Genomic DNA, 72089 nt, shown 5'->3' on the forward strand with positions numbered 1-72089 from the left:
TAATATTTTGTCTGTCCAGCACTGAATAAAAAAATCCATTAAAACAAAAATATTCATATTAATTATTATGAGTGCTGAACCAGGTACCCAGCAATGTCCCCACAAAAATTAACTGATTTAAAAAAATAAATAAAACTTTCAATATACTCAGTCCATGTATTCCTTCTTTGAGGTGGCAGACACCTTGTGAATTTAGCTAGTCTCATCTGGTTTTGTTGCAGTTTCAATGAACTACTTCCTGAGTGGAAATGATATGGAGGGAAATGCTTCAATCTCATGCTAATACATCAGTGCTTAAAAAGTTACAATTTAGCCTTAAAAACTGGTATCCTTTCAAGACTTAGTATTTTTGACACAAAACCAAGCTTGAGTTAAATATCCATGTAAATGGAAAGTATCAGTGTTTAAACAGATGTCAACAATTTCTTAGGAAATGGAGCTAACATTACAGGTGATGATGAATGAAGAGTTTCAAGACAGCTCTGTTGCAATAATAAAAAATGGCATGTGAGAAAAAAAACATAGATTGTACTAGAACAGAAGATATTGGAAATTTAAGGTTAAGAAATTAAAAGCAGGAGTTGTACCTCAAGCTCCAAAACTCTTTTCTAAGTTCAAAACCGGAAGCTGTTTAGCTAATACACATATTTTCCCAGCAAGATGAAGCTCAGCAAAGTAGACTTTAATATAGCCATTCTATCCAGGCACAAATATCCCAAAGCAAACCTCAGCAGGCTGGTCATTTTTAGGAAGTGGTGTTTTCTTACAGCTCTAAAATACTGAAGTTCCCAATGGGTTCCCTGAGAGATGGAGCAGGCCAAAGGAGGTATGAATCAGTATATTTTGTCTTTTTTGTGACTTCTGCAGTTCTAGTCCTGCTTAGTTATTACCACAAGGAAAAAAAAAAAAAAAAGAAAACAAAACCAGAAAAGAGGAAAAATGTAACTGTCTCTTGAGACCATCTCTTAACAACTTCATAGCTCTTTTAATACTTGATTCCTTGCATTGACTCCAACAGCCAAAGGCAACATGTGTTCGACCATAGGCCTTGCCAGTTTCATTTTTCACATTACATGAGGTAAATGGCAACAAATGCCAGTGATATAGAACAAGGGGAGTGAGCCCTGCATTCAGGCCCAGGTAACCAGGTCCTTATGAGCAAGCACATCTTTCACTGAAGTGCAGAGCCATGCCTTCTCCATGAGTTGTCCCAAAAGAGCAGGGACCAGCACATGTGGTCACAGAGTGAGAGGTAGGTCCTTCCATGATACAACCCAAATGTACAAGAAAAGTGTGGGGTTATCTCTTGGGAAATAACAAACATACCAAGAAATGTCCAATGGGAGCACAGGTCAGCAGGCTGCTAGGACATAGTAAAAAGCTGGAGACAGTTCCAGAAGTGTCACTGTGAGTTAAGTCTGAAATTCCGTCTGAGTAGCCAACTACTGCAAGGTTTGGCTTGGATAAAATTCTAACCTCTACTCATTTCATCCTTCACTATGTAGTTCAATACTAACTTCCAAGCCCTTCAGGAAGGGTTTATTTTCTTTTGTTTTCTTTTTTTTTAAAAGAAGAAAAGAAAAAGTCTTTAATAAATTTCAGTACTGAACTGTGAATACCAGTGTAGCTGAGATTCACCCTAAGGAATGAAATCTCAGCAGAGATTACCCACCAGTTCTTTGTACAGTCACAGCAGCTCTACTGTACTCATATCTGGTCTACTATTTTGGTTTTGATTAAAAGTTGTAAAAAACCTGTTGGGTTCCTATGAAGGGTAATAAGTTTTCCTAACCTTCGACTTATTTCTTCTCTTGTGCAAAAACGTTTTGTGTGCTAGAAGCTGGCAACAAGTTCTTAGTCATCCCTTGTCAGCAATTGGATTTTAAATGCTTTTTTTAGCACTTGAAGTACATGGTTAGAGTCCAATTTCCTACAAACTTTAAATACAAAAATAATTCCTTGAGGCTAAGAAAATTTAAGGAACCATTTGCCAAAATATTCATCAATTCTTTTACAGTTACTGATAGAATGACTGTGTCAGAAAGTCTCTTGCTTGCAGAAGACATCAAGTATACCATGGTTATTTTTTTCTACAATGAACCCATACTTATTTCATCTTAAGCTAATTATGAACTCTCTTTTCTATTATTTTTTTTGACAAATATCTCAGTTATGTTAAGCACAAGAACTGAACACCTAAAATAGTTCTACAGTGAAATGTCTTTAAGACTGCAGCCACTGAATAACTTCACAGTATTTCATCCTAAGTGAGATTTCAATCATCACAATAATGCAAAACTTTTAAGAGATTGCCATCTTTATGCAGGGAATTTCAAGACAGCATTAACTTTACACTATGGACAGCTAGTTCTATAATTCTTTAGAAATTAGGAGCCTATAGGAGGTCATAACTTGAAAGCTTGTTACTGAAGCTTACCAGAGGAGGTAGTAACTGTCTCTGACCTACCACAGTGGCTGAACTTTTTAAAGCAGATTTGGAGTGCAGTGAACCAAATTCCAGTACGTAGTTTTGCACTGATTGGAGTCAAGGAAGCTGTGAAGTGCATTCACATGTACCTTTTCAGAACAGAATAAATGATAGTAATGTCAGACCAAGTTTTGCCCTTAATCTTGTGTTATAGTACCATAGTCAGCAGGCTCACTTGGAAACAGCTGAAGGAAAACTTTTGAACTTAAAAAATTTTAAATGCTTTTATTTAATGGGTACAAATTATGTTAGGTGCATTTGGAGAACTAGTATGTATGTTGAATACACCTTAATTCCTATAACTTGCACAGAGAATTTCATTGAGTTTTTGGTGGAAGTGCATAATTTTAATATAGAACAATGTTTTAAAATATTATATGAGAACATGGATTCTCATTTAAGTAGTCTGTGAAGAATAAGGAGAAACAATTGTGACGGTGTCTAAAGACACTGACTCCCCCACAAAAATGAAATTTACTGCAAAACTTCAAGTTTTCCTTAAAGGAACAAAACAAAAGAAAAGCAACAAATAGCATACCAAAATGTCCTACAACATTATTTGTCTGTCTGGTCTATACCAGTTCTTGGACATTATTTTAGTGTAAGTTGTCTGGGTATTTCATATATGTGGCATGGGTCTACACAGTCATGTGCATGCATCTGTGTGTTTACTTTGCTTGTTTGCTTTTTTTTCCCTGGGATGTTTGTGTATTTGTATATGTGTAAGATAGCGCAGAGCAGTACTTTGTGCACTTTGTACGATAGCTGTAACTGGATGAAACCCAGCTGGGAAACAAACCTGAATATTTGCATAAATACGGGAATAAATAACATGTGGCAACAAAACTGATTAATAACTGCATTTAGAAAGCCATAACTAGCTCATTTACATTTTGGTGCCATTGGGAAAGGATAAAATTAATATTTATCATTCCTTCACTGAATTAATTTGAAAAAAAAAGATACTAAGTGAACCAATTCTTTCCATACAATATTTTTGTATGCTTTCAGACAATAATTAGTGTTTCTTTTCTGCTTCGTAATGATCAGGAGAATCATATAGCATATATGAACACTCACTTTGAAATTAAATTATTTCTCTTTCAGAAAACAAGCAGTTTGCATAGAAGGGAGGTCAACTGGGCTTCCTTCTGCAGGCAAACCACCTGGAAATTGTAGTTAATGTTCAAAAGTAGATGAGAGATCAGGTAAATATAACTCTGGAAGTCTAAACAAGGTGCAGGCTCTCAACTTTAAAAGTTTATCCTCTTTGGAGTCCTCATTATCCTCACTGTAACCCTCATTATTCTCCTAGGAGAAACTGCTTTCCTCTACAGATCTGACTACACACTGAAGTGATAATAGTTATGCATTTGGCAAAAAAATATATAATTAAAAAAAGGTAACATGTAGCATCGTTTCACCTTTCATAAGAAAAATTAAGAGAAGCATAACCCATTTTGTAGTTGTCTTCTCAAAATTGCAGAGTTTTTTGCACTGAGTAACATTGATTTGAGTACATAATTACAAGTTACCTAGCTTTGGTATATTTGAAAATGAAATGGTTGATTTTCATTGGGGCAGATGATCCAAAATCCTCAGCTGCCTACCGAAATCCCAGGACACTGCATTCTCATTGAATCTGATGGTTTTCAGAATTCAAAAAATTTAGGTTTTGACAACACAGAATCATTTACATATTAATTGCTGAAATTCACACAAAGGTATTGCATTTCAGATGTACTTACAAACTTTTGCATTTACTTTACTTGAGGAGCCTTGTGATCAAGTTTACCAGCTCAAAAATTGTAGAAAAGCAATTTCCGTATCTCTGGATGTTGGGTAAGCAATTTGAAAAGTATAAAATATTCAGAATAACTTGTGTACTCAAACAATGAGGAAACCCAAGCAGTATCACATTATAGATCTTTCATGACAATGGTATAAATTCACAGCAACAGGGATTTCCTTCTAATCCTAGACAAATGTGGAAAACACTCTTGCATCTACTTTTCTGTCTCTTTGTATGGTAATGATGTTCTGATGAAAACCTCTGTCAGTCTCTCCTGACCATCTTGTGCACAGCCTTTGGAAACACTTCTATCAAGCAGTAGAGGAAACACCCATGCTTTAAGTATGACGACAGACAAGAAAACAGCAGGTTCAGAAAAACCAAGAAAATAAATATTAGTATATCAGTGTTTATATTCAAGAAAACCAGTAAGAAACTGATGGATAAAAAAGTCCTTCACACAGTCCCAGAATCACAGGATAGCTTAGGTTGGAAGGGACACCTGGAGATGATCTATTCCAATTCTGTTGTAAAAGCAGGAGCAAGTAGAACAGGCCACTTGGAGCTCCTACAGTCAGGTTTTAGATCTCTCCAAAATAGATTTTTCAAGACCTCTCGAGAAACCTGTTCCAGGGTTTGATCAGCATCACCATAAAAAGATTTTTCTTAAATTCAGTTCAGCTGGCTTTCAGTCCACCTCACAATCTATGGTGCCTCAGAGTCTAGGACAATTTGTACCAGACACAATTTTTATTGTCCAGTATCAATTTGAAATGGAGAGGGATTTATGGGAGCCATGTCACAAACTTTACTAAAGTCAAGGTAAAAACCATCCACTGCTCTTCCTTCACCTGCCAAGCCAATCATATCTTCAGAGAAAGCAATGAGATTGGTTTATTTCCCCGTCATTGTCTACGCTGATGGCTTGCAATCACCTTCTTGTCCCTGAGACATTTCAAAATTGTTTCCTTGGCTCATGCCTTTTGATATTTAATGTTACATTATGAAGGTTGTTATGCACTGTTATTATCAGATAGTATGAAATTTTTTTTTCTCTTAAGACTGATTAGCAAAACATTGAGATATTACTGGCCAGAAAAAAAATTACCATATAGACTGCTTGTCTAATGGAAATCCTGGTCTAGTGGAAAAAGTTACATTGTCTCCAATAGGCATAAGTGTGATACACACATCTCATGAAATTAGGTCATTCAGAAGGGTTTGTAAAGCAGGATATACATAGTAGAGGAGTAGATGCTAAGGAAGAGTCCATTTATTGAAACAAAACTTGAACTTGCAGCATTTGTCACTTCTATTTGCTGAGAATATTTTATAATATACTCTCTTTAAGAGTAAAATGGTTAAAATTTTGTTATTTGTAGTGGAATGCAGTTTCAGAAAATTTATGAAAACTGACTTTAATTGTATTGTTTTATGTCTGTGGAGTTGTGCTCCAGTTCCACTGCCCTTATTAGTTAAGTGTCAACTTTGTCAAAACAATCACTGCCATTAGCAACACTGAACCCAGAATGTGTTTGAGAAGTATCCAAATATTTAGATCTACAGATGGTTCTTTGATAGTTTCATATTCTAGTTAAAGTACAAGATTTGGCAGTAAAGCAATACACAATATGGATGAGATATTAAACTATGCTGCATGTTCAGTAGCTAATTTTCATCCAAAGTGTTCTAAATATTGCATTAAATGAGCCAAATTCACTCTTTAATTTTTTTTCTCAAACTCCCCATAAAAGTCAGTGGAACACATATGCAATCATCAGATAAGAGAATTTTGGCCTACAGAGCATTTTGTAGAAGCTACAATAGCATGAATGACCATTCACTGGTTGTTCTGCCTAGATGATGGATTCATGGACTAACCTCCTTCTCTGCACAGTGCCAGAAGTAAAAAGCACTGAAAAATGATAACTTAGTCAGAGTATATGTTATGAAAAATAAAGGCATAGTAAAGGAAAATAATGCTAAAGATTAGAATTTTCTCTGTAAAGGTAAGAATTTTCTTGAAAGGAAGAATTAATAAATAGCTTAACTGAGATGAAGATGTATATTATGAAATATAAAGCATAAACAAAAGATTGTATATTCTTATTTTCAGGGGAACAAAACCCAAACCCCAGTCATTAAATTTGCAAAATATATAGAGCAAAAAGTTGACTGAAATAAATACAAAAGCCAAGCTTTGTAAACCCATGCTTTTTCCTAAGCCTGCTAGAAAAAACAGAAATACATAATACAGTTATAAAGGATACAATAGTGTTTATCACTAGTATTTTGGGAGCATTTAAATAAATTGAAAGAAAATAGGCTTTAGGCTCCTAAATTCCATCAGTTCAGTAATTCTGAAAATTTCAACCTGTTTCTAAAGTTTTTGCACACCTTGGGTTAGATTTTATTTCAACAAAGAAATTTCTAAGAAATCGATGTTGTTTGTTTACAATTCTTATACTAATATATAGCAGATTACCAAGAGTTCTTTGGTAACATTTCCAGCATCTTCTATCAGTCTAAGCACAAATATCTATACCTAAAATAAATAAATTTTCTCCACTTTTTTATTCATTTAATCTCATTATATTTCCTAACTACATTAACAATACTGCCACTTTGATTTTTAAATGTTTTGCAAAGTCGACTTAAAAGCATATGAAGAGAGAGGTATAAGAGACAAAATGTGAACATCCTTATGAAAATATTCAGTTTAGTAAGCTGCAAATAAGTTGCATACAAATTCATCCTTTCATAACACACTGTTATTACATCATATAAGCAAGCCCAAAATATTCATAGAATAGCTTTCTTAGTTGCAATTGTTTTCCCAATACCACACATGGTAGCTTAAAAGTCCTTCAGTTAAAGGAGTTTTAAGACTTCTATGTTTTTGTTGCACAATCCACCAAGACAGGACTCATTTAAAAGACAGGAAGAAAATCTTGCCATTTCCCAGAGTACAAATATGAAGACAATACATGACCATTAAACAATTCCCTTTCTTTAGAACTGAAGGAAATTTCAATGTTTTCCATATAAATGAAAGTTATTTCAATTACCTAAACATTTTCCAGGAACTCTACTAAATTACAGTGAGAAATTTTTTTTTTCCAACCAGATGTCAATTGTACTTGTACATAATAGAAAACAAGAAAGAAAAAATTGAGTTATGGATGTTCCTTCCATCTAAATACCAAAAAAACATAAGCATTGAAAGAAGAAAGATAATAGATAATAAGAAAAAATAGTGTGCTGTAAAAAGACTTTGCCATCACACAAAACTCTGTTTCACTTCCAAATGATGAGAAAAGTCACTATTCCTAGAATGTTACCAAGGTCTTACACTGAAGGAAATATGTATTCCTGAAAAAGATAGGAAATGTTAGTAAATCATTTCCATCATAATGTTGCTTACATACTTTTCCTGCTTTATAATAAAATCAAAAGTTTTAGTAGGAACATATTTTTGTCCTGACTACAAACTTCACTCATTTTTGTAACTGGTCACCATTGATAGAATGTTTTTACCTCTTTTGTAAATAGGTTTCATCTTCGTCTCCTTCCTGTAAAAAGCCTCCCTTGTGTAGTGTGTAAACACGCCTTTTGCTGTATGGCAATTAATTTAGGACACAGTGATAGCCTTGCTGCAATGAGCTACCTTTTTGTAGGATTGGACTCTGATGTAAAACAGATCTGGATTAAGTGAAAATACAGAACAGTGTGCAAACAGAACTTTGATGTATTTTAGCAACAGTAAAGAAAGAGATCAGTCTTCTAAAGAACTATTATCTTAGTTTTGGGGCTCCATTTTCAGAAAGACTGAGTGTTCTTGAAGCTTTTAGTGCATTTTAAGTGTTTATTTGAAGATATAAAAAGTTTCCAAGGAGTTTATTTTTTTCAAATCAAATGTTTAATTCACTTTAATTAGCATGATCAAGTATACAAACTTAAATCACTGAATTTTAGGTTCAAGTAAAGCAGAGGTGAATAGAGAATGTCTGGTAACAGTTTGTTTTAATACATTAACACTATTAATCCATAATGGCAATAATGAACAATGCTGAGATATTCTGAATTTAAAAAATGTCAAATTCTATGTTCAGAGTAGGAAATTCAGATGGTATGTATTTATCTATGTATTTATGCTATATTCTAAAGTTATATGCTTTTTAATGATAGCAATTTCTATTTGTTTATTTGATATTCGAATAATATAATGCAAGAAAAATACTGTTGAAAGCTGAAGAACATTTGCATAGATTTAGGTTAAGGTGTTTATTTCACAGCTTTTCCTCATCTCCTTTTATCACCTGAAGCAGCAAGACTGTATTTCCAATACTTAAAAAGAGCTCACTGACATTCCACTGCTGTGTTTGCACTTACTGTCAAACACTGTCCAGAAAAAAGATGTTTTTTCATGTAAGAAAGCACTCTGGGTAAGAAGTGGGGAAAATTGTCAGCAGAGAATTAAAGACATGGATCATTTGTTATTTAATTAATGTTACATTGATTCAGGTGGTTAAAAATAATCAGTGAAAGCCACATTTTTACATTTTGAAGAGGCGGTGTTATTAGTGTCATCACCAAAACCACAAAGGCTAATACATCTACAGAAATTACTGATTATATTAGGTATGTCCATACAGACAGCAGAAATGCTCTCAATAGGCCTAGTTTCAATATGGAAAAGAGTTTACTTTTTACCTACCTGAGTTTCCAGGATTGGAAGCTAACAGGGAGTGAACCAGAGTGAAAGCATTATGTATGGCATAACTATTAATACTCCAAAGCAAAATTATTTAACTTTCTTGATTTTACTCATAAATTATGAGTCTATTTTTGGCATCAAGATATCTTGCTTTCATAAGTGATGGTATTTTGGATTCCTCTGAACAAGAATCTTAGATGAGCTAAGTTTTAAAATTTTCTAAAGATTTTGACCCAAATGAGGCAATGAATTTCAAGAAATTCTGAACTCTTTGGGAGCTGAAAACCAGAAGGCCTACCTTGAAAAGAAGAAAAGTATTTCTTCCTATCAGGAAAAATTTTGTTTGCCCACATTTGGGAGGACAGTATGTGGGAGTGATGGACCTCAAAGGTCATCTTAGTTACAGTCACTCAGGCTTAGATAGTTGGAGGTCTTATTTGTACTTAACTTCTCAGAGAGGGAGGTTCAACAGGCTCTGTTAATAATCATAATAATAATCAATAATAATCATAATCATAATATCATAATAATTTTCATTTGCATACATAGAGCCAATGCCTACAGCTAAACAAAATGCTATGGGCAGCAGTCATGAAGATAATGTTAATATTAACAAGTTAAGCAGTGTAAGAGAATGTTTCAGCCTCTGAAACTTGATTGTCATCACTATTAAATTGCTAAAACAGGTCCTAAAACAGTTTCAGCCTGTATCAGGTTTTGACAGAAACAGTTCTCAGGCACAGCTCAAGGGTTAGTATGGGTCATGAACTAACTACTCCCAGCAAGCAGTTTCATGTGTTACAGGGAAGAGACCTTTATGGCATAGAGGTTTGCCTGTCAGTGATGACTGACATCAGTGCCACTTTACAGTCTCTGACACATGTAATTTGCTAATTAAAACACAGCTAAACTTGTCCCTCTGCTTGGGAAGTTTCTGAGGGTGATGAAATTTGTATAATTGCTTTATAACACAGTTTTGCTTGTGACTTTGAAAGACCTGCTAAAGAACCTTTTATCAGGAAATCAGCAGTATTTAAAAAAAAAAAAAAAGAGCCATTTTGAAACAGATGAAAGTTTTTGTTTTTCTTCAATCCAGGGTTAATTTCATTCAGTATTGGGAAGTGGTGCATGTCACATGAAAATGTCCTTGATCACTGTAGCTGCAATGAATGGTATTTTCATACACATCCCACAGCCCTGATAAGCCCCTTGGGTTTTGTCAGGCCAGGAGATTGAATAGTTAACTAAAAGTAAGTTACATTGTTTATAGAGCCTCTCATTTCTTTCATTCTGGTATTTTCTAAAGAAAACAATTTGTTTTTCTTCATGGCAATTAGTGACTTCTGTTGGTTTAGATCAGTTTAGAGCCCTTTAGAGTATTTGGGAAAGAATACAAAGAAGTAGCCCATAGCCAGAAATTATTAGACAGTGATAGATTAAAGTAGGATTAGGACAATTATTGAGAATAAAATTCCTTTCCCTGTCATCCTGAAACACCTCCATACTGACTTCCTGAAGACAATGAAGCCATTTGAAATGTTGCAGTTCAGACCAGGAGTTCAAGTGGCTGGCAGTCCAATGTGTGCAAATGTTACGATACAAGACCCAAGATGGGACACTTGAGTGTTTTTCCTGTCCATGAGAGTAAAGATTTAACACACAGTAAAGGTCATGCCTCAGGGCAAGCTACCAGCTTGACCAAAAGCACTTAAGAAAATGACAAAATGAACTATATATAGCAATTATGTTTCTTAAAGGGGATATTATAAGCTTCAGTAGGCAAAAGAGGTGTTGCAGATTTTCTAATTATGAGTTTTGTTTCTTTATTATAATTGTATCTTACGCATTAAAACCATAAATAATCTGTTTCCATCAATTTTACACAGAGAATTATTATAGATCATTGTACTTGCCTATTATTTGACTGTGTTTTGATGTTCATTGTATTTTATATATATGTTTATATTTTATATGTATGTTTATATTTTATATGTATGTTTATATTTTTCTTAGGCTTTTTGATTAATAATGTAAGTAATCACAAGAAAATATATGCACTCATGCATCATTTTTAATATATATGTTTTATCTCACTTTTTAAATAGCAAACCAAACAAAGTATATTCTGGAACTTAAGACATACCACAGAGAAAATAATGTACAACACTATATTGGATAGCTATTTTATTTATTTCTTTGTATCCTTCATTATGCCTAAACAATATGTTAGATGAATATTTGGAGGGGAAGAAAGCAAACACAAAGACTTCAGCAATGGCTTTAATTAATAGACTTTTAACTTTATCAATTAATAGATACAATTAAATTTATCATGATATGAACTGACATTGAAAGTTCTAAATAATTTTCAAAAGCAAATAAGTTGAACTGAGCTACTCAAATGCCCTTTCATAGCACACATTAAATAGGAATGCATAGAAAGAAAATTGCAATCCTTTTATAGATAAAAGTGTGAAACCAACTTAGTCTCACATTAATGCAAAGACACATAAAGATATATTATTAATCCACGTTTGGCACTGGCAATTATTTATGCTGCCCATCTTTGCCAAGCAAAGATAAGAGTCAGATGTTTTTTCCACCTCCTACCATCTATTCTTCTGCCCTAGTGCAGATAGCAGTGAAGCTGAACCAGCCTCTGGTTCACATCTTGGGCAGGTTAAGAGGTCTTCAGACTTCATTTACCACTAAGATTTCAGACCATCGTAAGTTTAAAATGTAGTTTCATGCTGACAGTTTAATGGTCAAATAAGCAAAGAGTTAATGTACTTTTAACATCTAAACCTTCCGACCTTTCTTACCAGGCCACAAAATGAATTTCAGCATGGACTTACTGACATGTCCTTGTGCACATGTGGCACTGTCTAAACCAGCTGCTTGTGTTTACATTAAAACCCTTTCAAAATATTTTCCTTATCTTTTTTTTTTTTTTTTTTTAAATTTTGCATGGCCTCTGTGAGTCAGGGAAGGTAAGCAAAGACATTCTCCTCTTCCTACCTTTTTTTTTTGTTAAGTCAACCTTCAAAGTCACATTATAGATCATCTGAGGGGAGGGGAATCTCACACAAGTTAAACATTCAACTTTGTCTTTTGCCAAGAGAGGGTCTGGAGGTTGTTTTATTTTAATGAATGTGTCAGACCTGAAAGTGTTCACCATATAACCAGCTCTTGCCAACAGTAGGTCAAAGAACTAAATCATTGTATTCATGAGACAGAAATGTCATCCCTTCCTTTTACACAGAGACCCTTCACCTTCTAGCCTTGTAAACATTCTAATTGGCTCTTTTCCAACAAAAGCAAATTAGTTTCTTGACTTCATGTTAACATATGAAGGTAAAAGAGAAATTTGCAGTGTATATAAAACCTTGTCAATATCGAAAGAGTTAGATTTTTGATGGTAGGAAAGAGAGCATTTCAACTTTCAGATTGTAAACAAAGTAATTATCTTCATTTTTAGCTCTTAATAAGTTTCTTTCTTTGTTTAGAAATGTCTATAAGTATTAATGGTTTATATTTAGAGTTGATATTTATCAATATGATATTATATGTTTTTGATACATGCTGTTAAAAGGGAATGATTCTTCTGAATCCTTTCAAGACCTCAGAGGCCAGGAAAAAAATTAAATAACAGTGACTAATATTTTGCATTTTGTGCCCATCAACAAACATCTGGAGAAATAATGTAAAACTAAAGAGTTAAAGAGCTTTAAAATAAGTTCATAGGAAGGAAGGCATAAAATAGGCATACTAGTGATAAATACTGGGACAGTAAGACAGTGTTTGAAGTTTTGTACTGTGGCCCACCGTGTGCTGAGTACACTGGACTGCATTAGATATATTTGTACCATAATTCACACAAATAAGAGGAATAAAGAGAGGAAGTAAAAGCTTTGGTTATGGCATCATTGGCATAAGTGAGGCCTGATGGGAAGTGTTCTGGGACCAGAGTACTATTATGGGAAATTATAGGCCTTTGCCATGGTCCCCCAGAACATTCTTCTCCCTAAACTGGAGAGATGGATTCAGTGGCTGAATTGTTCAGTGGATGAGGAATTGGTGGGATGGTTACATACAGAGGGTAATGGTCAATCACTCAGAGTCCCAATGGACACCAGCAACAAGTGGTGTCCCTCAGGAGTCCATACTGGGACCAGCGTTATTTAATATCTTCACTAAGGACATAGACAGAGGGATTGAGTGCACCCTCAGAAAATTTGTAGATGACACCAAGCTGAGTGGTGTGATTGGCATACCTGAAGTTTGGAATGCCATCCAGTGGGACATGCACAAGCTGAGTAGGGAGCCTATGGGAATCCCATGAGGTTAAGTGCAAGGTGCAGCACCTGCGTTGGAGCCACTCCCAATATTAATCCAGCCTGGGGGATGAACAGATCAAAATTTGCTGTTTCTTCCTCTACTGAAGAACTCTTTTTCCCTTGACACTGCAAACTGAGTGGGCAGCAAGCTCTAGGTGGAGGTGGAGCTGATCCTGCCAGTATGAAGTCAAGGCAAAACTCCCTGTCAACAGCTTTAAAACCACTTTTACTTAAATTTAATCTTTACCTAGCCACAGTTCCTTTACATGGAAGCACAAACAGGGAGAACATGGAGGAGCAAACTGACAATTCACCAGGAGTTATTGACATGTGGTAAAAACTATCCTCTTATTTGAATGCCAATAGCAACTCCAGTATATTGACCAGAGAAATTGTGAAGTCTCCATACTGGACATATTTAAAAACATGCTAGACACAGCCCTGAGAGCTGTCTCTCAATGCATCTATTCTGTGTAGGGGCAGTGGACTAGATGATCTCCAGATATGTCTTCCACCCTCAGTTGTTCTGTAATCCTGTGATGTACCTCATTTCAGTGATTTCAGAGGTGCATGCACTTTTGGCAGAACAATGCAATGCTGCACAGTTGCAAGCAAAATAGAAAACCACATTTATTATGACACCAAAAATCTTCAAATTTTACTAAGGATAACAAATTTTTGCTTTTGATTGAGAATCTTTCAAAACTCAACGATTTCTGAAGGTGATTTTAAAATGGCCTTTAGCACAAGGTTTGTTTCACACAGAAAATGTCAAATAGGTGCCAGAAATGCTTTTCAGTATTCTATTCAGCAAACCAGGTGCCAGTGTAACTTATAAATAGACAACACCTTGGTCACTCAAAGCCTGTTTTTAACAACAGACAAAGGGAAGAAAAGAGAGATAAATTTATAAGAAAACAACAATTGAAATATTAAGTAGCAACCCTTATCTCATTTTATTTTAGATTTTTGTTTCTTAAGCAATCTTTTTCAGTAAATATAGAATACAAGTAGCAAAGACAGCAGCAGCCCAAGATTCTCTGTAGTGCCCTCTCTGTGTGCATCAATCAAGACTTCAGATATCAATACTTCTTTACCTTTCTAATATTCATGAACCTGTTTCCAGTTTTCAAAAAGTGTATGTCATGGGTCACAAGAGCTGTCCAATTAATCCTCATATTTTCTCCAACAAGAATGTCTGAAAGTACAATATTGTGCTTTGGTCACTCGTACTATGTCAATGGCCTCTGTAGAGACACTCACAAAAAAGTGAAATGGTAAAAAAAAATAAATTTTTGAACTTTAAACAGGTCTGCTTTACATTCTAAAACTAATTGAAGACCTTTCCTCTGTTACATTTGAATCCTGTTATGCTGCTTGAATTTAAATACACCTGTCCTTCAAAGAAACCAGTGACCAGGTATGTAAACTCTTTCAACTGAGAAAAAAAAAAAGACTTTTAACATGTAGGTGAAATAAAAAGCAATGATGTAAGCAACTGTTAAAAGAGTGGCTATAATCTTAAAGCCATTATTCTTTTTATGTTTACTATTATGCATGTAAATAATAAAATAATTTTTTCAGAACATTTTTTAGAATATTATTTCTACTAAAATAATATTTTAATTTTTCAAGCAAGGTATACATTTCTGAGGCTAAAAAAGTAATATCTTCCAAATTTTATAACCAAAGTTTGCCTCCAGTACTTTCTTGTAGGTATATTAAAGCAAATACCCATTTCATAAAAGTAGTACCAAAGACATAAATGAAAAGTAACATGCATCATTGCCTTCTGATCATCTTGCTATTGACATTTAAGAAGAATGCATCAGATAGCGATGTGTCTTCTTTGTAATCAATTCTGTAACCCTTAATTTTTAACCCCATATTTCAATTTTTTTTTACCTCCTGCACATATCTATGCTTTATACTCTTCCTTTATCCACATCCTCACGTACCCCCACTTTCTCCAGACCACACATACAGGCATATACAAGCATGAGCAAACTCCATCCTGAACACATATATTTTCCAATTTTTTTTCACATTCTCACACCCAAACATAGCACCACACCGTCTGGTTTCTCCAGACTTACCACCAGCTCAATTTATTTTAATCGAAAGAAAGGAAAAGGAAGTTGGCATGAAGAGTAACATAATTCTAACAACTTTACAAATACATTAACATGGAATTGCTTTCTACATATGTCCCTTATAACTTCCATTCAGCATGATCCTTCACAGTGGATAATAAAGGAAGTAATAATTGTTTACTACTTTAAAAAGTATTGCCAGTAGATACAGATTTTATAAATTATTAAATCAATATACTTACAGGAATCATGGTGAACTCCGCTGGCTTTAGTGAGAATGCAAAGTAACGTGTAATTCCATGGTAATTTCCACATACATTGCTATTTTCCAGCATACTGCTTCACTTCAGGGAAAGAAAATAGAAGGAAAAGGAAAGCAAGGCAAGGGCTCTATACATCAAGATCCCTCCAAAGGTGGTGGTTGATGAAAATTTGAAAAATTAGCAAATAGTAGTAAAATGCTATTTTTAACAAGTGAGGTTTTAAACTTATTTGATACTCATCTTTGGACAGACTGGGTTATGAATATGCTGGTTAAGAAATCTGGAGTCATGTCTAGTACAATACGTCATCAGTTTGAACCTAAACAAAACAAAACTCAAAACGCCACCCCAAAACAAAGATGAGGAAAATAAAACAAAGCAAAACAAACATATATGAGCTGTAATAGGAGTGTTGGAGTGGGCATTTGTGTTTTCAAACAGAACAAGCAAGGAAAACAGAAACATTCAGACTCTTCAGAAGGCAAAAACAGAAATATCTAAAGAAGAGGTGGAAGAGAAAAACACATACAAATTTGAAAACTGATTCTTATGTAAACATAAAGATTGCATCTATTTAGTACAAAAAAGGCATAAAGGAGAAGAGGTAAAAATCTGTAGTGAATTCCTCAAAACCAAAGATAGTAGAAAGATAAAATGTGCTCTTTCCTTGTATTGGAAAATATCTTTCCCTGTCAAAAAGCCATTTTATTTCCCCATTTAATGTTATTTCATGACTTTAAAAGCAACCATGTTTTAACACCCACTGAAATCAGCTTTTTGTTCTAATCTTTACAAGGAAGCTTTATTTTTGTCTACTTATGGTACATTTGCCTCATTTTTCCTTATTACAGATAGCATGATGACACTTAATGGAAAATGAAGTTTTGTGTGCATACATTGTTTTCAACACAGTATACAAATGTAGTGGGTGCCAAAGACAGAGATTAACACATGCTGGACTCTTTTTGGCTTCTATCATTTCAGCTCAGTAACCCTGTATTTTCAGCAGTGGTGTATACACAAAAGAATCATTTTTATTTTTCTTCTCACTACAGAGAAGCATTACATCCAACACAAAACTGACCTTTATATTTAATGGTGTTTTAAATTTATTTGGATACGTCAATTTCTCAGTGAATTTGACTTGTGTTATGATTTCTATCCTTTTAAAATTCTCAGTACAAATGATTCTACAGCAATTTCCCTTAAACACTCAACATTTGGAGCCAAGACTAATTGAAACAATTAACAATTTTAAAATAAGGGGTTTTTTAATGTTTAAAAGCTTTATCACTAATAAAATTCATTTTTATCAGTGATGTATCACATATCACTAATATCAACTGATATCAGTTTCCACTGGAAATTTACTCAAATGTATTTATAGACTTTTGCTGTAGTATTTGATAAACAGACTTGAATTACGATGGAATAAATAGCTTCACAACATGCACATTATCAACCAATGTATAATATTGGCAATATGAGCAATATTGCCAATATTTCATAGCAGTAATTAGCAATAATTAAGTGATACTAGTTCTACAGGACCCATTGAGTTTTGCTACTGAAGTACGAAATAAGGAAAACCACCTCTATTGTATCCCTAAGTTTGAAAACCCAAAAGATACAAAAAACCTCCCCAAAACCTACACAACACACAAATATCTGACAATGTGATGTATTTAATAAAATAGGACAAAAATTGGAGATTTGGCATTTGTGTGTATTAAAATTAAAGGTGGATCCAAGAACTTCAGAATTATTAATTAAACACATGAAGCACCTTCTGTTTCTTATCTTTTATAAGCAGCAAAGACGTGTGCACTATGTTACATGAGGAAGAGTTTCTACAAGTTTGTTTTGCTTCTGCAGAATCTGTGCCACCCCAAAACCCATTGCTCTACAATGTCTGAGCAATAGCAGGACAGTAAAACTGGTGTTTTAAATTCAGGAACCTGCCTGAATATAAATTAGGGCTTCTTTCCCATAGTAGTATACCAGACAAAAAGAATATGCTTCTTACATTTCTTCTAGGCAGACTTTAGGTCCACACACACTGGAATGAAAGAAATAACCCATTCACTTTTCCTCAGAAGCAATTGGACATGAAAGAATGGATAATATGAATCTTGGACTCAGCTCACAGTTGCAGAGCCAATGGGAAGGAGATGGAATTATACTCTGCAGGAAGGAGATGGAGTGATGCTCATTTATTCATTGTATAATAAAGCAATAAATGACTACCTATTTGGAGGCAACAGATGAGGGAGTTAAGAGAGTGCATTTGTGAACCCCAAGTACTTCAAATAATGTTATGCTTTTGGATGGCGCCTAAACTGCTACTCTGGGCTTTCTATGTGATCATCTGTAAGTCATTTTTATGCACACACTAACCTGGCCTTACAGACAGATTTAGCAGGGAGACAATGGTATTTCATTCTTGTAACAAAGCAATTTACCTCACAGATATTACTGATTATTGCAATTATATATTGCATCGCAGGACAGATGAGATGTTCTTTGGCAGTTCTCTCTTGCAGCAAAACTTCTAAATATACTCTGTCTGACTGTAACTTTTATTTTCTCTTTTCAAATCACTTTAATATTCTTGACTTTTGTCCAAAATTCAATAGCTGTGGGGATTATTTCCATGTTTGCATTACAAAACGCAGCAGTAACTATAAAACAGCTCTCTGTTTGTTACATCTGGCTCCATTCATTTTACACTTAATCCTGAAACCTGTCTCCCAAAGCTATTTTATTCTTGCAATATTGGGGGGGAAGAAAAAAGCTGTCTTATTTTTTATTGTTAATTATTCATTTAATTTCATATTTATTTAGAATACATTTTGAGGCACTAAATAGATATTTTATTTTCCATCTTTATGATGGAAAAACTCACTACTTTGATATTTGATTCTGACTGCAAGAAAATAATAAAGCGTTATTGCTGCTATAATTTTCATATTGGTTTTGTTACTATTGCCTGCATAACTATGGAATATTATACATATTTACAATCAGAATTTTTTTGATTCTCAGAAGGTGAAAGAAAATCATAAGATCCTTAAGTCTGAATAAAAATACTTTATTATTTACTCTGGATTTGGATATAGAGAGAGAGATCCCTTTGAAGTTTCTCTAATGAGTAATACTACCAAGAATTTTATCTTAGAAGAGGACTTAACCATTCCAGATATGGTTTAACAAATAAATTCTGTCAGAAAAATAAATGGAAATACCAAAAGAAATATCCATGAAGCAGCAATTAAACAAGAAGCAACCTTATTATAGACATAAGTCAATAATTAATATAAACCCTTTTTCAGGATTTGTTTGCATGAATTCTATATTTTTGTGGTCTCTTTTAGTGAGTGCACCTAGTTATATTTCATAGATTTTTGAATATCAGCTAAATATATATATATGTATATATATATATATATATATATATATATATATATATATATATATAATATTGCAAATATACATCAAATAAATTAATTTTCAGATTTTTATAGCCTAAGCTTAGTCATCAAAATGTTTGCCACACAGGTATTCATTCAAACTTCCAAATAAATAATAAAGAAATACAGTGGCTAATGTCTTTTTGATATTTTATATATCAATTTTTGATAAATTAACTAAATACTTGGCTGCAATAAAATCTGCAATATATTCTTTTTAACCAAAGGCACAATGAAGAAATATGAAGATATTCTCAACTTATTTTTATCAGATCTTAAGTTTTACACATGAATGTGCAGTAACATTTGAATTCTCAATCTCTTTCTGGGTAGGCAGGCACCCTAGAAGGGTTAAGAGGGGCATTCCAGTCAACCCTGGCTGCCTGTGCAAAACTTAAAGGAAAATTAAAGTTAGCAATTATTTTGCTCTTCGTATCTACATAAAGTTTCTAAGGGCTATAGAAGCAAGTGAGGATCATGAAGGATGAGTTCTGCCCTAAGATTCCATTTTTCCTCATACTCATGCGGGCATTGATGTGCGGTTCATCATTCATGTTTCCCCAAAAGTGTAAATATATTGAACTGAAGCAGAGTACCTCAGTTTGTGTGTTGAATGCAGAGACTCTCATGAGAGACAGTAGGCATTTAGAGGTAAGTGATTAGTGAGGTCTGCTTTAAACATTTAGAATTTCACTCTTCCAAATCTCTTCTGTTCTTTAGGAATCTCATAATTTGTAGCATTTCTACTTTACTTTTTTCCAGTTATATCTACTTAAGAAGCCCAGGCATTCCTGTGATGATTCTTCATTGTCCAGCACAAAGCCTAGCTCCCAGATTAAATATTCCCTATTTATTCCCATTTGTTCTTTTATTCCCATTTCAATTCTATGTTTATTGCCTCATCTATATTCTTCAACCTCTGCAAAGTGACATAATGGCACAAAACTTGATCTGCAGTTAACTCACAGAACCCATATTTTTTATAACTGTGTTCAATGGTAAGTGCAAAAAACATTTTGTAAAACCATTTTAGGGAAAAGTCATTTGTCTTGAAAGTAAATAAGTCACTTTCCTTTGTCAGCTGTCAGATATTATAACCTAAGTCTTTAGCTCTCTTTAGCGAGCATACTTAAAAGACTGACCATTTTTGTGGGAAAGTAATCCTCACTAGGATTACATTTTAGCAGCAAAAAGTTAATTCATCTTGAATTCTCACTGACAATCTTCAGAGCAGGACCCTCTCATCTGAAAAAGCCACAGCCACTTAAATGCAATAACTCATCTACTATTTTTAAATAAAGTTGAGTAGCAAATATAAAAACTAAGTCTGTCTTTTGCATTCTTAAATTATTCACATGATTTGAAAAAGGCACCCTAAAGATTTCATTTAACTTTCAAAAAGGGCATACTGCTTTGTAGATGTCACCTTATTTTTTTTCCCTTCACTTTTAGTAAAGAAATAGTTCTCAGGAAGGCATTCAGAAATTAGGTGCTTGTTTTGGCAGAAGAAAGAGACAGGAAAAAAGTCAGCAAAATTTCTACTGATATTTGTATGGATTATGTCGTCTGCAATGTCTCTATGTGTACTTTCACATACATAGGGACATTAAAATAAATCTAAAATTTCTGCATATACTTCATCATTATGTACCATATAACAAGGGAAATTTGAATTGAGCTCATTAAATTAATGACATGTCCCTATACATTTTTTTTCCCCCTGTACAAAGACAGCCCTGTGTCACCCAACCATCCTATTCCTTTTAACCCAAATACATTGAAAGAAATTGACTCCTTTTTTGCAATACACCTGAAAGAGTGGGCTGTTTTGTGATTTGAAAAAATAAATTAAATCTTCTTCAGTTCATAAGACAATATTTTATGATTTCATTGCAGTTACCTCATAAGTATAATGATAAACAGAAGGCCTTGCTATTTTTCTAGAGGGAATAACTTATAAAAAATATTATTTCCCTTGTGGTTTTGCTGCACCAGATGTTTTTTTCTAGGAATAATTTTAGCAGGCAAAAAAAAATTGACTGGCTACCTTACTCACAGATAGCTAAGATATGCTATTACTGCAGAGCTCTTTAGAGTTCTTTACACTACAGCTCCCGTGATAATTAAAATGGTGGCAGATTTCAATAGTACTGTTACTCATTTTACCACTGTCTGTTAGGATGAGGTTGTAGTTCTTTCCACCTCATTGCAAAGAAACAAGGCCTTCAAGCACAATCCAGACATTTATATTAAAATATTTAATAGCAATTATTAAGTCTAAGTAGAGGAAGGAATTGGCAGAAGTAGTTAAGGATTTTCATTGGATCATGCATTGAGTCATTTTAGAGTTCTTATATGAAGATCTACTTCCCTACAGTTTTAATCAGGTTTTGTTCAAATGCACATTAATAATAATATTTGCAAACAGTTTGTGTGCATTTTATTTATTCCTTAATAGAATGCTGATACTGCCAGATAACTATTATCATCAAAATTTGACTGCTTGTATAATGGTCAAGCACCCTCTGAAAACTATAATCCAATGGATGCTTATACTGGATGGAAGCAGGTGGTGCACTGTCATTAGCATATACATTCACATATATTGTAAGATGTATACAGAAATACAGAGCAATAGAGAACTGCATTTTAATGCTGTGTGAACTCAAAATAAAATGTCACCACCTCACAACCAAAGCAGCTTTTACAATATACTGGTCTTTGACAAGGTCCAATTTTTCAGCTCAATTAGGTACAAAAACCAAGTGTTGAAATAGCTGAATTTCCCCAAGGAACAGTAATTTCAAGTTTTGCTCAGCTCCACTTAATGTTACCTCAGTAACCTTCCTTTTGCCTGTTAGACAGGTTTGTCTACATTACCAGTGGGAAACCATCCTCATTTATGAGGTGGGAAAGCAACCTCTGCAGAGCCATTACTTCCCCTTTCCATAATGGTGTGAAGAGAGTAGGCTGAGCCTTGATATTATTTCTTTCCCCAAGAATGTAACTGCACTAACACAGTGGCACCTGGCCATATAATGGTATGAAGTATGGAGCTGTTGTACTAGTCTGTTCTACCCAGAGGTGATGGCAGAAGGAGGATTATGGCTGAGGTACAATCTGCATCTGGGGCACTGCAAAAAAATCATCTGCTCTTTGCTCTTTCTATATGCCATTGACAAAGTATTTCTACAAAGTCACAGTTTATCTGTTATCCATAGCCACTGCAAAGACTTGGTCTAGCAGTATATTACCTGAAATATTTTTTGGCTAGAATAATAGCATCATTAATGTAAAGAAAATTATCTTTTTGCTCTAGGACTGAAAATGAATTTTCTTTTTGAAATGTGATCTCTGCAGACAAAATCAAAGACAAATAATCTTCAATTCCAGCAAATTTCATATCTACTGTATATCCATGAATGATTTTTAGCAATAATTTTTAGTTTCTTAAGAAGTTTACAGATATTATTTATTATTGCTTACCTCAGAAAATAATTTTAGGAGAAATGAAATTATTTTCTGGAGATGCACTTCAGCATTCATTGACCTGATGTCTGCGCAGCAATGCAAGCCAATACATTTGTATTGCACATTTCTGTATTATATCATTTAACATCTCCCGTGTTCAAGCTGAAAATTAGGAGGAAATAGCTTTTTGATACTCACCATATGTTGCCTTTAAGGGGAAATCTAAGACATCAGTTCATGAACATAAGGGTGTTTTCTTCTCTGTGAAATTCCACTGAAGTTAACAGGACTGTCCCAGGACAGCTCTGCTGCTCAAATTATGGACCCTGTGTTCCAGTCCCAACATGCTCCTTTATTACCTGCATTTACACATATGCAGTATTGAAATATAATTATCTAAGGCATTAGCAATACCTTTCTAACCAAATTCAATTTAATAAAGTTTTGCATTACCAAAAGAGTTTGGCTAATCCACCCAGTTAACTGTATTTTAAAATTATTTGTTAACATATGAATAGATCAAAATTCAGCTTCTTTCACAATGCTAACCAAGTGAAGAGGCCACATATGCCAAGCATGATCAGGTACAACCACGTGTAAGTTCATAAAACAGTCCTCATTCCTCTTTCCCTGCTTTCTAGGAGAAAGAAGCTTCCATCAAACTGAGCACACCATTTAATGAGAACCAAAAACCTGAACTTCTATCTAGCATTCCTAGCTACAGATACAAGAGTTAATGACAATAATCTTTGCACCATCTTTCAGTGCTTTCAGGTACCTAAGGTTCATTGTTATTTCAGACAAATGTCTGTGATCAATGATTTGTGACATGGTAATGCTATATTAAATCAGAATAATTATGCCTTTAGGAAATGACATAAGAAAGTACAATGGAAAGAATTTTTACCATGGATTATTGTATTTATTAAAAAGGGATTCTCACCAACTGGCATAAATGTCACAGAAGATTGAACCCAGTTAATTATATTATTACTAATTTCTGCCAAATTAATTTTAATCTATATAATCAAAGAGGATTTTTGTGTTTTCCTCTGTATTAACTTAATAAGTCACAAATGGAACTTACTGACTTTCACAGTAAAAGGCACACATCTCCAGGAAAGACATTTGCTCAGAAAAGTGGAGAAACTCCAACATTCAGCCTGTTGGCTGCCTGACTGTCTCACTGGCACACCTAAGTAACTGTTTTCTAAGAACAGATTGATTAACAACACTTTAGTGTCATCAGTCTCATTATCCATTGGGATTGAGAGCCAATGGCAAATAAGAGTATTGTAAACCCCCTGAAGAATATCCTGAAATTTTAAGGACAGGTGAAAACTACATTTTGTTGAAAACATACCTAGTGACTGTGTCTGCACATTAAGAAGAGAACTTAGGTACTTTCTGAAAGCAAAAAGGAAAAAAAACCCAAACAAACAAACAAAAAAAGACACAGGAAAGTGCTCAATATATCAAGTTGAGCATTGCATATGGCTTTACAGGTTCAGTGTCCAGAAGATGAATGAGTAGAAAGGTATGACAGAGATTAGCCAAATAATCCAGTCTGCCTAGAAAAAGAAAAGTAACTATATTGATCTTACACATAATAAAAGTTTGATTTTTCCTTAGACCTTTGGAAAATGGGATACTGTCAGTTTGCACTAATCTAAGAATAAACTGCTGATACAAATCCTTATTACAGGAAATCACATAATTTCCATTTATGCTTTGAAAATAAAGTTAAAGGGAATTGAGGATATTTTCATCTTGTGAAATTTTAGACTTAGATATTTCATTTAAGAAAAGTGTTTATTTGCCTTGTGTCCCTGCAATGCATGCAATAGGAGCCTCATTTAGTTTTGTTTTCCTAAAAAAGAATCTGCTTTGATCTCCCTATGCAGCCCACTGAAAAGGATTTCCCTTTTACGTGGAGTTCCAGTTCGCCTTTTTGAACAAGTATAGCAAGTATGTGCATCTATTTGCTACAAAATGTATTTATTTCAGAAAAAATATTTGTGTTTTAAGGTTCTTGCTATTCACATCATTTAACAGTGTCATGGCATATAATATGTGCCATGTTATTAATCCCAGTTAATCTTTAATTAAATACAGGTGATTTTCTTTTGTTTCAAAATGAACTTGGATTTTCTCATTTACATTACTGATAGTGCATTATAATTCTCATGCAGTAATTGTCTGAGTCTGGCCCAGTAATTTAGCAAATAAAGAGAGAAAAATTCTGTATAGTCTGATGAATCTGATCTATGTCAGGGCAGAGGGATGAGATGAATCAGCCCTGAAAATCATAAATATGACTCTCTTAAATGTAGCTGCTTACGCTTTAGACAATTCAGTAAAGCAAGCTACAGTTCTCCCGTGATGCTCAGTCACATATTCAGCCCACTATACTGGGCTTAAATCTAAAACTAAAAGGAAAATCTAAATTCTAAATTCTAAATCTAAAATCTAAAAGAAAAGAGTAAACTACATGCAAGAACTATACTGTCTTGAAAGAATCAGGCCATTATCTATACCTGCATAAGAATTCATTATTATAAGTTGTAATTTAATGATTTCATAATCAGTTATTCAGCTGTCTCTCTCACTGAAGTATTTCCTTGTGTATGTGTCCTATAAATAACATTTTAAATTGTTTGTCATTCACAAATAGTCACATATTAATGAACCATCAAATGCATTAAGAACATCAGATTTTAACCATTGTGTAAATTCTATGGAGCCTGTCAAGACAGTGACAACTATTAATATGAAAGAAAAGAAAGGTAAAATAATTACTTTCCTATAATAGAAAGAAAAATAAGAAAGAAACTCACAACAGCTGCTAATTAGACACAGGCAAAAAATTGAGTACCCATGGGTAAGAACAAAAGAAATTTATTTCTGTAAAAAAATCATTAATTCCAAGGAATTAGTTTCTTCCTGTGTATGTTTCTAAAGAGAACTCCACCATAAAGTCTTCCTCCTGAAACAATGTTTTTCTGTGCAGTTAGATAACCCTGATGATGCAGAATGATGCACATTTATGACAAGTATAGACAAACATTAGCTCAAAGATTACTGTGAAATGGTTCTATTCATCACCATGGGGTGTTAAATGTGAGTCCTAATTAGCTGAATCTGCTCACCATTTTACTGTTAATCACCCTCCTATAAATATACATGTAAAGCTATCTATTTTGGTTAAATGGCATTGTTAAGCTTAGAGCTGAGGGAGTTACTGAAGCCATAAATCCAAAAGAGTGTTCAGGATGCAGAAACTCAGCCTTTTGATGTTCTTCTTTTTGGAGAAGTTAATTTTTTTACTTACTTGACTTTTTGTTGCTGTATTTTTTTTCCTAGGGTGAGAAATTAATTAATTAATTGAAGAAACTGTATCAAATTATGAACTACTTAGGAAATAATGTCAAAGGTTTTTAAGCCACCCAATCTGTGAGCATATTGAGGTTTAAACAGATGGTGACTCTCCTCTGCTACATTTTTCAATATATTTACCACAGTTAAGAAGTAGCTAATATATGGGGTTTTAGTCTTCTTCTTCTTTTTTTTTTTTTCAAAATGCTACCTACCTAAACAGCATGGAAAGAAAATCGTGTAGTGAAAATGAGGGGCAAATTCAGAACGTTCTGAGAATAAAAAAACAAGGCATGCCTAAGTTTAAATCCTGAGACAACAAACTGCATATGTTCACCACATGAGCAGGAGACATGATTCTAGTGGGTGTGAAAGCTATTCTGTCTCCTTAATATAGACTTTCATACACTTCCTTTGAGCATCTGCTAGCATTTTACATTTTGAAGTGGAAGTTTTAAAGATACTGACCAGGTGGCAGCAATATCTTAAAAGCTGTGAAATGGAGATGAATTAATAGTTAGGCGGAAGTTGTGGTAACAGGAGATCTGAGACACCTATACATTCTTTACACTCGTGGGCAGTAGGTGTCTGAGGCAAAAAAGCAAAAAATACCCTTCAAAACATTCTTATTTCAGTATGATTTTCTGTATGCTGATGATTATGGAACATTATATGACAAGGGATATGGAGCATGGCACCTCAAAGACAGAAATCAAGGATGGAGAAAAATAAAACTGGTTCAGTGCATGACTGGAGTCAGTCAGTCTGTCTAAGAGGCAGACAAAAAACTGTTGCATCCACAAACATGGATTTCTTTGGATATGTTCTACTTCAACTGAATGAAACCTCTGATAGCCAGGGGTCAAAGAAATCTGGATATATATCTGTCATGGTCAGACCATAATGTTTACCATATAATGTACATGTTTATATCAGTTTTCCCTGATATAAAATAGGGATAATATTAATTCAGGTATCCTGGAAAACAGTTAACAGACTTAAACACTAAACATTTTATGAATGAGATTTCAGTTACTAGAAAGTGCATTAGTTAAATAGCTTCTTGAACTGTAAGTCTGAACACACCTTATTTGAAGTTAGCACATTCCAGGCCTCGCTTACACTTGTATAAATTTGATTCAACATCTAACATTACTAAGCACCAGAGCATAATGAGGTTGTACATATATTGTGGGTAAGAGAAAAGGAAATAATTTTAAAAAACAGAGTTTGGAGAGATAAAATAATCTGAAAGTCGTAAAATTTGTAGTTTTCAAAACTTACTTTATGGAAAATGTTTGTATATAGAGATGAATAAATATTTCTAGTAAGAAAACAAGTGTTCAAGCAAAGGATGATTTTGACTGGAGGTCATCATTATTTTATTGTGCAGTTCTTATCAATATTGTCATGTTATAAGAAAGTTTTAAGAGAATAGTAAACCAAAACATCTTTTAACAAATTTTTTATGAGGAGGTCACTGAGTATTTTCTATATCAGTCACAGTGCAATGCTTCTCTTAATAAAATTGCTTCTGGTTTCATGTAAAAAAGAGCCTGATGTTGATCAAATCACTTACATAATGCAATATATTAGTAAAGCTGATTTCAGAGGCACCTCCCTTCTGTTTGCTTTTAATTTGCATAATAATCTTTTGATTAAGGAAACAGTCAAATGCTCTAAGAGACAATATGCATGTATCTTTATGTGATATTTAATCAATGATTGTCCACTTTGATTTGGATGAAACACAAGCCCAGCTGCTAACTTCTATCATTATTACCCATTTCCTGAAAACTGTATTGTTCTCTTGATTATAGAGCAGGATTACTGACTAGCAATTTATTCACATTCATAAATCTTTTCCCAGAGATGTATTGTAGTTAAGCTTTCTTTTTAAGATGGGTGTGGGAGTGAGGATAGACAGAGAATCATCATTATCCCTTTCATAACACAGAATTTCTTTTCTGCTCTGAAACCAACTCCATTCACAATTGTCTAGAACTAGTGCTGTGATTTCTACTCCAGCTGATCTGTATCATAAGCCAGCTGTGAAAGGGTATACCAAAAATTCTTCAAGGATCTTTAAAATTTATGTGTATGTTGTGTTCCTTGAAGCTATGGGTAAAACATGAGCACAGCATTTTGTTTAACAGCAAGACAACAGGAAATTATTGAGATTTAATGGCAATGGTTTGCATGCTGAAGCACTAAAATATCTGCTGTTTAAAGTGTTTCTGGTGAACTTCAGAGATAGAATAGGAACCCTGTGCTCCAGTGGTTTAATTCTAAGTTCAGTTTAATTCAGATAGAGAAGAAAGAAATCCAAAAGACTTTAAATAATTATCTAGTGTAGTATCTTAGCAGTAAATTCTTGGCAACCAAATAGCAGCGGGCATGTTAAAGAGGTTTTAAAAGAACATTTGAACAGCTGAATTTTTTATCACCTCTGTTTTACTGTGGTAACTAATATGCTGCACCTATTGCAGGTAAGGATTCTGCTTATAAGACTACCTTTCAACAGTTAGGAGATTTTTCTGGAGTCATGCAGAGAAGAAAAGATTAGGGGGAACAGACAAGGCTTTTTAGCAAACACACAACTGTGAAGTGCTGTAGGCTTGCAGTCTGTAACTTTCTGCCTTTATACATCTGGACCTACAAGTAGCAGAAAAAGCCAATGCTAAAATACTTGCCCACAGCTACTGTCCTTTTCATAATCTAAAACCAGCCAGACTCTCAAAATAACAAACTGACTTTAATTTTTTTTCCAATAACATGTACATTTTGTATTTCTTTGGTTTCCATTCTGGCAGTCTTTAGGAAAAGTTTATTTTATTTTTCTGAAGTAGGATCAGAAAAGAAAATGTAAAGATCTTTTCTCTATGGAAAGTTTCTTTTTTAACCTTAGGTCTTATAGACTCAATTTGGTTAGAAATGCAAGCAATTAAGAGCTGTTAATGACAGTACATAAGCTATGTAAATAGCTTTTTTTTATTTGGGCCCGCATTATATGTACCCTGGCTTCCCAGGTGAAAATTCAGATTTTCAAACATTATCAGAAAAAAAAATTGTTAAACCTTCATATACTACCAAAAAAAAGATATAAAGATTCCTAAGATAACAGAATTATGGGTGATAAAAATCAATTATTGAAAAAAATGAGGTATTCACATTTATTCAGAAGCATGGATCTTAAAAAAAAAAACCAAAAAAAACCAAAAAACCAACCAAAAAAACTCCACACACACACACACACAAAAAAAAAAAAAACTCCCAAAAAACTACATCACACCCTAGGATTCATGAAAAACTAGTAGTCAAAACAGGCACAGCAACACACACAGTTCATCACTTCTGTTGAAAAAGTATTGTACTGTTTTATAGTAGTATTCTAGCCTAAGAAGATCTGGAAATACTCAGCACATTCCATTCTCTCTCTTATTAAAAAAAAAAAAAAATAGAAAAGAAAAGTACTAAATTTCCAGCAACTGGTCACAGAAAATACCAGTCTGGTAGAATTACTTTATTACCTTTGTACCTTCTAAGTGTGTTACAGTGTCACCATGGTTATGGAAATATTCTTTTGCATGGTTCATTTTAAAAACACAAATAACATGCAGTGAAAAAGCCACAGCAGAGAGGAAGAAAATTCAGCAAAGGAATGCAAAAAGGCTGAGTGATACCAAAGATGCAAGTGTAATAACATGCAAGATCCAATTACCAGCAGCTGGCCTGCATCCAAGCTGGATTTGCAAAGGAGGTGTGAAAGATACAGTCGATAACTTATCACACAGCATTATTTATGTAAACCGCTAAAAGCATGACTTCACATTAGAAAGTTTTAGGAAAAAATCTAAAAAAACCAATTTCCTGGGTTTATAAACATTATTTAGACATCACTCACAAATCTGCAGTATTACAAATGGGCTCACTTTCAACTGTAAGTCACATCTATATCAGAGCTTTCAGGTATGTTTTCAAGAAGGAAGGTTGCAACAAGTGTCTCCACATGTGGTGGTTTCAAATTGTGTGCTGTCATTCTGAACATTGAATGTCATTTTGAATTTAGGTGGCAATAGCACAGCTGCTGCACCATTTCATGTGGTTTCTCCAAAACAGAAAAAAAACCTGCAACTAGCAAGTTATGCATGCTTGCTCTGCTTCAATTTCCCCATAAGGTATTGATAACAGTAATTCAGTAAGCAGAACCTGCAGCTTGCTTGGGTTTCTTCTGATAGTAAGAGTCTCAGCAGGAAATTTGCTTTCCTGTACACAAGAAATGGCAAAAAATTAAAAAGATGGACTATGGCACTATGTCATGGTCTTTCAAAAAGACATTAAATAACTCATGAAAATCTTCTCATAGACTAGAAAAGGTAGGATCTACATGTTGTTTCTTTCTGTTCTTTTTTATTTTTAATAAACTTCTTTTTCTTCCTCTGAAGTTACGTTCATTTTTGATAATCTAAGTAAATTATTGCAACAGTTTTCACTTTTCTGATGAGCTGTTGATGCTATGAATTGTTAAATTTATTGTCTACGTATGAACCTTTTTTTATTTATGATCTGCATCTGAAATTGGATTGGCCTTTTTCAATCATTACAATATCAGACCCTTCAGAAGTAAATCCTCACTGTTTGCAAACCCTAATAAGAACACGGAAGACTACAGGAGGAGAAGTAGCAGATTGAAGATGCTTACATTTTTTTTCTGCATACTGGGTTCAGAAATTCCATCTTTTTTTTCCATTACCCATTGTGAGCTACACTTTGAATCATAGAATCATACTGATTGGAACTGACTTCCCTGGGCAACTATTGCAACATACTTTAAACAGTTCCAGTAATATTCAGCTACTCAGGGACATGTCCCAGCAAGCTTTGGATGTCTTCACGACCTCTCTTGCAATCTGTTGCAGTTCTTTACTTCCATCACAGAGAAAATATGTGTGTCTCCCCACACAATTTTCCATCTGCCTGATTATCTTGGTGACTCTTTGAGTGACACTTTGAGGAATTCACTCAAAGTGAACTCAAAGTTTACTGATAGAGACTCACTTCTAGGGTGAGATTGTCTGGCCTGTACTTCCCTGGATTCTGTCCCTGTAATAATTCTTTACACCATTACTGAAGATGCCTGCATTATCCATGTTACAAGCATTCACTTCTTGAGTCTAAGACTGCAGATGAGGACCTCCAGTAGAACTCTTTCTGTGGTTGAACTCCTACCGAGTCCCAAACAACCTTGTTTCAGAGAAAGAGTTTATGTCTCATGCCACATGAAGCATCAAATTGCAGGCCTTAGAAGTAGATAGACTAAAATATTTACAGAATATGCAGAAGAGGATAAAGGATTTCAGTCCTTTACTGGTCACATAAAGACTTAAAATAAGAACATTGATTTTAATGTGTTGCTTAAAACCAGTGATAATACAGACATTGTTATTACTTCTTTACAAAATTATTTTTATATATGGACTTATAATGCCATGTGTCTTCAGCTTCTTGACCTTGTCTTCTATGAATTCTGTCCATACACTTCAAAATTTTTGAGTATTATGTCCATGATGATATTTTAAACACTAATTGTAATAGGATTAAACACCAAAAAGAGCTGTTCATTTTTTTTTCTACTTTCCAGTAAATTTATATTGAAAACAGGCAAGTTGCAGATAAAACAAAACATTTAATTGGAAATACATGTTCTGTTAAATCCTAGAATATATAGCCGAGAATGTTAAATACTTGTATATTTCCCAAACCTAACATGTCGTAATCATCTTCAATATTCCTTCACGACCCTGACTGAGCTGATGTCGTGAAAGAATTAGCACTTTACCTCCAGGTTTTCCACTTCATTCCACATGTTTATCTCTCACATTATTTTCAAATACATTTTGGGTTAAGTATCTATCCAAGAGTACATATTGAAACGACATGTTGATGTGCTCATTGATTTCTTATTAGTGCTAATGGAAATTAAATGCATTTACATCACTCAGAGAACATAATTCCTGTAAAAAAACCAAGAGAATCACAAAGAAGCAACTGAGATTATTTTGCCTACCTTGAGGAAACTTTAGATGATGGATAATTTAATACCTATTTTACCATCTCTTCTTGAATCTAATCATAGACCTGTACCTGGACAATCAGATTTATGGCCTGGTTATGTTCCACAATATTTAAATTCTGGAATCATGCCTTTGTGCCATTGGCAGTAGCATTGACAACATATCAAAGGATATAAATGCATCTTTGCAAATCCCCATGTCTGTTCCATTCCCTGAAATACACTTTATTTGTACCAGGCATTTTCAGGATCTGGGTTATTATCTTCAGGGGAAAACAAAAACAAAAAACCCCACACCTGTATTATATATAAACATAGTGAAAAAAAAAAGTTTCTTAAAGTTTGCAGAAGGAACACCAGCTGTGCACTGAATGAGAGCTCTCCATTTATGATGTTAGCTATATTTAGAAATGCTATTTTCAATTTATATATTAACAACTTTCATACAAACTCTGCAGAGATTCACGCGGTTTTGTGTAAAATATTCCCAGGGGAAATATTTAACAGCCATGTTTATCAAAATCTTGTATCACAGTGGATTAGGAAAATATTTTAAATGTGATTGTACTTTACAGACCAAAATGGCAAACTGAGGAGTTCTATCTTTATAAACTTACACTGATTGAAGCTTTTAATGAGTTTAGTTTACAGGAGACATTTTCTGATTGCTAGTCCTAATCACTAGCCTATGGATACCTGGAAATATCCTTCTTACCATCTGGAAGCTAAAAGATGCCTTCAGTTTTGCCTGTTTAGTCTTCTCTTCTTCACTTTATGACCTCAATTTTACATAGGCAAATGATGAGAGGTGGAGTCCTGTATCTCTGGTATAAACTTCAGCATGGACATTTTACAAAATGTCCTGTGTACACTCCCAAAGTATACCTCAGCTGTGCACAAATATAGCAGAGATTTAATTGTCCTGCACCATTTACACCAATGAAGGAAAGTTAATAAAGCATTTTCACGAACAAACTTGTCATCAGTAGGCAACATCTGTAGGCAAATAATTTCCAAATAGTAACAGAGATTTACAGTGGTTTAACTGGAAAACACTTGATTAAAATGGAATAACTAGTCCCTACATGACTAAAATACTGTGGCTAAGATCTCTTCCACAACAGTAATATATACCCATTTTCATGTGTTATGCAAGAGAACTTTTATCAAATGGGTTACTTGATGTCCACAACTGTGCAAACACATTTACCCTCTCTGAAGTGGGGAAATACTGTGTTGGCCATTTCAGAAATGGAGAGACACAATAAGACCTAGTCCCTTAAAGGGACTTTGGCATGCTGCCACCAGAGTGGAGCTCAAAGCTCCAACTGAACTTTCAATACTGGAGGAATATGCCTGGAGGAAATTATCCCTTCAAGACAAAGATTCATAGCAGTCAGCATGATGAACCAGGGATATGCTTACACTGGAGAATAGGAAATGATGGAAAGAGCACATCATTTGACTCTCACACCTCTTTTTGACATGGTATTTCAGCTCTGTAGACTGCAATGATATAGAAGTACATGATCTAGGTCTGTACTGAAAATATTTCAGCATGAAAAATAAGCCAACATTTTGCTCTGTTTGATGACTATAAACTAATTAATCTGAACAATTTAGATATTTCCTAACTTTACATTAGAGTATATACTTTTGGCTGGAGTCTGAAGTCCTGAACCTTTTCCTTGAAGTAAAAACTAAGCTATTTCCCTGGGGGAACAGAAGCCAACTTCCCTTTTCTTTGAAAACATGGACAGTGGTAAAGATGTATTTCATTAGAGTGCTTGAACTCAGGGCCTCCCCTCAGCAGTGGAACATTGAATCTGAATTTTCTAACTCCCACATGTGTGCCTTAACCCTAAGCTTAGAGGGTGGGCATTTTGCATTAAAATATAGAAACAAACCTAGGAAAGGCAACTGGAAACCAGGGCTCAGATTTTCATTGGAGATATGCAGTCACTAGTGTAATAATGTGTAATTTTTGCTTCATAGAGGCACCATGTCAATGCGCTAGGCAGAGTATTTGGGCCTTGTTACTAAATTGCATCATTTCCTACATCTTGCAATGCATTCTTTCTATACTGAATGCATGTAGAGGGAGAAGTTGGATTTTAGAATTTTGCAGTCATGGAGCTTGAAGGAAAATCCTGGAATACACTCCTCATCTCTCCCTCTAAATTTGTGGTAAAGTACTTGGGGTAAGAGGACCCATGAAAATTTCTCACACAAAAAAATCATTTTATGGCAGCTACCTGCACCCAGCTATCTATATATTTGTGATAAACAATATACATACACACCTATATAAATACATGTGCTTTCAACTTTTACATGACAACTATATGACATGTTCAGTATTCTTCTATGTTCCCATTAAACTGAAGCTTGGTTTTGAAGAACATGAGCCATAAACTCTTTACTCTTTTTAAATACACAGTACACATTGGTCAACCTCAGAAATGCAGGGAGAACAACTGGGAAATTTTTTTTACATATTTCAGGAAGGCACTTAAGTCTTACACAAATATATGTACTCACTTGAAGGCTTAAGAAAAACTACTATTTATAGAACCCATAATTCCATTTTTCATAATTCCTGGCATTTTTATGAACTGTTGGGTTGAATGAATGTCTTTCAGACCTGCAGGCATTATGCATTGACGTATGTTTATATATGTGCATTTGTGTGCTGAAAATATTTGTACTGCAGCTTTTTAGAAAACATTTATATTTTGTTCTTAGTTTTGACTGATTCTTTACAAATTACACTAGGCTATAGACTAAATTTTAGTGGGGATATGAACATGGCTACTGTTGGTAGGTCTGTAAAACTATTCTCATGGAGAACATTTATGTGATGGCTAATACAAATGTGTTTACATTTTGCTGTTTCCTAGTGTTCCAGGATTTTTCATCTATTCACACACAAATAAAAGTAAACTAATGTCTTGATATTTCTTTTTCACTGAGATGTAATTCAAATTCTCTCTGCTGTAATGAGGAGAGTTTGATTGACAAGGGGCTTTCTACTGAAGAATAGTGGTATCTGGGCTTCCCAAGCTGTTCTCTTTCTCAAAGACAGATGGTAAATCTGTCAGCAGTTGCATTCTGCACAACAGCAGCCCAGATGCTTTTAAGCTTTCTGTGTGAAGCCTCTCCACCCCTCAAGAGTACCAATGGGCTACTTGCCAGAGAAAGGTCCCCACGGCAATTATCTGTCTCTGAATTCAACTCCAGCTGTCTGGGAAGTCAAATGAAGGCAGCTTGTTTGGTCATACACCATTTAATGTGAAGAGTCTGCTTCTTTATAATTAAAGCAGCCTTCTGTATATCAGTCCAGATGTGTCCAGAAAAAAGCACCTATGTGACCTTCATTGTTTGAAATAACAACTTTCCATTCACTGTACCTTTTACTTTTTATTTAATGAAAGCTATATTTCTAAAGAGTATGATTTTGTACCTTTTCTGAATGCATGCTTGCCCATTGCTGGATCTTGAAGACACAGTGTTTGCAAATAATATAATGCACATTAAAGGACCAAAGGACAAAGAACACTGTGTGAAATCTTTTTCACATTATTCCTCACAGCTGAAGGCTTTGTACTTCAGCCTTCCTGGATCTCTGGGTCCATCCCTAGTATGATTGGGACTCACTGAGAAAAGTGATAAAAGAGCAGAAAATTATGCTAACAATTACAAAATATATGACAAATATATGAAAGTTGCATTTCTGCAAATTTGACTTCTTTTTCAAACCACAATCACCTGTAATCTATTCATGGGAGAGAGAAAATCCCCTGCAAGATTATGGACTAAATTTTACTTGCATCAAAATACTTTTGGAGTGGGTTCAGTGCTTGAAGCCTTCATCCAAAATAAATTACATTTCTATATGCAGAACTATGTATCATACATAAGCTCATCCAAGATAGAAACAAGTAGCTAAATTATGGAGGAAACAAGGTGACAATCTGAAATACAAGTTTAGTGTCATTCCTTCAAAAAAAGTAGGAATGCTTAGATTTGATACCAGATGTTTCCACTGCACAAGATTTTATGCAGGCTAAGGTGATCAGAAAAACAATGTGACTGTTAAAAAATGATATTGTAGATTTTTAAAGAGATTAAGTATTAGTGTTCCAGACATGAGCTGTTTAAGATTAGGAAAATAGTAATGAAGACTGCAAAAAAAAAAAAGCTAATTCCAAAATCAGTGAGCCAGAAGATGACCAAAAGGTCATGACTGGAAATAGGGAATAAAAAGTATGCAAATAAAGAGCACTCACAAAAATGAAATCTTGTCAGTTAATAACCAGATAAGTGATTATTCCCTTTCTCAGAATAGAAGGGAAGATTATAACTCTGTAGGTTTATGAGATACTGGAGTGACAGCAGTCATGCAAAAAAGTGATGATATCAGAAGTAAAAAACGAGAGTAAACAAGTGATGTATCAGGCTCTCTCCTTTTCCTCTGTTCCTGTTAGGATCATTTTTGGGTGTATTAGCTTGGCTGCAACCTAACATCTGCTATGGAGTTAGCACTGCAGTTGAAACCTTGTAATATAAAAGCCAGTTACAGAGGCCTGGGCTTTGGACTCAGTGCAAGTACAGTCTGAAACTTGTTTGAAAACTAATTTAACAGAGTCTCCACAAAAGTGATGGCAAAAATAGTAATGAATGTTACAAAAATGGCAACCACATTTTTCAGAATGCTGCAATACACTCGACACTGTGATCAGAATTATGTCCTTTGCTTTCAATTAATCTCTGATTATTTGAAATCCTGCAACAAGCTTGCATATTACTTCGTTAATCTAGCTACTATAATAGGTAGAGTCTGCTATCCTGGTAATGGGAGATCAAAAAAATCCAGTAAATCAAAAATTCACAATCAAGTTTCAGTGTGTACTTCACCCAATGCAATATTGATTTTAGAAGCACAAGCTATTTCTGATCTGCAACAATTTGGCAAGTTGTATACCACAAGAAAGTTGGAACTGGGATTTCCAAATTACTTTATGAAGCATTTTCACCTTTTCTATGTCTTATGTGCTTTTGCCATGCATTCTTGCCATGCACTCAGAATGTTGGATATCTACACATAGAAGTAGATGTTAAGTAAAGAAGAGATTTAAAAAAAAAAAGGAAACCTTTTTTCCCATCTATGTAAAGCAGTCAAATCCTACCCACTTATATGTTAACCCTAATCCTGGGGGTTTTTAAGTGAAAATACAGTTTGAACATCTCCTTTTCTGTAGAAGACAAAAGGAATTCTATGTAAGAGACACTTATCCTTGTGTTACAAATTCACCCAGCTGGCTGTCATGCTAGCTTATTCTAACTTCAGCTATCAGATGATCCATTAGAAATCTGAGCATTTTTCTCAGGAAATCCATGTCTAAATGTCTGAAAGTTAACAAGCATCAAAAAACTATCTGTGTAATTAGTGATGTTATTTAGTCTTGAAAGAACACAGCTATATTCAGGATGTAGCTTTATATCACTAGCTATTGGTCAATGGGCAGGAAATGTGTATGGTTCTATTTGGTGATTAGGAATATTGAGCTTAAGTGGATAGATTGAATGTGAGAATAGTTTTATTAAAAACCAGGCGTGGAAGAAACTGATTACACAAGATATCCTATAGTCCATCCAAACACAGGTTGCTCTTTACAGTATTGGGTCAAATTTTCTTTAAAGAAGCCAATAGGTACATTATTTTAAAAGGTTCTTTTTTCTTTTCATTTAAATATGGCAGCAAGGAATGGCTAGTAACTCTGATTAGTAACTAATGCTGATCTTATCTGTAAATAAAGTATTTTAATGAATTATTTAGACAAATTAAACATACACACCAAATTTCCCACTCTTTCTTTTGCCCCTATTCATTAAAGACCATCACATTTCCAAACAGATCCAAAGGTTTCCAATCTACTTTTAGTTAATTATTTACATTGTCAATATAATGCTTAGAGATTACAGGTTGCTCATAAATAATGTTTCTGCTTGTTGCATGCAATGGCAATTGGGAACTTGCCCTGTCATTACAATTCAATATGTTAGTGTATAAATTAAGATTCATAAATGACTCAACTGAAAGAAACACATGGTCAAAACACGTGGCTAAATCATTAAGCTATTTTAGGAGATGTTTTAAATCATTTAAATCATTAATTACCAGACTTTAAGTGAGGTAAATCAAAATAATGTTAATGACTTCAATGTCACTATTTCTTCTCATTGACAGAAAAAGGAACTTTCCCTGGAAAAGTCACAAGGTTTTCCCCCATTCCCCAATGTAGGTCCTCAACTGGAGTATTTAATCCATTTTTGTCCATAAACTTTAAGACGATTTATGCAGAAATGCAGTCCAGAGGGAAAAAACCCCAATGAAACAACAGCCACAATAAAAAAGATCAAGTCTTGCCCAATGAAATAAATAAAAAGAAATATTTATCTTAAACCCTCGACATTTACAGTTAAAAAAATATCTTGAAAGAATGTTTTCTGAGTTTATTGTGTACCACAAACTGTAAAAGGTTTAATTCCAAAATAAGAAAAAAAAATAAAAAAATTAAAAGAAAAAATAAAAGGAGGTTAAACTCAAAAATTTTTTTCTAAAAACCTAAAAGCAAAGTAAAGCATGAGAATAGTTGGCTGAATGTCTCTAAATATATATATCACTGAGTGCTTCAAAAAGGAATGAGGCACTCGAAATCATATAAACATAAAGAATCATATAAACATAAAGAATCCTTTGTTCTTGTGTTGTATGGAAAGAGTGGTTGAGGTGACCTTGCAGTGATCCTTCCAAGATTTTTTCCATCTTCTTGCTATTACTGTACTTATTTAGATATTTACTCTTACAAGCAAGTTTGATTGATTGAACTGCAAGGAATTTTTTTTCCCCCAATTCCTACAGACATAAATACAGAATACAGGTTTTGAGAGAAGTTCTCATGCACTCTGGCCTTTGTAAGTTCTAAAGGAGAAGTACATTGAGTAAAACATAAATAAGCCACATATCAGAAGAAGGCACACAAATAATTCTTGGAAGAAATACTGCTAAGGTGAACAATGACAAGCACAATGAACCTGAGAAAACCATTGCTAGCTGTGTCACATCATTATTAGACACTAAGTTTGCTGTAAACTTAAATTCCTCTTGGTCCTGTTGCTGGGCACTGCTGTAAAAAGCCAGGTTCCTTCTTTATTGCACCTTTCCTTCAGGTATTTATATATTCTGATAAAATCTTCCCTGAACTGGGCTAAACAGTTCCAGCTGTCTCAGCCTTTTCCCATAGAAAACATGCTCCCGTCCCTTAATCATCTTTGTGCCCCTTCATTGGTCTCTCTCCAGTGTGTCTGGGTCTCTGGTACCAAGCCCAAAACTGGATAGAGTACCCCTGGTGTGGCCTCAACAGCAGATTGGCACCCACAGGCAATATTTTGCCTAATGCAAGCTGGGATATCATAAGCCACCTTTGACACAAGGGCACAGTGTTGACTCATGCTCAGCTGGTGTCCACCACAACCCCCAGGTCCTTAATATCAAAGGTGTTTTCCAGAAAATCTCCCTCCAGAATGCTTTGGTGCATGGGGTTGTTCCTCCCCCAGTGCTGGACTTTGTACTTATTGACCTTCCATGAGGTTCCTGCCAGCACATCTGTCCATGGTGCTGGGGTCCCTCTGGGTGGCAGCATGACCCCCTGGTGTATCAGGACTGCCCCCAGGGTAGTCTTAATTATTAATTATTACCAGCAAACCTGCTGAGGTGTACTCTGTGTCCACTCATCCCCATCACTAACGAAGATATTGAAAAAACCTGAACCCAATACAGGCCCCTGAGTTGTTGCACGCCTAATTACATTACCTAATTACCAGCTTCCAGTTACACCTTGTGCCACCAACCGCCACCCGCTGGGCCCAGATATTTGGCCAGTTTTTCAATCCAACTGTCTGTACATCCAATCCAAACCTCAATGGCTTCTCTCTGAGGCATTTATGGGGAAGTGTCAAAGGCATTACTGCAGTCATTGTCAATGATATCCATTACTTTCTTTTTAGGGATTTTTTTAGTCTTTACACTGTCGTTTGCGCTGGGTATAATTTGTTGTCCTGCTGTGTCAGATGAAACTCCCAAAGCTGCAACAGCTCTTCACAGGCTGTGTATTCTCCTCACCTTTTAAACCTTCTGAAGTGCATTCACTCTCCTACACATCCTGTTTTGGATCTGTACATGCTCCTTTAAATCTGCGTGCATGAGAGTGTGAATATGATATAGCAAACGTACTATGAATGTTCTCTGCTAGATTCTCCAGTACTTTAGATTTGTTGAGCTATAGTAAATGATTCTTTTGTTAAACTGCTTAACTTATCTGTCAATTAAGTGCTGTTTCAAGTGCTGTTAAATCTTTAGGGCTTAACTGTTGGTCAGATCTGGGGCTCAATTTAGCAAGGAGGTCTAGTCTAAACCTTGTGATTAAATGGGACCCGTCTTCGTTATTCCTTTTTATCCTTATAATTTTCTACCCTTACCCTTTCCTCTTCCCTGCATCTCCAGCTTCCCCATAGATAATTTTTAGTTGGTTTTTGGTTTAGATTGATTGATTTTAGGTTTTAGTTTGTTCTTTCTGTGTGTGCTTTAACCATTTGGTAAGCAGTAGAATGAACTTTGTCAATGAACTTTGTCATGCTTTTGCTTGAATATTAAATCTGCTTTTACCACTACCTCTAATGGTGATTCCTTGAGATCTTAAAACAGTGATTCATGACAGTATTAATCAGAAATAATCTATATGTGATGCCATGAATTTTGATATTCTTATTTGTAATATAGTAATACCTAAGACCTTTCCAGTCATCAACTAGTATTCTACCATATAGTACATGGTATTCTTATACTGTGGGAGAAAAATCTAAAGCAAGAACGGGAAAACAAAAAGGGGAAATAAATTAGAAAACAGAGAATAGATAATAGAAAATAGAAAATAAAGATTAAAAAAAGAAAAATTAAACAGAAAGGGGAGAGGAGGAGGAAGAGGAAGAGGAAAAAAGAGGGAAAAAAAAGAAAAAAGGGCATATTTTATATGACTGGTAACTTCTAAATCAACCAATGTACTTCTTAAAGGAAAAAGCATTTAAGTGCAACACAAAACCAAACATTTTCTGCAATTTCCTCTGTCTTTATAATAGCTCTCTTTATCCTACCAACAAAAGCTGAATCTCCATCTCAGTAGCAGCTGCACAGAGAATTAGTAGCACAGAAATTATTTTATTTTATTTAATACAAACCTGGCATTCAGCATTTGTAAACCGAGGTCTTTATGATACATGCAAGAATAAAAAACAGTCACTACACAAAATAATGCACAGAGAAAAAAGTTAATATTTCAAGAATTCTAGGTAAAATTTTATCTGTAGTTGTAATCTGTTATTTGATAAATATAACCCTCAGAAAATTGTCACTGAAGCTTCAATCTGCACCAGAAAAAAAAAAAAATCATCAGACTGAGAATTTCATTCTGGATTAAGAGAAGCGGTTTTGAAACAAATATTTCTGTTAATGTTCATATTCTAGCCACTCAATTCAATTTTCTGTTGGCCAGAAAAGACATAACAATCAAAGCTATGAAAAATGAGACTTAAAAAAAAGATAAAGATTAAGTTTCATGCATTAACATTAAACTCTAAGCACTGCACTTCATTCTGAATCTTCCACAAACCAGATTGTACCATCCCTCCATTTCAGATATTTAGTTACTGTCTCCAATATTTTACACAGTCAGAAAACAAACATAAGTTTAGAATAGGATCTAGTTTAGAATAGCACTTCATAAATACTTAATTCACGGATGCATTTCCTTAAAAAGGTGTAAGTATCTGTAAGAAAGCCAACTATTTACCCTTGTCCCATACCAGACATTTGAAAGCTCCCTTGCAGCAGGAGACAAGAAGGACTGGGGAAAAGGCTTAGTATGCAATGAAAGGTGCACAATGAGGCAGAGACCTCAGTAAGGTGAATCCAAAGCTGAGGCAGTAACAGCATTTCCTTCATATATGACTGATTTCTAAGAAAACAGTTTTTCTTATAACACACAACATTTCCCTTCCTCTTTTAAATTCACAACTGTCTTATTCAAACTGTGTTTCTGTTGGACAACATTTACTGTAATTTCCCTCAACAATAGGTTAGTTTTTTTCTTTTTTTATTCAATCCTACCTTGAAAATGATTATTTAATTCTCTGTTCATTATGTCCCAATGATTCCAATAATAAAACTGCTAGCAGTGAATATTACCAAAAACTCCTCTGCCAGCCACACAAACTCAACCTTAAAGTCAACCTGTTCTTTTCATAGACTAATAAAGACTTTGCACATCAAATTACACCTCAATTCCAATTGTGTAGCTTCATTGTCCTCTGATTATATTTTCAATGACACCCGTGGCACTCTAGTGCCATCAATGCTTTTATGCATGTATAATCTTGGGTAACTAACTGGAATCTGCTTAACCTTTTCCCAGATAGCCCTCTAAAACAGATTGCATCATGCTACTCTTTTTTAATATTTCACAAAAATTAACATGGAGACAAATAATTTTAGAAGCTCTACTCTTTTTTTTTTGTGACTATTATGCTGGTTTTGGCAGGAATAGACAAAATTTTTAATGCTGCAGTTTACATATGGGGCTATGTTCTGGATTTGTGATGGAAACAGTGCTGATAATTCCGAAATATTTCATTATTGATCACTTACTGACCAATGCTCACACAGAGTCAAGGGCTTTTTGGCCCCTTACCCCACCCCACAAGAGAGATGTCCAGGCAGCTGGGAGGTGACACAGCCAGGACAACTGACCCAAGCTGACCAATGGTCCAGACCTGTGGCTTCATGCACAGCAGGTACAGCTGGTAGAAGGAGGAAGAGAGAGACAGAGTGATGATGTTTCCCTTCCAAAGAAACATAATGCATAATGAAACTGTGTGCTTCTGGATGTGGGTGAACACCTGCCTGCCCATGGGAAGTGGTGAATTAATTCCCTGCTTTCCTCTGATAGCAGACATAGCTGTTGCTTTATTTATTAAACTGTCTTTATATCAACTTATGGGTTTTGTGTTTCACACTTTTGATTCTTTCCCCCATGCCACCAGGGTGAGGGAGCAAGCAACTGTGTGGGGCAGAGTGGCTGGCTGGGACTAAACCACAGCACAATTCTTAGTAGAGAATATCCTCTTAAGAAGAATCTATCTGTTTGGTCAGAAGAACAATAGAAATCTTATACTTAATGGCAGTATAACTCAAAAGTCATCAGATATGTCTGCATTGCTTAAAAAAAATCCTACTCCAGGTCTTCAAAATTGAATTCACAGAGTAATGTACATTCACAAGGAGGAGGAGCAGCTTCATGGACAAGAACAGACTTGAGCTGTCCATGCAGTGTAAATATAGAATTACAGTGTGAAGTCTAAGACATTAAACTGTCCTTCAACAATGACTTTTATCCTGTGGTCATGTTTTAGTTTTTAGTATTCAGTGCTATTTCTGCCCTGGAGAAGAAGCTATTAGAAAGCCAGGTGATCCAGCTAACTGATGGGTTTTAAAGGATACTTTGGGGCATAAAGACAGGGGTCTATTAAGTAAGGCTTTTTAGAGTTTCCATTCTAAATTTCAATTGGAATCAATTGCTAAGCTCTTAAATGCCATTTAGAAGGCAATAGCTCTAAATTTCCCATAGATCACATCTGGTCTTCAGTTTATTCACTTCATCCATTTTCAGTAATATTTTTACTCATAATCTGATGGTAGTAAAATAATCTTTGGTAAACTCCAAGGGGTTTTAAAACTCCTCATAAGGGGAAGCATCTGTGGAGTCTGTAATTAGAACATTTAAGTGCCACAGCAATGAAAACACCTTTCCCAGAGCAGTACTAGAGAACTGTCCTGAGAGGTAGTTGTTCCCATAAACTGTTCAGCATAACTGCAACAATTCATTTAGGTGAATTTGTGTATCTAGATTAGTGAATTAGATCAGTATCCTCATATATTGTTTTGTTCATATACTCCTGCTTATGGGTTTGTGTTGCTTTTGAATCCAAAATATAAATGCATTATCTCTAAATTAATTTGTATCAGCTGGATTTTAACATGATTTGGAATACTCCAAAAGTAACAAGATAATGATTAGATTGTCAAAGGACACAGATTTCATTTTCTAGACAATAACATCTATAATCCTACTTGAATGTTTTCATGCAGAGAAAGTCTCTGTTTCTTTCAGATCAGTAATCTAAATCTTCACTATATAGTCCCATCAGCATGAATGAAATGAGGAATAAATATAGCAGCTCTTTAAAATGAATCACCCTATAAAATGGAATAAATTTTGAGGATAAACATTTATTTTAAAAAACATTGTTTCAGATGGCCTATTTTTTTTACTTCTGTTCATTTTTACTCATTAAAAACTTCTTTTTTAAGAAAACAGTGGAAAGAAGATTGGGGGTGTCTTTTTAAAGATTATGCTTTTTCTTTTTTAACCATGGAGTTGGAATCATTATTGATTTCAACAGACAAGTGATCTTTATTTATTTCTATACTATTTGTGAAGGCATGTGTTCCAGCACTGGTGAATACGTGGAACCAGAATAACATAAATTCCAAATTTACTCAAAATATAGATATAAAAGTTTTCTCCAATTATAAGAAAATCTGACATCTGCTGTTCCTTAGAAGGAGAAGAATTACTAGATTGAATTAATTAAAAAATTCTTATAGCTCTCTGGAAGGGCTAAGGAAAGTTAAAACCTGAAAACCATATTCATAGAATGCATATTATTACAAATACTAGTTTTAATAAGAAATGTATATTTAAGCATTCATTTAAGACTAGTCAGCTCCAAATTGGAATCTAAATGGTTTCATACTGGTAAATCAAAGATCACAGAATCGCAGATAAGTGAAAGTACAAAATATGTGGAATATAACTTTCAAAATCTGGTTTTGGTCTTGCCAGAAAACCCTTCAATAACAATATCTATAATATTAAGTTGAAGTTTACAGTCTTAAGCAATCAAATCTATTGTTCAGATTTCTTTTAAATACCTCCACTATCATCATTTGCCATTCCATTTTACAGATCCTCCAACAAAACTGCTACGTTTCTACTTTGGTAGATCTTGAACTCATCACTTTAAATACCCTATCAGCTCCAAAACTCTCTACAAGTCTAATTTTCTATCCTTGAATTTGCTTTGCCTCATGCTTTAAAATAATGGCTATCTCATAAAATGAAGCCTGAAGTCTAGCTAAGAGCAGCCGTAGACGCAATGCAGTCTAACCAGAATGAAGAAACTTATTTTAGATAACCATTTTATTAAACTTGGTTTACACAAAGAAAACAAAAATAAGTCAGGAACATAAAGGTATTTTACACCTTTCATTGATGAATTAATGCACACAAATAACCTTAGTAGTATTGGACCTGCCTCTCATCTGAATATCCAGTCAATATCCCCTTTTAAATAGTCTATTCTACACAAAACATTGAAAATTAAAATTCTGTGTGGAATTTATTTTAATAATACATTTGCCAAGGGTTGAACTTTTATTTATGTTGCATTATTGTATTAAACTATAATATCTACTCTTCACTTACAATCAGAACAGTTTGGTTTGAAAAGGACCTTAAAGTTTATCTATTTCCCACTCCCTCTTCTCCATGGACAGGAATATCTTTCACTAGATCAGATTGCTCAAAACCCCATCCAGCCTGGCCTTGAATGCCTCCAGGTATGGGGCATCCACAGCTTTTCTGAGAAATATGTTCATGTTCCTCACCCTTCTCATAGTGAAGAATATAAACCTACCCTCTTTCAGTTTAAAACCATCTTCCAGCTTAGTGTGTTTAAGTTTTCTTGATCTTCCTCACCATTATAGAGAAACAACTGTCATACCTCTGTTGCTGTGCAGTAAATTTGAATCAAAGTAATTTGATATGCAGTATACTCACTGAATTTTTATTAAAATAACCAGCATTTTGATTTCATACAGAAGGGTAGAACCAGATACAGGCATAAATTGTCTGTCTCTAAACTCCATAAAATCATTATTCACTTGTTGCTTTGAAATTTTTTTCAGTAAAAAAATTAAGTATTATTTACATCCTAACTATTTCTTAGCTCACTCTCCAAACCAAAGTTACTCAGATGATCTTAGTGAAAATTAATCATTAAGAAAAAAAGAAAAGCTGATCCAAGAAAATAATAGCAGACTTAGTTCTTAACTCATGTGATTAGAAAATTTTACCTAAACTCCATTAAAACAAAGTATCTCAAAGTATAATCAGTCATTACAAAAAACTTGCCAAAATTATATTTAAAGATGCATAAAGAAATAAATTTTCTCCCTCTTTCTCTCTCTTTCTTCTGCCCCTGAGTATTACAAGGTGCTAAAATGTTACATGGCTTCAAAAAAATATTCACAAGACCATCTGCATCTTCTGAGAAGAAAATTCAATTAACTAGCTGCCATACTTGAAACTCAGAATAAATAACTGATTCTCAACATTATACAAGTAAGACAGCACCAGAAAGTTCTGAAGTGCATCAAAGAAAAAAAACTCTGATAGGGATTTTTAGATGAAAAAATAGGAATTGAAAATGGCTGTAGAAGTCCCATACACAACAACAAATGAAAAATGAAGACAACAAATGAAATATGGCAACCCATTCTGACCTAAGAGGAAAAATGAGACTGAGTCTTGAAATTTTATTCATTGATTTCTGGAAAGCTACCAAATATATTGCAGTTGGTAGCATACCTCTACAGCTGCAAAGAGGTGCTCAAATGCAAATTCACACTCATATATCACAACCATATATTTCAAATTCAAGCCAGCTCAATACTTAAGCTTTCTCTTACAGGTTTGGACATGATACACAGCGAATAAATAGCCAGTGATAAATAGATAAAACTAAAAGTTTCTCCAAGCTGTTGAGTAAAAGAATGAAACTCTATTTACACTTGCATAGTGCAGATTAATTTTCTGATTGCTGTTGTTTTATCAATCCATAGAATATTCTAGCCATCTGACTATCATGCTTTTAACAAAAGAAAACAAAATACCAGGAACAATTGCAAATGACTATTTTAAGTTTTTCAACCTTTTCCAAAATCTTTCAAAAAGTGGCCTGACTGTAGTGTTAAAATTGCCTTTGAATCATTCAGTATGGTCCTCATCAGAAATGTTACGCTTTCTAGAGGAACGTGAAGGAAACATTTCTTCCTAACCATAATTATTGAATAAATTGTGTTCTGAAACTTGATTGATAGTCCTTAAAATTTTATACTAGAATTACCACAAAAAATGTTTTTCTCATTTTTGTGATGCTGAAATATGCTTTTTAAATTACTAGGCTGCATGCCTATCTTGTGTTAATGAGCTCCACATAGTAACTCCCCATGTAAAACTTTGCTTTCCTCTACATTTTAAAATTAACTGTTTTAACATTGAAAACCCTCTTATGCTTTTACCATGGATGGAAGTAAATGCATGCAAAAACTGATTTACTTTTCTCTGCTATTTTTCATTACTATGGATAACACTCTAAGGTGATTTATATACTAAATATTAAAGCATTATGCCTAAAACTTTTGAATCTGAGAACTCAATTCAAAGAAAGTCTGAGTGAATACTCAAAAGTCTTTAGTCAGTCTTGATCTCCTCCTCTGAAATCAATGAAGGTTTCCCCACTGATCTCTTGGGAGAACTGCTAAACTACAAAGAGCATAATTGTTCAAAGGTTCTGCAAGCCACAGATTAACATGGACATCAGGTTCTCTATCATGGGATGTCTAAAATAAATAAAAGCATTTAAATAAGGGGTTAGTTTATAAATTATTTATGCTATTATTGTTGTTGTTATTGTTATTTTTGTTAATAAGTCTTCCCCATTATGAAGAAATCTTTGCCTTTTTTAACAAAACTCTAACCCATTTTAAAATGCATATGCTGACTTTTTACCTATGATGCATTTACAAGAGAAATCAATGTGCTCAGATCAGCACTTATATAATTATTTATTTAAGGCATTGTAATTTAAAAAGCAACTTTAGCCAGAAATTTGTATGAAATTTCCATAGAATAAAATTGCGTTCATTGGAAAATATTATATTAATTAAACTGTATTACCACTATAAAGTGCATTTTTGTTTACTGACATACACAGCTGCATTATTTAGTGGAATGTATATTCACATGACTCTCTGAAGACCACTGAATGTTATTAAGTGACATGGTTTATTTTTCCAGTATACATATTTCCCTTCATACACACTTCTATAAGCCACAATGAAGAATGGAAGTGATAATTCTGGGAGTTCATGTCAGATTGCTCTTTGAGTATTCCAAATAGTTGTACAAACCAAGGAGCCTGAGAGTCATCTGAAGAGAGTGCACCCTCCAAAGCTACTCCTGGCAGCAGTCAGTGGGTGCTATGCCCATGGCTCTCCAGGCTGGCCTAGTGCAAAGCCTCAGAGCTTCAGCTTTGCAGGAGTTTCTCCAGCTACACCTCCATGTGCTCTACTCTGGTGAAAGAGAAAGAGAACTGAGTGCTGTAAATAAACTTTCTCCAAATAAGTCATTCCTAGCAGTGATAATTTAATATGCCCTTACCTTAGAGTTAGGGTATAAAGATCAACTTCAACTGTATGTCATACTTACATATCTGCTATTTCACTTAAGTCTGAAGCTGTTTTTTCTGTTCCCTATCAAGTTACTGTTCTATAATTATTCACATTACAACACTGTCTGCCTAAATATTTTCCCCTGATGTTAAGCTATTGTTTCACTGGCTGGCTGCTGTGGGTGTCTTGTTCCCTCTTCTCAAGGCAGTGGATCTGTGAGCCAGATTCAGAAGTGATGTGTAAGGAGCTGTAAGATAGATCACATAATATTCGCTTGAATTCCCTCAGTGTTTCATATCTGCTTTTCATAATGTGAAAGGCATTGTCACACAATATAACTCTCATACAAAGTAGTTGAAAAGAGTTGGGTAAGCTACAGCATCTCTTTCAATAAATTATGCTTTCACCTAGCTTTTTATTATGTGAGCTAACTCTGATTTAAGTACAGGAGCTCTGAGGGAGTGACTAAAGTAGTACACACAGATCTGAGATTATTCTGCTAGCTGTGGTTACACTGGCAAGTTCATAGATAAACCATGTAAAAGTATAGGCCCTGTGTGGGCTGGTTCAGCTCAAACACAGTTTAGCTGTGTTAATTGCAGGTCTGCCTGGCTCCATGTATTTATGAAGATATTATACTCCCAAATCAACAGAATCAAACCACCCAAAAAACAGTTTTTGTAGGAAGTGCAAATGAGACGCACGCTGACTCAAAGAAGGAAGAGTATAACAAAAAACCTACTGAACCCTCTGGGTTGTTTCCATTATTTTTAGTATCTCATCTTCCGAGTAAATAAAATGGGGCTATGAGACACTCTCTCTGCATTTCTCCTCATTTTTACCTTGTGCAACATTTCTGAATTCCATCTACCCTTCAATCGAACTACATACATATGATCAGAGAAACACAAGTGTTTTGGCGGCAGTCTTACTTATTAGGTGCAATAAAACATCCTCTTTTTAAAACTAATTTTGTGTAAAAAAACAAGTTATGGTTAGTTTATTTTGTTGGGGGTATTTTGGTTTTTAGGTGTTTTTTTTGGTTGGTTGGTTGGTTAGTTATTTGGTTTGGGTTTTTTTTCCTGAAAGGGAGAAAGAGATTTATTTTCTGGAGTGATCTAAGTGAACCAGTCCAAATTCTCAGGACACAGAACACATTGTAGCACATAGTGGCTGGTGACAGAGAGGATAGAATGTGAATCAGGGTGTCCAGAAGCTCTGGATAAAATATAGAAATAAATAAAAGTAAATATATTGGGGAGTAGTAGTGGAAATAGATTGAGGGCATGAAGGTTGAAGAAAAAAAAGAAGTAGACAGTTTCTCTGAAGTGTATTGATATTGCTGCTGCTGAGAAAAGAAGTTCAAGCTCAGAGAAAGCAGCCAAGTACTCCTGCTTCACAGATTACTAGAGGGAGTGGCAGGAAAAAAGAATCTAATTTTTAAAAATAAAAACAGGTCTGCAAGGGTAAATTTCTGCAAGGTCTCACTAGACTAGTGCCTCAATCTGGTTTGAATATTTCCCCCAGGTATTCATTGCCTTTCATGATGCTTTATTGTGACAACTTACATTTTACTGCAGAGTAGCTTATGGGAAATGAAGTATACATTAATAGCCTTTCCATATTCATTTCTCCAAAAGGTGGATATGGTTGAAATAAAACCTTCACACTCAATCCTCTTTGTCACAAGATTACAACATATCTTGATAAATTCTAACACTGATGTGGAATTTTCAGCAATAAAAATTTTGGTGTTGCTGATATGACTAAATCATGAAAGAATGGATAACAAAGAAAGAGATGGCACTCTAGATCCAGGCAAATTCTCTGTATCTGAGAACTTCATACCATATATGTAGTCACAGAAATTAATAAGAACCATGCCTTTTCATTTCTCTTGAACATAAAAATATTTGAATGCCCAAATTACTTTGTGTCTGAATCAATCTCCATCTTCTTTGCTAGTCAGTTTTCACTCCCTGATAACAGAGATCTCCTGCAATAAATGTCTCGAACAAGCACCCTGTAGGCTTTGCCTAACTTGGAATTATTTCTGGAGAAGTATTAAGACATTAATTTAACATGCAGTTTCACTGCTAGAAAACATTTTTCACTTTTACTTTTTTCATATTTTAAACTTTGATCAAATATTAAAAGGATGAACACTTGCATCCTGTTCAATTTCAATGCAAGCATCAAAATTTAAAAAAGCTTTAGTGAAGCTTCAGTTTTGAATGTATTATAGAAAAAATATAGAAGTATATAGAAATGAAGTATAATTTTTTTATTATTTTCAAAGAAAAAATAGGGATTGTACAATTACTCTGGGTTGTGGTTCTTTATTCAAAGTCTACATTGTTTGCTAACTCTAATAATTTATTGACAGTCACTTATCTGTGACAAGACACAATGTACTTATCTGGAAGCAACATCAGACTAATGAGAACTGACGTTTTGTGCACACAGCAGATCTAGAATTTTACAAAGTCAAGAAGATGAGAAATTCAATCTCCTTCACTGAATTGATCATGTTGATGGGAAAAGTCTGCAAGCCACCTAAGTACATGCCTAGTTCTAACAGTCCTGTCAATATCACTTTCTCCTTGCATGTATATAATCCTTATAGTTATTCCATAACAAAAAATACTAAGCCATCTAATATTTTATTCCATATCCATAGATATTTGAGTTCTGGAATTCTAAAAGTCCCCTTTCTCCTATGTGTCGTTCCCTTAGTGTGTGTCAGGTTCAGCAGAGGAAAAGCCCCATTATATGCTCTGGTTCCTATTCAGTCAATTAGTATACACTCAGGAGTAATTCTTCTGTGGCAGACCTACCCATAATTGAATTTATGTCAGATAAGATGCTGTACTTATACATCCTCTGGGAGCAGAAATGAAGACATCAGCCATAAGGCACACAAAGATTTCTCTTCCCTATAATCTCAGTGAAACACCTGCTATTTGTTTCAGAGGATGGTGCACATTCTTAAACAAGCCAGGGACTGCTTGACCTGACTTCTATTCAGTCATTGCTCCAGCTGATAATATATGAAGTCAGGTCATCCCATGGCATGAGGATGATAGATGATGATGTTTTGCTAACTTATCATTAACGTTGATGTCAGAATGACCTATGTACTATTTCAGCAATTACAAATGTCAGAACATTTACCTTTACAGTGGCTTTGGGGCACTGTTAATCAACTTAGACAACCACTGACTCAAAACCTTAATTGGTATATCTCCACCAGTTTTTCATCTCAGGAGAACTGATTTCTTTGCAAAATTACAAGTCATTTTACATTTCTAGACTGAGAAATCCAGGAAACTATTTTTTTAAATAGTATTGTGTCATTTCCTTTTCTGGTTGTAAATTTTATTCTGAATATATCTAAATATGGAAAAAAGATGTTACCATTAATAAATTATATGAGCAAAAGCCAGCATCTAATTGAGACATATTCCATTAATAGACCCTCCATCCCTAACCCACACAGGCTGTAGTCACCTGAACAAGTTAACACTGATTTGTCCACATGTTTCTCAGAGAAACACAATATTTCCTTGTGGTAAAAGAATCTCCGCTTGTTTTTCAGTTGTTTCTTTGCAGCCTCTTCACACAACTCTTGAAGTGCAAAAGGGCAAGTAACAAGGTTAGAATCTGGTCCTTGTTACATAAAGTCATGTACAACCAAAACTGAAAAAACCCTAAAATAAAATCAACTCAGATAAACTTAATTAAATTACAAAAGAGCTACAGTACCATTACAGCAGGGCATTCAGTTAGCACCCAAGGAGGCAAGTGATTAACAGATTCATGTAGTACTGATTCATTTTTCTTGCATAAAAATAAAACAATGGAAAATGGCAATGTGTCTTTAATACTTACCATATTGAACAGTTACATACTTTCATATTCTGAAGGATTTATTCAATTATGGGAAAAGACTCGTTAAAATAAATAGAGCATTTTAGCTCACCCTGTGAGAAACTCCTATTAAGGACAAATGTTTGAGTCAGAAAATTTCTTAAGCTTCAAAAATAAACTGTATGGCTAAAGGGGATTCTTCAAAATGGACACTGAAAATATTTGATTCCTCTTCTGTTTTTACAGATGTAAATCGTATTTCATTTAAACTGGCAAAAGAAAGCGCAGAATTCAGGCCACATTGTCTGACATGGGGTACTCCAGTTTTCAACTTATAATTCTTTATTTTTATCTTTATTTTTATTTTTTTACTCAACAGAGGTAGCATTTACATTAAGTCTCAGCAGTCAGAATCATAAAGAAATACTCAGTGACTGATTGTCCCTTGATTAGATGCTCCTCCAGACTGCATTTGCTCACACCACTTGTTTCTTTCTATTTTCAGGATCCACAGTTGCAATCAAATCTCAGACATAAACAAATAATCACAGTCTACTTTACCTGAAAGGAGAGTTCTATTTACACAGAGGGGAGTCCTACTGTCTTTTTCAAAGCATAGAGAAGGGAATTTTGCCACAAGCCTAAAGAAAAGGATCTGAACCTTTAATTTTTCTTTATTACTTAGTGCCACAAAGTCTGCAGAGGGGTTTTAGATCAAGTTTAGAGTGTGATACCCTTTAATATCTACTCCCATCCTAACTTTCTAAATTCTAGTTCATTCCGATTCCTAAGGAAACTTTCCCAGGCTCGGATGTCACCTGCTTGTAACATTACTCAAGGGTGGTCTCTCAGGCTGATCTGAGCCTAATCTAAAAAAATATTAGCTGCTTTGCCTTATCTAATATTACTGCCCAAAGCAAATACTTTATAAGCTATCATGAAAATCATCTTCTTAAATAAATTGGCTTTTAATTTTTATGACATTTCAAATTGCTGTAGACTATTGTCATGGTTTAACCTCAGATGGCAACTAAATACCATGCAGCTGCTCGCTCACTTCTCTTGCCTCCTGCCTCCCTCCTGCCCTTGTCTCCTCCCTAGGAGGGAGGAGAATTTGAAAGGGAAAGGTAAACTTCATTAGTTGACATAAGAACAGTTTAATAATTGAAACAAAATATAATAATAGTAATAGTATGATAAGGAGAGGGAGAGAGAGTAACAGAAGACAAGAAAAAGAAGGGATGCACAATAAAATTGTTCACCACCTGCTAACGGAGACCCAGACCATCCCACAATCAGCCCCCCTGATGTGTAACTTTCCCAGTTTATATGCTGGGCATGACATTCTATGCCATGGAATTCTTCTATTCTTCTTTGGGCTGCTTGGGTCAGCTGTCTTGGCCATGCTCCTGCAGAGCTTTTTACACAGCCCCTTACTACCAATGTATGAGACACTGAAAAGTCCTTGACTTGGAGGAAGTACTGCTTAGCCACAACTAAAGCAACAGTGTGTTATCAATATTTTCTCACACTAAATCCAAACACCACTATACCAGCTACTAGAAGAAAATGTACTTTGTTCCTAGACAAAAACGGTACAACTAATACTAGTCCAAAATAAAAAAAAAAAAAATTGCTGCAAATCCTCTCTCTCTCTCTCCTTCTGGCTATAGTGTAATTTTAATACCTTTTCTTATATGTGAAATAAAGTATGTTCTAGGAGGTGAGAATTTTACTTAATTAACACATTTTATTTTCCATATATTGTTCAATAACTGTCAAAAGCTGAGACTAATCTTTTGCTGCGGAATTAATCATCAAACACAAACCCATCAGAACATAAAGTAACTTGTCGAAAATTAGCAAGGTCTATAGATTTAGCAGGCAGTACCACAGAATTAGTAGTAGGCTATTTTTAATGGCCATATGTCATTATAAATGCATTCAAATTTCCATGCACAATCTATGATTGATCCATTTTACAAATGTATTAAATCCACTAAATTAGCTTGCTTGGGAGATTGACAGAAATTAGATAGCAGACCGATGAGTTAAGAATTAACTTTTCATTGAATGTACCCAAATAAATATGGAATTGTCATGCTCATAAAATCCATTAACTTCAGTACATAGCCTAGTTAATCATGGCGCACTTCCAATACTGCTCATTCTCTGGGTCTGGTCCAGAGAAGGAAATAAGATGGACTGTCTCTTCTTTCATGTACACATTTTCAGACCATGCCCATATTCTGAGGGAAATCAGACATTTCAGAAGCATATACAACACAGTGTACTAGCAATCTTGTTAAAAAATATCTTTAAGAAAATTATAGTACTTACGTGCAGAGCACTGTTTCATTTCCCAGGCCACCAATTATCTTTTCTTGATAAAACATGCAGTACAAGTCAGATTTTAGCCAAGATGCTGGTTCCATTTACAGCATTTGCTGAAATAAAACATCACACTCTTTCCATGCTGCCAAAAAGGTGTGTGTCAATAGCAACTTGTTTGACAAAAACACCTTGGACTGTGATTTCCTTTAAAGAATAAGGAACATGTAGTGGAAAGTGCATAACTACAGATACAGAACATAGTATTCCTATCTTTGATGAATAAATTAATCAGAATCCCAGAGACATAGAGGCAGATCACAATCAGCTTGCTCCCCAAGGGAGCAGGGTGAGACAAGAGAATTAGCTGCCATGTAAGGGGGAACACTGAAGGCAAACATGGAAAGAGGAAAGAGCATGCATGAGCAAGACATGAACTGAAAGACTCTGTGAATTCAAAGGGCATGAATTGCATTGAAGTGAGAAAAAGAATATATTGAATATATTTTGCCTATTTTGGCAGATTTTATCTGGATGTGTTTTGCTATGTATTATACTAGTAAAGCATAACTGGAATCACCAGAATATGCTTTTTGTTTAATATTTCCTTCTGAAAAGTTAAACCATGCAATCCAAAATTTAGAATCAAGGGGTTCATAGATTTCAGGGGGTATTCATAGTCACAGGTGTCAGTATCAGGGTCATGGGTTGCCAGCTTCTGAGCAAGGATACAGCTTCTGCCCCTGACAACAGGGAGGCAGGGATGCAGAGAAACAGTTTGAGAGCAATCACAGCAGCCTCTGAGGTATCCAGCAAGGGAGGACTTTGCTACCATTCTCCCAGGATCCCAATATCCCTGGATGCCATAATACATTGTGCTTGGGGAAAGAAACAAAGGACTAATATTATAGGAAGAACACAGAATGGCCACAGAGACTAACACAGTGGATGCCCTTTTAAATGTCATTAAATCAATTCTACACAAGTCAATTCTTATTGAAATCACATTTATCTAGCCTTCTGTCCACTCTCCTCTGAGCAATAATCCTATTTCCTGCTATTGTCAGTGACCCCTGGGATAATAACGCTTGCTTTGCTTGTTCCATGCATCTCTTGGCAGTAATGAGTTTCCCTGTGCATGTACACTTTTAAACCCAGAATTAATAAGGCAGTCACTAGTTTATAGTCATATAGACAATCATATTTGCTCCTGCCACTTGATGTTGTACTGTGACACATTTCAAGAGATAAATTCCTTTTCCTGCGGGTAGGTAGAATTTCAGTCTGTTCAAAAGTTCTGGTTCACATATATCACTTTGGTTTCCCAGTTTTGGTTCATCAAGGGCCATAGGGAAGGGGCCAAGGGGTATTTATTTTGTTTCTCCAGATCCATAAGGTTGTCTTTTGAAGACTCTACTTTTCAGGATAGCTGATAGAAAACTGCATTGAAAGAAAGTGAGTAAACATGAGTCAATATTTTATGGACCATGATATACAATCTCTGTGTATTTCTGCTTTATGGGTATGAGAAAAACTTTTACACCATAGGTCATATGCAACATTTGATGTCAACAATTTTTGTGCTAAAAGAGGTCTCCTGCCCTATGAATCTTAATACTCACAGATTTTCTTTGCTGTATTACAATTGTGTTGATTTATTTTAAACATATAATTTTTTTCTTTCTGAGTTCCCTTTAATAATGATAATTCACAGTTTCCTACCTTAGGCTAGCAACCTTATAAAATAGCCTCTGAAAAGGAGTTGTCATTAATGCAACAGTTACTTTCCTCAGAATGACATGAGGAATCATAAGAACCAAGGACTTTCACTGAAAGAAAGGTAGTCCCTTTTCCTGTGAGCTAATTTCTACTAAAGCATATGAAACACAGTTTCAACACCATTGGTAAATTATTTTTCTAATGTGCTAGCTCTGCTCAACTGGACACTGGATCAGCCATACAGAAACAGTTTTCACAGTCTCTAATATCTTTTCTGCAGGGCTGGCAAAGATAAAAAATGTTCCTTATTCCATATGACTGGATCACAGATCAGAGCAGTTCTTGCCCCGAAAGAGGAAGGATTTTTCTTTCACTTTCCCTTTTCTTTCCCTTTTATGTCTTATATGGAACAATTCAAAATTCAGCCCTTATTCATAGCTATAAAGCACTACATGCATACTTATAAACAAGAAAATATGATTCTTATCTTTACTGACTTAAACAGTGTACCTAATAGTGAGTATATTTCTAGTAGTTAAAATGCTATTTATTTCAAAATTATATGCATATTTAAATGTATACAGGAAAATCCTTAGACTTCCTCATCTTGAATTTTGCAAGTCTTCTTGACCCTTTAATGGAAATCTTAGGCAGTTAGACAGAAAATATAATATTTGGCCTTAAAACCATGATGTTTCTCTGACTCATTTAAAGAGCAAAATTAATTTTTATAGTAACAAGAGTGTGCTTGTACACATACATAAACTGTGTAGCAAAATACGTTTTCCTGTACTACAAGAAATTATTATAAAATTATTAATTTTTATTATAACTACTATTTCCTCTTATTTTTCCTCTGAAAGATACAATAGAAAACTGATGCTCTATGTCTGAAATAGGAATGTTGAGGTGTTAAGCCAGCAAAATTCCATCTGAGAACAACTGGATCTGTCCATAAAATAAAAATTAAAAAAACACCTGAGTTGAAAGTCCTGAGAAGAAACGAACAGATACTTCAGAGTTTTTTGGCATGTGAGTTGTATCTGCTTATCTAATAAAAACCACCAAGGAAATATAAGTCCTAATTTAAATCCAAAATTATGAAATAACCCCATTACTTTTGTCCTTGCATAATATGTCCTCTTCTCTGACTCTGGTAAGGGAGCCAGAGGTTTAAAGATCTGCTTTTATGTTTTCACTTTTGTAAATTATCTTGCAGTATTAGAGCTGATTTTCTGATAAAAGTTTTTTTTCTGTTATGTAGGAAAAGATACTTGTATTACATTGGCAATCAAAATATGATCAGTGACAAAGTAAGAGATTATTGCTATGCAGAAAGGAAGAGAAATATTTTTTTACATGGAAATTTTAGGTGCTTAGCATTTTTGGCAAGAGGGCTTTTTCTTTCTATAGCAGTATCATATTCATGTCATTTACAACATTCGGTAAATGCCAAAGCACAGATCTCTAAACCTATTTAATTGAAGGGTGTGATTTACAAAATTTTCATGGAAAATATTTTTTACTAATCCCAAAACAAAAAAATTCAAGTATTCATGGCAAGAAATCAGAGAATATTCTCTTCCATGTGGATCATAAGGGATCATATCCCAGCCTTCATTAGTACAGCCTAAAAGAGTTTGTATACTACTCAAAACACGCACCCAAAATCCACAGAATTCAAGCCTAAATAATCAACCTTTCCTTATAACATTTGGCCAGAATTAAATTTTTTCTCACTGCACAGCAGAACACAAGCTATATTGATTACTCATTATAAACACTGTGAACCACTGATTTTTACTTTGGTTTTATATAAATAAATTGCTTCTACATCTTTACATCATTTCTAGGCTTGGCAATAAAGCCTTCAGCTTAGAAGGACACTTTTGATAAACAATTATTTACAAACAGTCATCAATCATTGGAAATAAGAGCATAAAGGATATTGGAATAAATTATTAATAAACATCGCCACGAGCCAAGCTCTGACTTCCCCAGTTTTCACTGAGCCTTCATTGAGGCAGGAATTTAGAAATGAATTATTACCTATGACTCAGTGTTTGGTTTAGGCTCTGTTGTCTGCAGGACAGTAAGACCATTGCTTCCTTCCTTACATTGGAGAATGGTTGCTAGGACTTGCAAGAGTAGGACTTGCAAGATAAGGTGCCCTTTTCACCTGAAAGGAGGGTTTCCTCAAACACTTTGGTTTTGGTTGGCCTGTCAATGCCCCAGGAAGGCTGAAAACCTTGTGCCCCTGCAGTCTGTCAGTGCCCCATTGTAGGGGCCCCAGTGACCAGCCCGCTGTACCCCAGAGCAGCTTGGCTTGCTCAGGGACAGCACCAGCAGCGTATCGGGGTGAAACCCTTATGGCAATTCACAAAGAGAGAGCCCCTCCTGCATCTCCTCACTCTTAGTCAGGGATGCTCTCCACTGCCAGCAATATCTCATCCTGTAAAAGGACTAACACTAAACACTTCACAAAATTACCCACTTTATAATAAACACACTGATAATAGGAAATTGTGACAGGTTAAGGTTTAAAGATTGACAGTAATAATGATGGACTGCAAAGACAAATTCAAAGCAACATACAGACAAACTCTAATCATTACAGAAATCTAGATCAGGATAATAATTTAGCACCCATATGACATGGTTCTTGCCCAACAGGTGTCCCATTGTAGAAGAAGGCAAGTTCAACCAATCAACTGATCCCCAAAGCTACAATGGAGTCCTCCCTAACTTCTCCCTATCCCTAAATCACTTTTACCCTATGTCCTTACATTTAGATGGAGCTTTTAGTGGCTCTGGCCACACATACTTTTATTATTGATTGGTGTAAAATTCTCTTGCTTCACTCTCAAAAACACAGCTAATAAAATGTGGGGTGCATGCCCAGTTGGGTGATCATACCTGGGAGGCAGGTAATTTTGGCTGGATGTGTGTTGCTATTGCAATTATATTATAAAGGATCAAGTTCAAGGAGAGAAATTTCTCCTCAGCTGCTGGTTCAGCAGCAAAACATTTCCTCTCTCCCATGGGTGGCAGCTGCTGTGCAGTTTTTTGGCTCCATGGCACCACTGGGTTCCCATCCCTGCAAGGATTTCAACAGAGCCTGGCCAAGGTGTCTCCACTTTGCTCCACCCTCCATTTCCTTCCTCTTAACATGTGCTTAAGGTTGCAGGCTCTGTGTGTGGTGAATTGTCATGGAATGCATTTCCTGCATGCCAGCTGCATTCCATCCTGGAAGCAGCAACTGCATTTAACCCTATAATTTCCAGGTTGTTATAACTTATGTTGGGATGTGAATATAACTTCCCTTTTTTCTAATCTTGCTCCCATTCACATTCCCACAGTTCCAATTTTTCTTTGTTCAGATTTTCCATATTGAATAAACTTATACTTCCTCAAAAATGTTACATGTCTTAGTTTGAGAACCATCTCATTTCCAGCAGATGCATTTTCCCCACCACTTATGTCAGAAACTACAGACGTTCTTAAATTATCTGCAACTTCCCTGCACCTCCAACCTGTGAAACAGGAGGGTCAGGTGCAGTAACTCCCACTGCTTATTTGACAGAGTTTGCTTCTATTAGTCTGCTGCCAGAATCACAAAAGATATATACTAATAACAACAAATCCAAGAGTTAATAAGTTCTTTCACTTGCAAAGGATGTGACATAGGATCATTCCTGGCATGCACTGTGTCTGTTAGTATGGGGATTCAAGGCATCAGTGGGACAGACTTCTGGAATAAAACACAAACAATGATGATATAGGCAGCAACTGTTGAAAGAAATAATGAATTCTTTTCCAAATCAGCAGAGATGGTTATATGCCTTCAAGAATACTCTAGCTAATCCACCCAAGTGAAATACAAGATATTTATATGGAAATATCTGCTGAGTGCTGGCTGCTGACACCAGACTGATGTCTGCAAATATCCCTGACTTGGAGGTGATACCTAAATGCAGGTTTTCTTCAGCTCATATTCTCGGCTATTCTCAGGTGGATTTTTTTTTTTCCTAGAACAGTCCCAACCTGCAGAAATAATTTCAGGAGTATTGCAAGAAGGCTTTGAGTCTCATATTCCAACATCCTGTGTTCAAAGCTCTGAGGAGCAGATTCACCCCTTTTGGACAAAACATAATTACTTGTGCAGCTTTAAAAAATGTGAATAGAAAAAGTCGAGAGACTTTCACAAAAAATATGTGATGCTTTGGTGATTTATCAATGAAGGCTGTAGAAAATAGCAGCAGATAGGGAATAACACGGTTTCAAACCAGAACAGGCAAAACAAGAGATCTATTTTATTGACTATTGTGATGTGGGGTTTTTAGATACTGGTTCTGTCTCTCTCATCTTTGCCAAAACACCAAAGTTGCATGCTTCTTCTCTTTGTATCTTGTTCTATCTAGTTCATTTCCTTTGTTGAACATCTTGTTCTTTCAAATTTTTTTCTTGCATACTTAATACTCCCTCCACACAGTGAGGCAACAAAGAGGACCTCAGTTAGGACAGCAGCTCCTACTAAACAAAGAAATTTGAAATAATTATAGTTTATTATTCTATAATAAATAAAAATAGATTATCTATAATCGTAGTTAATTAATTCAAGCTCTCTACATTCAAGGATCTCTCTGGTTAGTGTGTTAGTTATTAATTGAAACTAAACATTTTCATCTTTGGCTCCTTCTGACTTTAGTGAAGGATGCAGGTTCTCAGAACTGTACCAGATGAGGCACAGAATTCCTATTTTTTTCAGAAACTGCAAATACCTTATAGGTATTTTGGAAGCAACATGCTTTTTTTAAGGTCAAAGATGGAAGAAATCTAATATACAGTAGTTTTTGCACAAAAATGGATCACAATAAGTTTATTGTAACTTCATTGCAGCTTTTTCATAAGAAAAGCTACCACCATATGTTTTTATACTAGAAATACACACAATAAAAAAATCAGCTAAAATTCCAACCTACACTATAACATTACTTTATTTTTTCTGTTATTCCTCTCACTGCTCAGCAGGTCAATTACAGACTTCACCTCATTGAACCAGCTAAAAGATCGCTCAAATCTATAAAGCACCACTTGGCTCCATTTCTGTCAAAACTGCTAAGTCACATTTGCCCAAGATCTAAAAGAGATTATTCATAACAAATATATTGATCAGTTCATAACCATTTTAGATGAAAGATGGTTTCATAAAAGTAACCTCCACTGTCTGCAGGTTTATAACTCTCTAATAATGATATGTTTGAACTGCATGAAAGACAGGCAATTTTTTTTAATGAACTTATTATTTGAAGCTACTGTACTTAAAAGTGGTATGTAGAATGGAATGAAATGGTTTAATTTTATTTGTCTTACTTAAAACTTTCCACTTATCTATGCAACTGGGAGATTGAAATCCTGTATTTCCTAACACATCTCATGAAGCAAAGCCACTAGCATAGCTAGTGTCTTCCCTTTTTAGCTGAAAAAGCATAATATAGCACATCTGTTACATTGCAAAGTCTTTTTTCTGCTGAAGTATTTCAGCAAAACCTCATGCCAAGTTCAGTATCTTTGCATACTTCTGTACATTTTGCATACCACTTTTTTGAATACTCAGATGTCATTCTTAAAGTTGTGACATGTATTTTGAAATCCATGCATAAGACAAGGTGGCCAGAAGGCTTCCGTTCACTCCACTGCTTTCTCTGCAGAAGAGAAGTAGCCACCTGTGCAGTGTGAGCAGCCTCTTTCTTTTGCTGAGAGGGCACAGTTAAAGTCCCACAAACCCCTGTCAAGCCTCTAAAGAGGATGAGAAAGAGGAATCCTCTTGTATCAGCAGTTTCATCTCCAACCCACAGCTCTGTCAATAGCATCTGGGGCAAGATTTCCAAAATAGATCAGTCCCAGTGGTTTATGAGGTTAATCTATGAAGGTTAATATAAAAATGCTCATATGATGGACTTATGCTTGAAGAATCTGTTCTGTACCAGTAGAAATACTGCCTGAAAATGGAGGATTGGAGGGGGGGTACGTTTTTAGGTGAATGGATTTCTAAACACCCCTTGCAACAGCAATAAGCAGAAAGTCCCTCCATACCCTGATCACCATGGGAGTTTTAGAGATGTGATCATTTGGGGCTAAGCAGCCAAAACCTTTAACTGAGGTTTCAGCACACTACAGACCTGAATATATTCTCCTTGGTTTGATTTTGGGATGTCAGCCTTGATGTGTATTAAATCTAATACATATTGTATTTGACACAGGGTGTTTTAGGTCTACGTACTTTCAGAAATCACAGGCTTCCAAAGGAAGACTTTTCATCTAATTGCCAAGAGATAAAATGTTGTTTTAATCTCAATTCATCTGAAAACCTAACAGCTGAAACTCTACTACAAACTAGAACCTAATTTAAAAGAAACATATAATTTTACTTGTTTCTGATATGGGTAACATCAGCAGCGGTTTCACTGAGAAGAAATGAAGAATGAAGGAGAGAAGGGGAAGAGAGAGATAGCATTCAGTGGGGAACTGCTGTGTTGCAGTGTATCCTTCTATTTCTTCTTTCTGTGTTTCCCAGCTTGATATCTCCAGAAACTATTTCTAACAGGACAGATGGTGGACAATTTCTTAGAGCTCACTAAACTCTGATTCTACATTGATTGCTATGAAGGATATTATTTTGAAGAGCTTTGGTTCAGCACTACACACTGCAAACTAAGCAATATATATTTTGAAATTTTCAATAGTTATTATATTTGCTTGTTGAAATATTCCATTTGCCTCAAGATTGTTTATTTTCTGTCCACATTTAGTGAACAAAACAAGGAGGAATTAGCTTGGAGTCAAAAGGAAGTCTTTAATATTTCCAGGATAAGTGACCTTTGGTTTTCATTTATTTTGCTTCAAGTATTCTATCCATTCTATGAACATATAATGAGAAATAGAAAGCCACAGAAACAGAGAGAGAAGACCTACAAAAATAAAAAACTTACCAAAGGAAGCATACAAAACAGCAACGAGTGAAAATAGAAATATACTTTCTTATTAATTTCTTTCTCTTGTTCACCCATCCTTTTTCTTCTTTCATTCTGCTTTAGTTTATGTATTCCTGGCATCCCTGACTGATGTTCTTTGGCTAACAAGAAGATCATGCCCATCCCCTCTCTTGCACATTAGATCTGCTAAAACAATCATCTGCAAAACCGAGTAACATTCAACTGGACTTTTAAAGAATAAATTACTTCTTCGTATGGAAGCATCATGGACTAGGTTTTCACATCTTGAGCTTAATTTACTCTGAGTTTGCATCTGTGAGATTCCTGAAACAGTAAGAGCATGAAGTTTTTCCCATTGATGCCAGGATTTCTATGCGGCATCTCACCATTTGCAGCTCCTGCAACAGTTTCACCATCAGGTCTGCGAGACAGGCTTGACAATCTGAATTGATACATATCTTTTCCACCAGAAGTCAAGATTATACTTAATCACAGCTGCTAGACTTCCTCACTTTCCCCATTCTCCCCTCTTCCATGATATATTTCTTCACTGCGTCTCTCTAAACATCTGATTACCATTTGTGAGGATTCTGGTGCTACAAATGGTTATTCCACCACAACTGAGCAGCACTGCCCCAGTTAGAAGGGAAACTAAATTATTTCAGTTGTGTATTCTTATGTGTTAGCTAAAATGATGACACCACTTCTCTTCTGGTTCTGTAACCTTGTAGGTACAATTGCTAAAAAATTGATATGTTTGCTCTGGAAAGGTGGCAGTACAATTCAAGAAGCTAATTCAAAAGGTTGTTTATTGCAAAAGGCATATGTGTTAGAATAGTTCCAAGGTGAAATGTTCTCAGCAACTCCAGCGATTAATGGTCCAAATTCCAGACATATCAACATATGGGGAGTTCTAATGATGCAGGAAAGGTTTCAGAATCACCCACTGACAGCCTGTGAATTTCAGGAATATTCCTATCTCCACAGCCCAATCATCCAAGCCATGACCACAGCTTGTTTTCTTGTGAGTTTGGACTGAAATGGAACAGGGTAAAAGACAGAGGTTATTGGCAAGTGTAGACAGTAAAAATATCATAGCACTGGGAGGTTTTGTTGGTAGCTTACTTTTTTTTTTGTCTTTTGACTTATAAAATATCTCATAAACATTCCAGTATTGCCAACTTGGAAGCATTTGCTGAAATATTTATGACATTCATGAATTGAGCTTCTGGCCTTTAACATTCATTTTTCAAAACAAAATCAAGTGGTATTTCAAAAAAAGTGCAATAGTGAAAAGGACCATCTTGAAAGGATTCCTCCTGCAGTGGTTTTCCTTCCTTTTCTCCTCCTTTCTAGCCCAAGCCCAGCTGTGTTCTGAAAAGGGAAACCAAGAAGACTATGAAAATGGCAGTCAGAAGTGGATAAACAAAAGGATCTCTTTTCTGCCTTTCATAGAGAATAAACATTCAGTGATAGGATGTGATGATGATCTTATTATTCATGATCTTATTCCAAAACTGTCTAATATTATCTGTCTACTACCAGAGTCTCATAAATCCAGATCCAAGCTAGACTCCTGACACACCTTCAGAATGCATAATAAAATTTCTCTAGTAATTATAAAATTTTTGTAGGAAGACTTAGTAGTTTTCAAGACAAGGAGGTCAGTGACGATCTGGTGATGATGACCAGAGCTGGCCACAGCCCAGACGGTCAGATAGGTCTGAAGCAATGATGGAAGTCCCAGGTGAAGTCAGGGAGTCTGACCAGAAAAGATGGATCTATCAGGCCAGAGAAATTGTGTGGGAGAAAAACTGGTCTTGAACATCAGCAACTAAGCCCTTAGGAAGGTGTTACACTTGGCTGCTTGTGGGAACCCCACAAAGATCATCCTTCGAGGGCTGCAGTGGTGGCAAACATAACTTTCTCTGTTTTCCCACTTCTGTATTTCTCACTTCTTTCATTACTGAGACTCTCCAGCTACACAGTTTAAAAAAAAATCATTAGAGAAAATGTGTCATTAATTAGCACAATTCCCCTGCCTATAAAAATAGATATGGAAGCATTGATTTCAATGAACACCTTTGATTGCAAAAGGTAAGTAAAGCACTCTGGAAAGTTTAGTGACACTACAGTATACTGACAGCATATATTGCCACAGAAACTATAGCAGTAACAACCTCTTGACATCTTACTTGTAAGTAGTAAGTAATTTTTCTTACTCTACAGCAGAACAACTAATGGCTATGAAGTATTCATCAAAAAGATGCAGTATTGGGAAATTCCTATATTGGTTAAATCCCCAAATATGAATTGTTATCCAAGTTCATACAAAGTGCCAGAGCCAACAAAATTTGGCAAAAAAGTATATTTCAAATTCTTGCTGGTTCCGATAATTGTAGAAATATGCACAAATGATAAATTGGACATGCTTGGTAAGAAAAGGGAAATTCTATGTTTCAGAACTTGAAAATATCTAGCTTTAGTATTGGTAGAAATAAATATGCAAGGGATTGATTTGATTTAAACAAGTTTTATCATGTTTGATCTGTTTGAGCATGGATTTACATGTATGAAAGTAGAGTAAAAATCAGTGTCTGCACACAAAAACTGAGGGAAAGCATGGGAGAAGTAATCTCAGTTGTGTATATATTGTTGATTAAATAAGAAAAAAATAAAATTATGTAATGAAATAGTCTTTAAGAGCAGTTCTTGTGTTAATTTCAAGGGGTTTGAAAATTACATTGCTAATTAATATTTTAAAGGCTTCCATGCTCAGGAAAAATGAGACATTTTGAAAACATCTATTTAGCTCATTTGAAATCAAGATTGTATTTAAAATCCTCAAGTAGTATTGCAAAAAGTTGATTCAACTTTTCCTGAGATCTCAGCCCATTTTAAATTAATTTTAAAATGCTCCTGATAACATACTTCAAAATCAACCACTAAAGTCACAAAATTTCATGACTCTTCAGCAACTCAGGATGCTAAATTTATAAATGGGCTTTGTGAAACTCAAATTTGACATTTCTTACAGTGTTGAGGAAAGTTCAACATGTCTTTTATCTTCAGCATATAAAGATGACTGGGCTACCCATCACATGTATATGTCTAGACAACAACTGCAGCTCACAGTTTCATTCATCAGTCAAATCAGGACTTTCAAATCAGGACAAAATAGGAGATCTCTCTGCCCTTTTGCAGAATGCTAGTACAAGCCTGTTGCATGAGGAAATGAAGACTTCTTACATCTGAAAAATGACAGACATCTGGAACCACTGAATTTTATTATTTTGCCCCTCCTTAGAAGAACTTGGAAAAAAAATTACATTTAACTCTGTCTCTCAGGAATCTTTTAGAATCTAATAATATTTAGCAAAAGTTACAGAGCAGCACACACAAAGAAAAGCAAGCAAAAAAGTAAAAAGAAAACACGAAGTGGAAAACAATTTAGAAAGCATTTAGAATACTGTGCTCAGTAGCCTGAAGGAAAATCAAAGAAACAAGCAGAAAATATCCATATTATTTGTTTTAATGATGTCAAGAAAAAATATCATAACTCTCTAATTTAAACCCAGAGGAAATAGACAAACTTTAAAAATCATAAATTTTTTAAAAGGGTTTAGTTTTTTTTTTTATTTTAACCTATTCCAGACAGTGAAAAATAGTCTGCAGTGAATGAGATTAAAGAGACGTCACTGGAGAGCACTTGTCTTTTCTGTGCCTTGTTCATCTTATGACCCTTTGATTGAAGTTGTTCTATGTTTGAACATGAATAATTGACTGAAAATGCAGATAAAATAAAAGTTTCCAGTGTCATCTCCGCACATGAAATTTCACAACAGACTCAAATGCATAATTTATGTAAAGAACAATATCCAGTATTTTTATAGTACAAGTAATAGGTTGGTGGATTTTGGAACATATTTATAGTCACAAAGGTTTCTTGCTCCAATACTTCTGAATCTGTATGTTTAGGGGTATTTCTATTTTCCAGAAAAGCCCTGAATCTTACTTCATTTTATGCAAGTCTGGATTTTCCTTTTTTATCTCACTGCCTTCCAACACCAATACTCTCCACAGTTTTATTCAGCCTTCCCAGTCTTAACATAAGGATAAGGCTTATCCTTGCAGTTATGAATAGCATTATGGTGATGCAAAAAAATCCCCCCTCCCCTGGCAGGATCCCAAAACTCAGCCTCCACTGCAACAATGCACAATTCAGTCTAAATTCTCCTCCCAAACTGGAGTTAGCCTTTTCTCCCCTTTTTTAACAGATGTAACATTGAGACATCACACCTCCCCTTACTTTTTATGACTGACGGGGAAAACATTCCACCTGAAAGCCTTGGATACACAAATCATCAGACTATTTCACCCAGCTTTCTACCCTTGAACTCGGCCTCCTGTCTCCTTCCAATCATCCAGAATTTACGGGCTTTGGGCAGCTCAACCAAATCAGTCCCCAGGCTGCTCTGAAACCAGCCAAGCTCCAGGAATCCCACCTACATATTTAAGGTTTCATACAACAAAGGGGGAAAGGAGGGCAAAGTAGAGCTGACAGGTTAGCAGGGCTTCCCATTATGATTCCTCCGGGGAAGAAAAATAACACTCTAATGATTTAAACAGCCTGATGTGTGTTGTCAAGCCCATAAGTCAGCACCAAAGAATTATATGTAATATACCCTATAGCAGCTAAAAAATGCATTTGCCATAAAGCAATACTGTGTTATTCACCTAATATGCTCCACAAATCCAGCCCAGGCCCTTTAGTAGGTGACCAATTTAAATAAGGTAAAGCTCTGGAGACTGGTTATTACCATATATTGTAACTTGCAGAACAGCTCTATACTAATGATCTGCCTGAGAAAAATGTCCTTTGCATATACCCATTTTTTTCTAATCTCAGAAACCTAATTTCCATGATATCAAGCTATTTTAGAATGCAGTTAATTTTCACCAAAAACAAATTCTTCTAATTTAAGGTGTCTCCACAGTGTTAATCCTGCAATGAATTGGAATAAAATGCTTATCTCACAGAAAAGTGGCAATCAAAATGACATTGTTTTAATTACAAACTAAAAGCAATCCAATATATGCATATTGGATTGAGTTTTCTTAATGTCATCAGGGAAATTATTAATCTGTTGGCAAAGATAACTTCACTGTATCTGCATCCACCTGTTGTTGTTCAACCCCAGCTGGCAACTAAGCAACATTTGTGTTGAATTAAGATGAGTTTAGTAATTAAAAGAACTCCAAAATATTTTAATAACGGGAGAGAGAGAGAGAGAGACTGGTAATGCACAGTACAATAGCTAACCACCCGCTAACTCAGCCAGCTGCCCCTTGCCAAACAGCTTCTCCAATTTACATAAGGAGAATGGTGATTTTTGGTCTGGAAAATCCCTCTGTTCAGCTCAGGTCAGCTGTCCTGGCCCTGCTACCTCTCAGTTTCTTGTGCATCTTCTCACTGGCAAAACATGAGAAACTGAAAAGTTCTTGGCTTGGAGTAAGCACTACTTAGCAACAACCAAAGTATTACTACATTATCAACATTATTCTTGACTAATTTCAAAACACAGCACTGTACCAGGTACAAGGAAGTAGGAAGAAAAATGTTAGGTACTAGGAAGAAAATTAGCTTTATCCCAGCCAAAACAAGGACACTATCTGAAGCTAGCGGTTCTGTTCTCACTGATGCAGAAGATATTTTAAGGAGACAGGAAATTGATCCTCACCTCTATTTCAAGGAGATCCAACATAAACAGTTCCCAGACTTGGGGATGCAGAGATCTGTGTTGGTGGTTCCCAGTGAGGTGCATCCATGCCATCACACTGCACATCAGTAAGCCATGGCACCTACCAAGTCAATGTGATATTTGTTTTCTAGGCATGTTGCCACCCAACACCTGCTCTGGTGCAATTCTCCAACAGCCAGGTGTCTTCCCCTACCAATGACCTGGGAATCTGCTCAGGATCTGCTGTAAAGGCCAACTGAATTTGGCTCTGATTTGAACAGGACTACTCTTTAACATCAAGTGAAGCATCATGTCAGGAGAGGACCTGAGCCAAGGTTTGGGTTTGGCCCTAATTTTTCAGCCTTTCGGAAACCAAATCTGAGCTAGCAGGAGATGAAAATCATTAATAGTGCTTTCCATGTAACTGATTATTATTGCTGTTACTTGGCCAAGCAGAGAAGTTAAGGGTCACTACATTTTAATACAGGCTCTCTTAACTTTCAGTGTTATTAAGATCTTGTGAGTCACCCTAGGTAGTTATTCCAATTAAAGGGAAAAGCAAGGTTGATAATGGAGCCTACAGGCATGGAAGAGATTTTATTATTCCTGGGAGACACTCTACAGAAATGTCAGACAGGACACCTACTGAAAACTGCTGTAAAGAGTGTCTTTATATAGAAGCAAGTAATGCTCAAAATAAATTCATTAAACTAACATTTATTTTAATAAAAAGAGAAATTGGTGAGATGGAAGATTCTTATCTGATACTTACTCTGGTCTTTAGTTCTCTGAAGATTGAACTGAATGAAAAGTAATTATATTTTGCTTTTACTTTTGGAATCCTGAAACACTATAAAAGTACTATTCATCTGAACTTAGGTGAGATGAAGTGCAACCCTTCTGGTAAGTACCATATACCAGAAGCTCCCACTACTACCATGACCTAATTTTTCCAGCCTATTTCCCTTCCTTCCTTATGAAAGCTCTTCCCTATAACTTCAGCATGGTTTATTTTGTCTTTTCAATATAAGAAAAAGGTGTCCTGGAAACAGACTCAGGTTCCAGAAGTAGAAAGCCAGCCTGCTTTTGAAAGGCAAGAAGTAGTACCTTAAACACTGATTAGATTCCTCAGTTTCAAAGCCAAAAAAGTTTAATTAATAGTGTAGTATTAACACTGCTAAAAAATCAAAGATCAGAATCACCATGTTGAGACATAAGTTTCAACTCTTTTGAAAGTGTGACTATATTTGCATATCTAGCAGAAACTAAATTTAAGAACATTATTGGAAACACACTTGCCAGCTCAAGAGGTAATTTATTCAAACAAAGAAAAACAGTCCGTTAGGTTTATCAGCAGAAATCTGAGGAAATCTGTCATAATCATGGAAAAAGGCCCAAGATACTTCTGGTAATCATTTGGTCTGATCTTTCCTAGTCAGTGTTTCCTCTACCTCTGCTCTGAATGTTAGTATTTAGAAATCCAATTAGAATTTTTAATTTTTTTTATTTATTTATTTTGCTAGAAATCACTTTAACATACAAAGAATAGATATGACAGGCATTTTTGTGGTTATGGTCATCAAATTGGTTTTCCTTTTAATCAGAGACATCTAATTTCCTGTCTACTGTTGATCTATCCAGGCGCAAAATGAAGTTCCAAGAAAGTCCCACTTCATCACATTTCATTACAAGTCAGGTTTGTGTTCCTAAATTTTATAGGAGAAAATATGAGTCACACAGGTCCTTGTGACTGATTACTTAATACATTCAAACTTGAGGATTGTACTTGAGCCAGTTGTGAACAACCTGGCAGTTCACTGCACCATTATTTAAAGACATGAACTGTGTCTCCAAAGTCCTGTCTTTACATTTCACGTCCAGTTTACTTTTTACTCATATAAAAGTAGATCATCTGTCAGGCAGGTTAGCAGACTGCTTGTAAAACTCTTTCTGCCTTTTTCCTTTTTTTTTTCTTTTCTCTGAATGGTCTCTGCAGGTTTAACAGAATCACAGAATCATCAAGCTGGAAAAGATCACCAAGATAATCTATTCCAACTTTGATCTAGAACCACCAAAATCTATCCTAAACCATATACCCAAGTGTCACAATGTCTGAAATTGAATTAGGATCTCTGGATCTGATGGCCATTTAAATATCATTTATTCTTTGACAAAATAAAAGGAAAATACAGTGCAAGCAAATGTCTTATGAACAGCATGGCATAAGAAAAGGAATAATCAAACCTCTTTCCCTAGGACAAATTTTTACAGTGCTAGGTTCTTTGCTTTAAATAAAAAATACAACAAGTAGCAAAAGCTGACTATGAAATATTCTGTTGCTACACTAATTTCAGAAATTTCATAGACTGCAGCAGGCAGAAGTCAAACTCAAATGGGAAGTGTCAGTGTCAATGCCTTTCGGTAATTTTAGAGATACCATAAAAATGTTTGACCATTTTTTCAAATCTAATTAAAGACTAACAGTGACTGATATACTAGTTCCTCTAATACATTTTTCTAATAAAATAGATTGCAGCAATGAGAGAATATCTTTATGGCCTCCATCAAGTTACGTATTTTTGTACTGACGACTGTATTATGTCCTAGACTTGTTACACAAAAACATCAGGAAGTAAGCATACATAGCTGCTTGTTCTTATGGCA

Source organism: Agelaius tricolor, unplaced genomic scaffold (assembly GCF_023055355.1).
Source record: "Agelaius tricolor isolate 1412-34295 unplaced genomic scaffold, bAgeTri1.0.p SCAF_3, whole genome shotgun sequence".
NCBI lineage: Eukaryota > Metazoa > Chordata > Aves > Passeriformes > Icteridae > Agelaius > Agelaius tricolor.